General features: G+C 46.3%; 3 protein-coding genes across 3 annotated transcripts; 2 read left to right on the top strand and 1 right to left on the bottom strand.

The window, feature by feature from the left end:
* Window positions 1–5654: 5654 nt before the first annotated feature.
* SPRTN (SprT-like N-terminal domain) lies at window positions 5655–11458 on the bottom strand. Its single transcript, XM_051614573.1, has 5 exons — window positions 11157–11458; window positions 9635–9734; window positions 8691–8819; window positions 7652–7919; window positions 5655–7346 (listed from the first exon to the last, which is right to left on the bottom strand). The coding sequence occupies exons 1-5, from the start codon at window positions 11438–11440 to the stop codon at window positions 6610–6612; spliced, it is 1518 nt and encodes a 505-aa protein (XP_051470533.1). The 5' UTR covers window positions 11441–11458; the 3' UTR covers window positions 5655–6609.
* A 108-nt stretch (window positions 11459–11566) lies between these two features.
* On the top strand, window positions 11567–17566 carry EXOC8 (exocyst complex component 8). The gene is made up of 2 exons (XM_051614572.1): window positions 11567–13324; window positions 13983–17566. The coding sequence occupies exons 1-2, from the start codon at window positions 11807–11809 to the stop codon at window positions 14589–14591; spliced, it is 2127 nt and encodes a 708-aa protein (XP_051470532.1). The 5' UTR covers window positions 11567–11806; the 3' UTR covers window positions 14592–17566.
* A 22622-nt stretch (window positions 17567–40188) lies between these two features.
* RHOU (ras homolog family member U) lies at window positions 40189–47579 on the top strand. Its single transcript, XM_051615173.1, has 3 exons — window positions 40189–40771; window positions 41550–41608; window positions 44548–47579. The coding sequence occupies exons 1-3, from the start codon at window positions 40444–40446 to the stop codon at window positions 45001–45003; spliced, it is 843 nt and encodes a 280-aa protein (XP_051471133.1). The 5' UTR covers window positions 40189–40443; the 3' UTR covers window positions 45004–47579.
* Window positions 47580–70519: the final 22940 nt, after the last annotated feature.

A 70519-nucleotide genomic window follows, 5' to 3' on the forward strand; every position in this document is an offset into this window, starting at 1 on the left:
GGGAGTCCAGGTGTGGAGAGGAAGTGGAGGAAGAGCAGAGAGGCCCTTTGGCTGTTCCCCCATCAGTTAAATTGCTGAATGAAGCTACTGGAATAATTAAAAACCTCAACTAAACTGTATTGTGTTCCTTATAGGTAAGACACTGTACTGGAACTTCACTGAGCTCTGGTCCTCTTGTCCACATTTTACCCTGGATTTTGTGCAATTAGTAACATCTCTAAAGAGAAGGTACTTGCAGTGAACACATTATATTCTAGAGATCAGGTCAATCAGAGAAGCGTAAAGTATTTACTGCTTCTAAACTATTTAGCTCATTGATTTTTGTTCCTTCTAACATTCTCTCTTATGCAGTTTATGAAATGTCAGCTCTAAGACTTATTAGGACAAAAGAGCAGATAAAATGATATGAAGGACAGGGGATGCATGGGGCAGTGGCAGCGTGAGCTTTTCAGGCCAAGCTGCTAGACCTTCTTAGAAGCTTAATCTAGTCTTAAAGCAGCCTGGCCTGGCAGAAGACACAAGGGAACAGAGGGATTAAGGCCATGGCCTTCTCCCGTTTTTACCTTTCACACCTATGGTATGCTACCCTTCCCTCTGCCTGTCACACCCCTCCAGCTCCACACGTAGCCAAGGAGATGGAGACAAGTTTTGTGTTTTATAAACCCTCCTTACTTCCTGCAACGCCATCCTGCCTCTCTTGAGGAGCGGGCCTGATGCCAAATAGTGACAGAAAACTAGATTTTTTCACTGCGATCTATGCAAGCAGTGAGGAATACAGAGAGGACTAGAGAAGGATGCTTTTTGGGTTATTCACTGAGCCCTGAACTGAAAAAGGAGCTACTGTCTCATCTTCCAAGTCCCTCTTGCAGCAAAGCTAAAAGAAACACTCACAGAAGCCCAGTTAGCTGTAAATCTACTTCTCAAAACTCTCCACTAGTTGTAGGCCTCCCCCCACACGATTCCCGTTCCTCCTCCTTTAACTTCACTGTGGTGCAGTCAGGGCTCCTGCTAATCTGTCTTCAGCCGGGAGGGCAAGTGTGGTGAAACACGACCCTTGCCAGTTCTGCACTTTCTGCTCTTGCCATGCAGAGGTTGGAGAGGACGAACAAAGTATTCCTGAAGTGGAAGGAGTGCCACCTAATGGCCTGTTGAAGAATCCCAAAGCTCCACACAGCCTGGTGTCGGTATTTTTCCTATATACACGAGGATATAAAACCAAACACAGCGTATTTCCACACACACACTGACACGCAAGTCTCTTTCATGGCCTGTCTACCCGTAAGCTACACTTTAAGTGTAGTTTAATGTAGAACCTCTACCTTCACACACAAACAATTGTTCTTTAAGCTCAAGACTTCAAAACAACTGTAATAATTCAGATACAAGTAACAACTTGAGTATTTTAGTTTGGAGTGCAAAACCTATTATTGCTGACACTTCTGTGTCACATGCTCAGAGGGGAATGCAGGTCCTACCTCAGGAGGTCACAGCAACCAAGCCTTTAGCAGCCTTTCTATTTAAGGTGGTAAAATGTGACAACCGCGACACAGACACTATGTTCACGGGTGAACTCCAGGGCTGCTGAAGCAACCAGCTGTAGTGGCAGTTTCTTAATATTCTCCAGCCAGAACAGTTTGTGTCACCCTGTTATATCACCATGAATTGCTCAGGACACTTTAGAAAAAGATGTCCAGCTTTCGTTTTCTCATAAACTCACAAGTTTGTTCTTTCTTGCTGTTACCCTTCAGTAACATGGTCTCAGCTTCCCGTGAGCTCACAGTCTCGTTCAGGCATCCACCTGCTCCAGTCTGGGGTCCTCTGCAGGTTGCAGGTGGGTATCTTCTACACCATGAACCTCCCTGGGCTACAGGGGCACAGCCTGCCTCACCATGGTCTTTCCTGAGGGCTGCAGGGGAATCTGTGCTCTGCCACCTGGAGCACCTCCTCTCCCTCATTTCTCACTGACCTTGGCATCTGCAGAGTCAATGCTCTCACATACTCTAACTCCTCTCTTTGGCTGCTGTTGCACAGGTTCTTTCACCACTTCTTAAATATGTTATCCTGGAGGTGCTACCACTGTCGCTGATGGGCTTGGCCTGGGCCAGCGATGGGTCCATCTTGGAGCCAGCTGGCCTTGGCTCTGTTGGACATGGGAAAGCTTCCAGCAGCTTCTCACAGAAGCCACTCCTGTAGCTCCCCAACTGCCACAGCCTTGTCATGCAAACCCAGTTCATTCCCCCTGAAAAATCTGTAGATGACCTTTTGCCTGTAACATCTTCCTTTTTAAATGTTCTTTTGTAGAGGTAAAAAAGCCTGAGAGAGATGGTGCTAACTCTGGTTTTGAAAAGGCTTGAGCATCTTTTCTACTGCTCCAAGATACTGTGCTGCAGTAAACTCTGCTAAAGAATCATACATCCCGCATCCCTTCTCCCATAGAAAACAACACCATCAGTGCTGTGAGAACAAAGCACTGATTTCTTCATATTTGAAATGATTGATGACTGGCTTTTACCATGGCTTGGGAAGGATTTAGAGCTGAAACAGTTTTTCACTGAAGACACTCATCCAAACACTGAGATCAGCCAGAATTTGCCACGTTATTTCTATAAAGACAGAGTAAGAAATGTTAGAAAGGAGGATGACTTAAAGGCTGAGAACTGCAGACAGTCCATACAAGGTATTCCAGCAAAGGCAAGGGAAACAGGCACTTTTCGGTCACTTAGTTACAAACAGATCCCTCTGTCAGTACTCAGATTTAAGACAGCTTTGTTTGCAGAGGGCTGGGATGCCTGCTGTCATCTCCTGATGACATTTTGATAATCCTGTATGTATTAATTGTTTTGGTTGCAATATTCATTGGGATATCTGTGCTACAGAACAGAGAATAGGGAACAACTTAGCACCACATGTTAGTGGAGGTTCTGTTGGAAGCGCTCTCTGAGAGAGCTGCATGTACAGTAGCAACATTGCCTCCAGTTAGTAACTCTGGACCTACTGCTGCTCTCAACCAACCACAGAGACAGGAAAATGAATGGGGATGGTAGGAAAGACCACACCAAGGTCTCCACATTTGATGATTCTTCTTTTTGGGTGCATAGAGATTTTTTTTCTTCCAAAAGTTTTGGGATTTTTTTATTTTTATTTTTTCTAAATCCCCTCGGTTTTGCCATAGTGCAGAGCTTGGAGCAGTCAGGAGTGTAATTAAGGCAGCAATTGCCCAGGGTATCAAGTGAGGCTTTGCCTGTGAAGAAAAGATGGCATTGCCTCTGAAACCCTTCAGGTGCCAGCTGGGAATTTCCACACTCTGCTGACTCCTGCACAACCACTGCCAAGACCTGCAGATAAGCCATCCAATTTCTTTCCCCTGCTGTGGCTGGTGCTTGTGTTCTTCCTTCTGAAAGAAGCTCAACCGCAGTAGGCATCATTTAGGGCTCGAGGATCAAAAGCAGAGAGTCTACTTAAGTGTTTGGAGCTTTGGAAAAAGCTGGTTTCAAAACTCCAGTTATGACTGACAGGAAATCTAGTCCATAGACTCTGACCATATGCATTTTTTTCCATTTTGCACACTATGGGATGCAGGTGGCAAGGTAAGGGGAGAGGACTTGTGTCATTCTTTCTGCTCTTTTATGGATACAACTGCAAAGTCACTCTCAGTCTAGTCTTGAGAAATAAAGCCAAACAACTACAAGTGTGTGCTCAAAGAACACGAAACAAATACTTTCTAAATTGCAAAATCACTCAACCAGAACACTTAGTACTGTATCTAGATTGCATTAAGGGAGGACATAACAGGGGGACATAACACGGGCAGGTTCTACTCTAATGTGTATCAAAACCAATACAGAGGACATCCAAAAATTAATGTCTCAAATACACGGTAATACAAAACTATTAGTAATGTTAGCTAAAAAATGGTAAATAACTACTTTCTAAATCGTAAAACCACTGAAATCAGAACACTTAGCACTGTATCTAGATTGGATTAAGGGGAGGAAAGGGAGCTAAGACATCACACGGGCAGGTTCTACTCTAATGTGTATCCAAAACAACATATGGTACAACTGAACATTAATTTCTCAAACACAGCCAGGAAGGTCTCCTGGGAGGGGTGGGATGGGTCAGAGGGCTGTGCACGGCTGCTCCAGCTTAGTGCTGCACAAGTGAAATCTGCCAGCCAGAGCAGAAGGGTGTGATGCCTCTCCCCTCGTCTCCACCTAAGTGGTGCTGGGGCTGCATAGTGTTCTTTGAAGCCCAGGTGTCAGTGCTCATCCAGGGAATTCAAGCAGAAAAATAAAATCAGCACCTGAGAGTCAGCACTGCTGAAACTATGAGGGCAGGAACACGTGTGACTTCGTGCCCCATTCTTTAGGAAGCTCAATGACAAAGGGGTAGTTCCTGGCACAGCAGAGAGCCCTGCCTGGGGCCATCTCCCTGTAACTCAGAAAGATTTCTGATACTAAGAGCAGCGTTCAGAGCTTTGAAAGGTGGACATCAGAATCTGCTGCACACTTGGGTGCCTCCTTCTTCTTACCTGCATGGATTTCCTCAGCTGCCTATTGCAGAGAGCTCTCAGTCCAACATTCTTCTCTTGCTCTCTGGTTGCCCACTGCTGCCCTCTCCACAAGCTACTTTTCGCTTTCTGTGTTTTTGTGAAGAGCCTGGCAACCTTTCCATTCAAGAGTATCGTTAGACAGGTACAGTCATGATGAACTGGAACCACTTTTGCTCTTAATCCAAGCTAGCTCATTTTACCTTGTCTGTTCAGATGGGCTCTTCAGCTGCTGGCTTTCTGGAGCCACCCGCAACAGCTGTGGGAAGAGGTCCAAGGACAGAAATGCTTTTCTGGACCACTTTCCTCCCTGAAACCAAGTTTGCTCCTTGCATGACAATTTTGTCTTCTTGGACAGTTCAATATCAGAGAGAGACAGGTGAAACAGAGGAGTGAGGAAGAAATGGGAAGGAAAAGGAAAGAGAAGGGAAAGGAATCATGCAAATGTACAAGAACTCAGCTCTTTGTCACCTTTATCTCTGTATAAAAGAGATCTTGGCATCATAATACTTCATTGTAAAATCAGGCATGGGCAGAAGTGATGCTTTTCCACAGTTGCACAGTTGTTTTGAAAACAGATCTATTTTAGGACACTTGTATATTTGAGACAGGATTTGCCTATAGCTTAAGTTCCACCTGCCTCCAGCCACACCAGACTCTAAGATTCAGAGTTCTACAGGCCAATTCCCACATTTGTATTATTTGTTGTTCAAATGAACACTGTTGATGAAAAGACTTTGGAAAAGAAAATAATCCATTTAACTCTTCCCACAACCCTCCCCTCCTCTTTGTAAATGTCAAGTTTTACTGAGCACACAGACAAATATTGCAGTTTTAAGAAGGAAGTATGGAAAATTAGCATGTCAAGTTTTAGAATCAGTATTTGTAAAATTTTCCACAGAAATGCAACAAAAGTGAAACCGCACTAAAATGATGGAGAAGGCTGATGCAATCAATATTCAGCAATTCCTGTTTTTACAAGGAATTTTAAGAAGGAAAAGTGTTAATACAGAAAGGATCTATTAAACCATACTGTTACTAGATATCCAAGTGAGCCCACTGGTGAGTAACACAAGATGGCCACAACTGCCATGTGAAACACAGGTTAATGAAAATTTAGAATATCAATTTATTCAGAATATGCAAGAAAAATCCAATTCACATATAAAATCTGTAGTGCCAGCATTTAAAAAAATACACCAATGTTTACAAAGAGTAAATGTATCATTTGTCAAACTCCATTGCACATCAGTTTACTTCCCAATTTCAAAAGGGAGCAGCAAGTAATCAAAGGCAAACATACGAGCATCTGAGGCTAATATAGCCATTTAAAGTTGTTGCAACAACATAGGAAACAGAATTAATTTTTTTTCATTTTTAAAAAATATTTATAACCAGTTTTATAAGTAAGGAATCAAGCTGTTAAGTGTTTAACCAGTTAAATACTTCCAGTGCAGCAAGAGAACTGTTAACATTTCAGCAAGTTTAAATAGCAAACACATCTGCACAGCATCCATAACTTTTCAAAGCGTGATGGTTTTCGTACTCCAGTGACTGGCTTGTTGGACACGAACCACCAAGCTGGCTGGCTTCCAGAAGCAAAACAAAGACTGTCAGCTAAAGTCAATTTAATGCCATTTTGGTCTGTAAAGTACTTTGACAGAAAAATCTGAAGGCTTTTATAATACAGATGGGACTGGTATTGCTACCAATATGCCTTACAACTTTTCCTAACCAGTAACAGCATATGGAGGGGTCAGTGACTCCTGCATGTAAAACTCATATCCTAAAAACTAGTGAACTTTCAACAGAGTTTGTGCAAACTATCAGAAAAAGTAGGTGATTTGGCTGGGATCCTGGGCCAGAAGACTGACATTCATTACCTTCCACTTGACCACTCCAACTTTTAACAGCATAGGTAACTTACAACCTTCCTGAAAACAATCTCTTCAAAAGGACTGTTCTTGTTTTGTTTTTTTTCAAAAAATATCTGTCACTTAGAATTTTTCTGTTTATTTTTCAGCCCTGATTTCTTTCTTGAGACAGCTTTCTAAAAGGTTTTATGCAAGACAAGAATCAAGGTGTTCATTTATTTTAGACTCCAAAACCTCAGTCTGGCAAACAGGACAACTGACTTTTTTATCTTGCCTTACAGCAGTGCTCAAACTTGCAGAGGACACCGAAGATTCAGCTTTGGTTTTCATAGGTGTGTTCATATTTAAGGGGACATCAGTACTCTTTTTTCTAATGAAATAGTTTTCAAAGGCAGTTCTGTCTTCCAACTTAGGCCATTGCTGCAGCACATTAGTACCCTCAGAGCTTTTTTTCTCAGATGCAACCTGAGCTGCTGATGTCTCCTCAAAACAAATTTGTTTGGGTGCCCTGGTATAAAATAATGGCATAGCCCTCTTGCCACTTGCAGAACCTTGGTTTGATTTTTCTTCTGTAACACGAGGAATTTTAACAGGTGATCCACCAACATTCTTGTAGGCCTTTGTATTGGCAACAGACAACTTAGGAAACTCTTGCTTTGAAGCTAAGTTGATCTTCTCACTGGCATCACCAGTATAAAGTGGAAAGAAGATACCACTACGGGGTGATTTTTCAAATTTTATCTCGTTTTTAGGGATTGGTATGGTCTTTACTGCTGAACGACACTGTGATCCAGGTGTTTCACTCTTTCTAACACTGCTGCTGGAATCTGTGTTTTTTTCTGAGAGTCCACTGTCTCCTCCAAGACGATACCCCTTGCCACTAAAAGGCACCAGATATTGTGTATCATACGTTTGTGTCTTGCCTGCAAAATAAGATAAGTTAGTAAGTTTATCGTATATAAATCACAAGCTTTGTATTTTACATACTTCACCAGAAAAATCTGCTGCTTGAAAACAGTGCTGCAAACTAAGCCTTTGCAAACAATTAATTTAAGAAGGAGCCTAGAAATTCACAAATAAGATGGGCCCTGTTATTTGCTACATAACAATAGCTACATAAAGCTCACGTTGTGATTGATCTGTGTTCAAGCAAATGTTTAGAAAAACAGTTTAGAATATATATATATATATACACACACACACACATATATATATATATTTAAAATACCTTTGTTAGTTGACTCAGAACTTGGAAGTTCTGCTGGCTGGGTTTTCTCCTTGGATTTCTTAGAGAAGTTCTCTGGCTCCTTCACTTTTGTGAATGTACCTCCACATCTCTCTTGATGCTCAGCCCACCAGAAGTCTCGTGCAGAGGGTGCTCTATTCATTGCACGTTTCACGTAACCAAAGTAAGGTCTTCTATTTCGACAGGGGCCATTGCATCGCCACCAGTGCTGGCGGTACAAATCCACCTCATCATGAAAACTATGATAGATCTAGGTTGAATTAAAAAACGAAAAAGAAAAAAAGCAGTCATTCAAGAATTTTTTAATTTTGTAGCACTAGCTCTACAGTATTAAAAAACCACATATTACCTTTTAATTACCTCCGTTACTGCTGTGATTTTCACATTACCAAGTTAAAAGAACTGAACCTGGATAAAATTTGATCACTATTTAGCTACCATTAAAAAAAAGGTTAAAAAAAACCCAGGATGTGTAGGAGTTTGTCCTCGTTATCTTGTTTGAACTGCAATAAAATAACTCTGAATATCAATCTACAATTTCACCCTAAATGATGTACAATTTAGAATGCATTGTATACAATACCAGTAGTGCATTCTCTGTATTTCATTAATTGATCTTATTAGACATAGTTTTTAAATATCATCAACCCGTTAGCCTCTACTGATATAAATCTTAATTATGACAGAACACTCTTCCTCAAACATTACCCTGAACATGGAGTTAATCTGTCCCTTGTGTCATTCAATTATTTAAATTTTAAAACAGAAGTTGAAAGAAAAATACTTAGAGAGGGTATACTTGAAAATTTTATCACTAACAACACACCCCATCTTCCTCAACCTGCTCCTAACTACAATCCCAAACAAAATAACTATGGAACTGGCATACACTTGGATGCAAATCTGTAGTGGAGCGTCTAATAAAAATAAGTATATCACTCATACCACACCAGGCATACTAAAAAATAAAAGTTATTGGGAAGAAATCCCTATTAAACCAGGTTAAGTGGATTATACTTACTGTGACATTGGCTCCAGTCAAGCGATTAATGCGATGCATGTGTTTGCAGAACTCTGGTCCATGAGATTCACGATCTTTGTCATTATTAGTAACAAAAAGCAGGGCATGGATCATTTCATGCAACAGTGTCTGAAATAATGCAGATCATTAGCTATTTACTGAAAAGCATTTCATATAGCTTCAAAATTAAGCTGCAAGTATTTTACTTCTCTATGTTTATCTTGGTGCTGATCTTATTTTCATACATTCACATGCTCACTCTGGGTCATAAAGAACATAATACTTATTCTACCTGTAAAATCAAATTACCTCTATCCCCACACCACCAAAATACACTGGAGAATACTACTACAGTAAGTCACATTTCAAAAATGAGAAACAGCCCTCAAACTTAAGCCAGATCTTCAAAGAGATCATCCCTGCTACAACCCAAAAAAGAGACACTTGTGAGAAAACTGGAACTCTGCAGAATTTCTGTTCATTAAGCAAATCTGAATGGTGAGGCTACTCAAAGCAGCAGCCCCAACAGAGGCACAAGAAGCAATGCAAAACTTTGCTTACAGTCATATCCTAAAACCTCATTTTCTGCTGCTGGCCTTTTGACCTAAAAGATTAAACTACAATTTTCTGATTGTGCTTTCAGTCCACTGTTGTTTTTAGTAATAGAGCAGAATTTAGAAGTAAAAAACTTTTTTTTTCTTTATATAGTCAGTAAAATAAACAAGTGACTTTAGACTCCTACTACGAGTTGTGCATTTAGAAACACAGAACTGAGAGATTACCATGATATTGCAACACAATCAACAGAATAAAGCCACCACTGTTTTACTATCTTTAAGTTGCTATATATATGAATCCCACTATGAACTGTAAAATGTTTGCACAGACTGGGGGGGAAAGCACAACACATTTTACGTGCAGATTCACAAGCAATCTTCCAATACCTCAACAAGATCCTTCCTTGGTCTTAACTTTAGGAGCGGCTCACTTAGACGAATGGAACACATTCCACCTCTTCCTTCATATCTGCACACTCCAGCACAGCTGAAAGAGACACAGAAAGAAAATATGAGAAGCTAAGTGTTTCTGTAGTACACAGAAAAAACCTGAGAACTGGAGGTAGAACACCATCCCCTTCCAACACACGCCAGGCAACTCAGAACATGACAAAACACTTCCCGTGCATAGTTACTAGAAAAAAAAACAAAAGCCGACAAGTTCCTTAGAATAACCTGTGACTCAAATAGCAAGAGTGAGGCTATAATTTGTTACATCTCTTGCAATAACTTAATTCAAAGTTAGCAATTCTGGAAAAAAAAATATATCCCCTAAAACCAAAGAGCCCCCACCCCACAATGGACTGTTCCAAGCTAATTTGTTCAGAAGGCACAAGACAGTTTTCATTAGAACTCCTGATGGGGTGAAATACATAAAACAGAGACTGAAGATTCACAGCAGCCAACAGCAACTTAACTGATTGCTGCAATTTCACCCCTCATCCTCCCTTAACTTTTGACTCTCACCCTTTACATATCATCATTTCTGTGTGTTAATCCAGCAGAAAACACTTGTTTGTTTTGTTACTGAGTTAATCCTCTACCAGTTCAGTATCCTAAAGAGTACTGCAACCAGCAGAGGGTAAGAGGGTACAGGACTCCAGCAACCAGCAATTGCATCAGCTGATGTGGTGCAGAAATGCAGCCTACATTTCAAAGCTTTTCTTTCTTTTTTTTTTAATCTTAGCTTTCCTACACGTTTTCCTTCCTAGTCTATTCTAGGTCTTGTTACTATATTATTATATTTTCATATTTGCCTTTCTGGCATGCTATAAAATTACTATAAAACTGGGAATAGGTAAAATCACAGCAATACAACTACATTCTTTTTGTTCTGGATGCACACAGTTTAAGACTGTTATTTACTCCACTCCCAACATCTCTCCAGTTTTGCCTGCACCACAGGAACAAGGACTTATGGCTGGCAAGGAAAACAAACGAAGGAGAAAACAGACAAGGACAGTGACTAGCCTGCATCCTGGCTTATGAACTATGTTAGAAAAGCAGGATGTTAAAATACGTGGAAGAGAAGCTGTGGCACTAGTGTCTCGTGCCTACGAAGCCACAGTTAGGAGCAGCACAAAGCGACAGGTGACAGCTTTTCCTCCCCCTCCCTCAAGCCCACAGATAACACGATGAGCTGTATGGGTCACAGGCTCCTCCGACGGCTCTGACGCAGCTCCAGCAACTGCAGGCGCCCTTCAGAGGCACGGGCAGCTCCCGACACCTGAGGGCGGCGGAGGCCACCGGGCAGCTCCGCAAGGACCGGCCTCACCCGGGGACCCCCGCCGCACCCCCACTCCCCGCCCGCGCCGGGAGGCTGCTCCGGCCCGAGAGCCCCGCTCCCCTGCCCAGCGAGGGCGGCCCTACGAGCCCACCCCGCGCACACGTTCCCCCCACCGCGGCGTACAGGGTCATGCGCGGGCTCCACGACACCTCGACGGCCGCCAGGCGCCCCCAGAAGAGGCTCTCGTTGAACTGCACGAAGAGGCCGCGCACGTCGGGGCTGGGGTCCAGCAGCTCCCAGGCCTCGTCCACCACCGACAGCGGCTTCGGGGGCGAAGAGCGCGGAGGCACCGCGGGGCACGCTGCTGCCGCGGCCGCCTTATCCTCCGCTTCCCACAGCTCCTGGAGCTGCAGCGCCAGCAAGAAGTCCTCCCGCTCCGCCTCCCGCTGCCCCATCCCGCCCGGCATGGCGGCCCCGGCGCCCGGCCGCCCCAACCGCCCGCGGCGCACGCGCACCGCGCTACCGGCACCGCCGCGCCACCCGCCGCTTCCCAGCGCGCCTGCGCACCGCGCCCGGCGCCCGCCCCCGGCTGTCCCGGGGGAGCTGCGCCTCGCCCCGCCGGGGCGGGCGTCTGAGCGGGGGGACACGCCGGGCTGGAGCCCACGGCCCGGTGTCGGGTGTAGCTTCCGAATATCTAGGACCGAGGCCGGCTGCTTTCCCGTTGGCTGCCCGCGCGTGCGCTACCGGCGCGGCGAGCCTCCGGCTGTGCGCAGGCGCGGCGGCCGGCTCCCGGCGGCGGCGGCGGGGCGGGCGGGCCGGCCGGACGTGGGGCGATGGCGCTGGCGCTGGGCGAAGGCGGCGGGAGTCGGCTGCGGCGGCAGCTGGAGTCGGGAGGCTTCGCGGCGGGGGAGTACGTGAAGCAGCTGTCGCAGCAGTCGGACGGGGACCGGGACCTGCAGGAGCACCGGCAGCGCATCCAGGCGCTGAGCGAGGAGACGGCCCAGAGCCTGAAGCGCAACGTCTACCAGAACTACCGGCAGTTCATCGAGACGGCGCGGGAGATCAGCTACCTGGAGAGCGAGATGTACCAGCTCAGCCACATCCTCACCGAGCAGAAGGGCATCATGGAGGCCATCACCCAGGCCCTGCTCCTCCAGGCCGACCGGGACGACCCCTCCCTGGGTGCCCGCCGTGCCGCCGCCGCCGACCCCTTCCTGTCCCTGGCGGCCAAAGAGGCCGCGGCCAGCGAGGAGGGGCGGCAGCGCACGCTCACCACTCTCCTGGAGAAGGTGGAGGGCTGCCGCGACCTCCTGCCCGAGAGTCCTGGCAAGTACCTGGTCTACAACGGGGACCTGGTGGAGTACGATGCCGACCACATGGCGCAGATCCAGCGGGTGCACGCCTTCCTCATGAACGACTGCCTGCTGGTGGCCACGGCCCTGCCCAACCGCCGCGGCGCCTACCGCTACGATGCCCTCTACCCGCTCGACGGGCTGGCTGTGGTCAACGTCAAGGACAACCCCCCCATGAAGGACATGTTCAAGCTGCTCATGTTCCCTGAGAGCCGCATCTTCCAGGCCGAGAATGCCAAGATCAAGAAGGAGTGGCTGGAGGTGCTGGAGGAGACCAAGCGCAGCCGGGCGCTCAGCGAGAAGCGACGCCTGGAGCAGGAGGCCCTGCCCCGGCCTGCCCCGACGCCCCCTGAATCCACCAACCCCTTTGAGGAGGATGAGGACGAGGAGGAGGAAGAGCCCTCTGCTGAGGAGGAGGTGGTCGACCTCTCACTGGAGTGGATCCAGGAGCTGCCTGAGGACCTAGATGTCTGCATTGCTCAGCGGGACTTTGAGGGGGCAGTGGACCTCTTGGATAAACTCAACGAGTACCTGGGGGACAAGCCGGTGAGCCAGCCGGTGAAGGAGCTGCGGGCCAAGGTGGATGAGCGGGTCCGGCAGCTTACGGATGTGCTGGTGTTCGAGCTGTCTCCGGATCGCTCGCTGCGGGGCGGGCCGCGGGCCACCCGCCGGGCCGTGTCCCAGCTCATTCGCTTGGGCCAGTCCACCAAGGCATGTGAGCTCTTCCTGAAGAACCGGGCGGCCGCGGTGCAGACCGCCATCCGGCAGCTGCGCATCGAGGGCGCCACGCTGCTCTACATCCACAAGCTCTGCCACGTCTTCTTCACCAGCCTCCTAGAGACGGCAAGAGAGTTTGAGACTGACTTTGCTGGTAACAATGGCTGCTACTCGGCCTTCGTTGTCTGGGCCCGCTCTTCCATGAAGATGTTTGTAGATGCCTTCAGTAAGCAAGTATTTGATAGTAAAGAGAGCTTGTCAACTGCGGCAGAGTGTGTCAAGGTAAGAGGGTCCAAAGAGGGTGGTGTGACATGATGGCCGAAAGAAAGGCTGCAAAGCTTGTAAATCCTCTTTTCTTATACCTAGGTTAGTTGTTGACTCCTCAGTGGGTCTCCAGAGGTTTCCTGCGTTAAAAGGTTAATACTCGTTTGTGGTTGGTTTGGTTTTTTTCAGTTTAACAGAGGAGAGCGTTAAGATGAAAATATACAGCAAGAAAAACCCTGCCTTTATCAGAAATGCAAAATGTGTTTATTCTTAATTTGCCTTTATCCAGTCAGAGGCTCTAAAATTCTGAATTATGAGTATTTTGAAGACTTTTTTTGCTTGTTTTCCAAGCCTGTCTTGGACCACATTTCCATAATTTTTTGCAAGACTAACTTTTTCATGTTATGGTTTCTTTCAGCAGCTAATGGTGAAAGAGAAAAAAAAAAAAAGGTGTGTCTGTGGCAGTTATAATGTAATTGGCCAGAGTATTTGTTACAAACTGGGTTTATCTTTTAGTTATTAATTTCTCATTAATAAGGAATTTTGTTAGCAGGTGAAATAAGCAAAGTATGATTAACACTTCCCTGTTTCCTGAGAATTACAGATTTGGTGAATGTGTAAGATGTAAAGGGGTCCTACATGCTAATAACATCTTCTGGTTTTGTTCATACCCAAGGTAGCTAAAGAGCACTGCAAGCAGCTTAGTGAGATTGGACTGGATCTCACCTTCATCATTCATGCCCTTCTGGTGAAGGATATCAAAGGTGCTTTACAGAGCTACAAGGATATCATCATCGAGGCCACCAAGCACCGCAACTCCGAGGAGATGTGGAGAAGGATGAACCTAATGACTCCAGAGGCATTGGGGAAACTCAGGGAGGAGATGAGGAGCTGTGGGGTAGGCAATTTTGACCAATACACGGGTGATGACTGCTGGGTCAACCTGAGCTACACTGTAGTAGCTTTCACTAAGCAGACTATGGCCTTCTTGGAGGAAGCGTTAAAGCTTTATTTTCCAGAGCTGCATATGGTTCTTCTGGAGAGCCTTGTGGAAATCATCCTAGTGGCTGTCCAGCATGTTGATTACAGTTTACGATGTGAACAGGACCCTGAGAAGAAAGCATTCATTAGGCAGAATGCATCCTTCCTGTATGAAACTGTCCTTCCTGTTGTGGAAAAAAGATTTGAGGAAGGAGTTGGAAAGCCAGCCAAGCAGCTACAGGATCTGAGAAATGCTTCAAGATTGATGCGCATAAATCCGGAAAGTACCACCTCTGTGGTGTGAAGTGACCTAACTGTTTTTAGGAACAGAGTGTGAAAGCACTTACTGAAAATGTTGTATATTGAATATATGAACTACATGGGGGTTTTTGAGTCCGTGAAAAATGTCTAACTGCTGCATTCAAGAAGCTGAAAACTTACAATCAAATCCTGCAGGGATGCAATGCTTTTCTTGGTGGATGGAGGGCAGGGGACTGAGAAGTAAGGTCCAGGTCACATGTCCTTGGGCAGCATATCCTTTAAGAATGGTTTGTGTAGTGTTTGTGACTTGAGAAATACTATAACATACAATTTTCAGCCAAATGTTTGTCAAAGTCTTAAATAAATGTACACCATGTGGCAGGAAAAGATCTGTTTTCATCGTGTCACTGTAGGAATTCTTATTTAACAGTGTCTTGGTAGGAGGGGAAGTGCTGTAACATTCCCAGGGTGTGGTAATTCCATAAGGCATGTCCACCATCCCCATGTGAGTCAGCACTGCAGATAAACAGCTTGGATTTGCACAGTCTGGTTTGTTTGCTAGCAATGCTGACTATTCCATTTCTCCAGCATTGAAATTCTCTTGATTCATTTGGAGGCAGCCCTAAATTAAAACATGTTTTTATATAGGTTTTTGTGTTTGTATGAAAGGGCTTCTTCTATTTAGTAAACAGGCCTGTTGGATTAAATTACAGCTCTGTGCAGACAAACTTGCTGTCAGAAGGATTTGTTCCCTTCGGGGAAGAAGTGAGAATAACTTCCTTCCCCTTTGTGTTCCCCTTCGTTGTTTTCTTATGGACTTCACTGGGGCCAGGTCCACTTGGTGCAGTATGTACTCTTGCTTGAGGTGCTGTAATCAATGCATTACAGGCCATTACCTACTGGTTAAAACCATAGTGGGGAGGCATAAATGCTCTTGAGATGTGCAGGGTAGGCATGGGTTCTGAAGGTGCTGTTTCCTTTGGAAGAAACAGCATGCTAGTTTTGCTGTACAGAAACAACACAAGATGAGGAGGCTGGGTGTGAGGCTTCCTATAAATTATGTGACCTTCAAAATACACACTGTCTCTCCTGCGAGTAATTTTGTGTTCTACAACAATAACCAAGAACTACCTGTTTTGCAGAAAACACAAGGACTGTATTTGGTTGGGAAGCCTAATGTAGATAGGGTAATGCAAATGATGCAAATGCTTGTTTGTTTGAGTTGAATGCTGATGGCTATATCATTCAGTATCTGTCTCTGAAAATAAACCAAGCCGAGTCTTGTTGTAAAGGCTGGCTTTCAAAACCTGTTAGTATCATCTTCTGAGCTGTGTAAATGTCTTCCCCTTCAGTGCAGACTTTCTAAATGTTACAGCTAAGTAACCTTGAATTAGGCTTTCAGTAGGTGTTCTTAACTGGAATAATTGAGTATCCTATTCCTCTTGCACTTTCAAATTAAAGCTTTTGCAATGTGTATGATGGTAATGGATGCCTCGTGCCTGAACAAACAAAAGATACTGCTAGTAAAATATTCTGCATAACTACTTATGATGGAGCTTCTCAATTTCTTCCTATTTTCTCAGTGCTAGTTCAATGCAGTCTTCACTTCAGTGGTTGGTTTTCTTTCTCTTGTTCTTCGGATGCCTTTTGAACTGCCAGATTTTGCAGAGCATCCTACTGTCTCTGCTCACTTGCTCTCCTTTTTCTAGCAAATCACAGAAAAAACATTGTAACTCAGTGCTTCTAGCTAAAACTGATTAAAAACCACTCTGAAAACCACCAGTTTTAAGGTACAGGGACACTGAGAGAACTTGTGTGAATGTGTTACCTCCAAGACAGCCACACAGGTGTTATTTTACTAGTGAACTCTTTTTGATATCAGAACCTAGTGAAGGATATAAAAATAATATTTTCTCTGTCATGTGTTTAAAGTGGGCAAAGGTAGCAACCTGGCTTTACTTAATTAGAGAAATATTTTGAAGTGGATTATAAGTGAGAGCTCTCCATAATTACAGGTATTTTGGAGGAGAGCTTTTTTTCTCTGATCACAGGTATATTTTATGGTTCTCTTTACAGCAGAAGAAAGCATGTTTTGAGCACAGAATAGATACAGATGAGCCTTATGTAATTTATTTTTTTTCTGTGCAAGAGAAGGGTAAGCTGTGGAACTGTATCTCATGACCCTGATTATTATAATGCTTGAGGATTTTGTGTAGTTTCCCAATTTCCAGTCCTGACATAAGGCTGAATAGGAGGAGAGCCCTGTTTGTGCTTTTGTTGCAAGCTGGTGTAGCACATCTTCATCCTCATCAGAGGATGAAGTGTAGAATATAGTTCTGAAATGTGCTCTGTTATTCCTTAATCACTGCTCCATCAATCTATCTATGGCATGCAGGGCCTACTGATTCTGCCTCTGCCATCATCCATGAAGCAGCAGGCTGACATGGATGTTGGTTTTAATGGATCAGGGAATCTGGCCTTTTGTTTTGGTGATCAAATATCATGCTTGTGTGCCTGTCACAATTCAAACACGTGGATTTGTATAAACTGCTGTAGGTAGTGTTGATCTTTTTTAATATGTGACTCTGTTTAAGTCATAATAAAAGAAAAACAATAACCTTAAGGGAAATGGTGTGCTATTAAATTAAATGTGCTTTGTATTTTAATTCATTTAACAAAAAAATGAACATGTACTGAAAGTCATGATTTAATACATTTCAGATTTGCAGAAGGTAATTTGGAATGACACTTTTCCTGAGCTGTACATTTATAGGAGTAGTGCTGGGATTTGCAGTAACTACTGAATAATAATATGAAAGTTTTGTTTATTTGGGGAAGAACTAGTTGCATTTCTTTTTGAGAGAATTGCATATCAACTCTGGTCTCCTTTAGCTACTATGACAGAATTGTGATGTGTAAAATGAAGATTTTTTTTTTCCAGATGAGTTATGTATTATAATTTAATGCAATAACTTCCTGAATAGTGAGAACCATGTATTAAAACTTTTGGACATACAACGTTAGTGGTGTATTTCTGGTTGTATTACATCATCATCAGAAAGAGGATGTTGGTTCACTTGAGTGCAGAGTATGCAGTACAGTCCATCTCCTCACTAGGTGGAGTTTTTGTCCATGGAAACCTCAGTATGCCCCGGGCAGGCATGGGCTTTAAAGCTCTGCTACCTCACAGCAGCGTTGGCTTGGGGTGTTTTTGTAGCACGTTGGAGAATGAAAGTGCTTCATTGAATGATTCAAATGTTCAGGACAACTTTTCTTCCATCCTCGATAGTGCTTTTCTTCTGCACTTGCCAGTTTTTGTACTTCTATGTTCTTAATTCTTCCTGTTTTCTTTCCGTGCTGTGTTTCTATACCATCAGCAAGCATCCCGAAGAGGATCTCAGCTTTCTGTTTTTTCTAGAGGTATATACCAACATGTTACTTTTCTTCTGCCTGGGAGACATTCTAACGCCCTGTAGAGATGTGAAAAGTTGCTTGTCCCAGCTTCAGTTGTCTCGTATAAGATGTTCAACTTAATGACTTCTCAAAGTCAAGCTTGTGTGACTTTGTCATTTTACTTCAATATTGGATTAAAATTCCAATGAGAGATCATGCTCATAATGCAGCTTTGCACTCCAGCACAATAATTTAGAAAGTTTCCACCACTGGTCTTACACATTGTTTACATTTCATTTGCTGCACAACTCTTATGTTTTAATTGGGTTAACTTTTACTTTAAAATATTAGTAGTTCTGCAAACTTGTGGTGTGTTTTCTCTGAAGCAAATCAAATCCAGAATGAAGCTTATTTGTCAAGGATCTTTGTGAGTGTAGCCTGTAGACACATCTTTTTCCTCAGAGGTTCAAGAGTTGTTGATACATGTTCAATCCCTATGAATACTGAAAGCAGTGGATTGAGAAACACCGCAAACTGGAAAGAATGTTTCCTAGTCTTAAGTCATACACTGTTTCTGTGAAAACAGATTTCTTCCTGTGCAAGGGGTGCTGACTAGAGTAATAGGGCAGAATTTGACTGAGCCACCTCAGACACAAAGTGGCTTTTGAGTACTTAGGAAGCTTTGCTAACAAAACTTCAGTAGCCTCAGTGTGCCTTGTAATACAATTCTCAACTTCAGGATTACAGGCTGAACTAGATTCTTTGCTACAGATGTGCTTTTTTGACACAGCAAAGACAAAGTATAAGTAAGTGGCCTGCCCTGTGCTTGCCACTGAGCAGTATTGCCCTTCCCAGTGGTTTACATGACTGATGAGGACAGCTTTGATGCAGTTTTAGATCACCTTTCTGTGACCCCTTGGTATTTATCCTGTCTCCCTCCACATGCAGCTGGATCATGGCTGTGTTCCTTTCAATGGCCTGAGCATCCCATTTATCCAGGCAGAAGATTATATGGGAGGTTGGAGAGAACTCGCTCCCCAAATTACTTAAAGAGAGCTGTGATGGCATGTGGTTACCAGTGGGGGTCCCCACAAGAACTCTGCATTGATGAGCATCACCTCGGTGCAGGGGGAAACAGGCATCCACTGTATATGTAAGCAGATATGATTGCATTCAATTTGTTCTCATATACCAGTACAAGAGCTAAAAGCAGGTGTGAAAGCTGAAATATTAGTGTCTTCGTGTCATGGCAGGAGCTGGACTCCGAGGCATTGGCTTAGATTACCCAAAATATAATTTGGCCCTGCAGCTGTTGAAGGTCTTGTTCAGATGTGCTATTATGTTGGCATGTGGTCATTGAATGTATTGCACTAGGTAGGTGGACCAGAGAGAAGAGCAGGTAGCGTTAACTTCACTGCTGCTTGGCAAGTCCTTGGAGATGCTTGGATTAACCATGATTTCAAGTTATTAAAAAAAAAAAAATTAAACCACAGAGCTCTTCAGCTAGTTCTGCCAATACACACAGACTTTTCTTTCTCTGGCCCCTCAGAAAGCTGGCCCAGTCAAAATAAAAATTATCATGAAGGTGAGATGTGGCATGTGAATCCAAACACCTGCAAGCTTGGGCAAAATTGAGATCGGAATTTCAGACATCCCTGAGCCTGACGGCGGCTGACGGAAACATTTGCCTCAAACACTCCAAGTTCTCTGAGATTTGAGTTATTCCTACTATTTCTAAAATCACAATTCAAAGAATGTCTATGCCAGTCAGATTTTTTTAAGACTAATGTGTTTGGGATTTTCTGTTGTAGGTGGGTTTTTTGTTTGTTTTGGGTTGGTTTGTTTTGTTTTGTTTTTGTTTCGTTGTTGTGTTTAATTGCAGCTTTACAGCACTAGAGCAGACTGGGGACTCCTGTTGTTTTTTTCATTTTCAGTTCTCTGGACCCAGTTTTCACAATAGGAAGGGGCCCAGCTCCCTGCCCCAGCTCATGCAGGGTGGGGTTGTCAGAAGAGTACTTGAAGCTCTGCAGAGAATCCTTCCTTCCTCAGGATCTTGTGAATTTTCCTCTCAAAAGGTGGGTCTCTGATAAGCAGCTCCTGTTCTGCTTTTTTTTTCTCCCCTCACTAGCAATTGGCAGGATTGTTTGTTTTCCCACTCCACGATGTAGCTTATCCAGCAAAGGTGGCAGATTAGCTTTCTGTAGGAAGGAGACCAAACTGCATGTTAAACTACAGTCTGTGCAACTGTTAGAAAACGTCATTCAAGTCATATGCCTCCCTGCATGCTCTTGCTAATGACAGCGTACATGGGGAGGAGGGAGACTGGGAGGGTTGCAAGGGAAGATTTAAAACCTTTGTCCCTCTGACTTTCATCCAGCAAGGTGTCTAAGCAGCCACTGAAGAGCCTAATATGTCCCCCAGAATTTGAAAGGCCCACTCCTACACTCAGAGGTAATTAGATAATAAAATACTTTTCATGTGTGGACCATCAGTAAGTTTCTGTTGAATTTTGCAAAAACAGCTGTCAAAGAACCAATAGGGGGGCAATGCTAGAGCAGCAGCAGCACTCAAGCAATGTGTGCTTCCCTGACACCTCAACTCTAGTGTGACAAATTGTGGTCCCAAACAAAGCCTTCCCCTTCTTCAGTGGGAGCAGTAGGCTCCATAAATCACCAGGTTTGCAACTTTCCAGGAGGCACCAATGATAGGAGTTTGACAAGCTAAAATGAAGTTGCTTCATCTGACTGCATGTGATATGTGGCACTGCTTTTAGGGTGAAGGAAATGCCCTCGGGAAAACTACGGCACTATGCGCACTGAGGCTGGATCGGCTGCTCTTCTGGGATGTGGCTCTGAAGCTTCCTGCCCACACCTCCATCCTCCCTTGTTTTACCCAAACCAAATGCCTCCCACTGTGTGCACTTCCCTCCTGCTGTCTACCCAGCCTGAAATAGCTCTCCTCCCTCCTGAGGGGGTTTAACCTCATCCTGTTTGCTTGGAGCCAAGGGATGTGTGCAGTAGGCAGAAGGCTCCTGCACTGCAGCCTGGCATCTTCTCACCAAATAGCCCTTCTCCTGGTGGGCCTGTAAACAGTCACCTTTTTTTTTTTTTTTTTTTCTGAAGTTTATTACCATTTAAATAGCCTTCCAGCCTGAGATGTCCTGGAGGGCTTCTGGCTCTTCTGCCTCATTCTCTGTGAAATTAATCCCAGTAAGATGATGTCCTCAAAGGAAAATGGTATGGGTTCAACTAAACTGGTTTAGTAACAGTTTTAGACCCATGCAAGACCTTCTGTGGCTCTTCAGTTTTGACTGGACCACTTTATACATCCTTGGCTTGGGGTATAATATGTTTATACAGGAATGTGTTTATTTGAAATCAAAATTACACCACCAAATCCTGCTGTCAAGGACAATGCTTTTGACTACTGTGGGCAAATTCCATATTTAACTCCACGTCTTCTTAGGCCTTGAAGATTTAAGGGCCAGACTGAAAAAGCCTTTAATCAGGAAACAATTATTTGCACAAATTTCCTTCTTGCAGTTAGTGTAGCACTCATCCTGGTAATGCATCCTGAGAGGTGATGGTTCATGCCTACACACTACTTTTATTACTGTATATCTCTGCTAATCAGTTCCTGCTGGATGGTAGGCCAGGTTGCTTCAGGGGATTCAGATAAAAGGTATAATTAGCTAAGACAATGTAAATATAGCTCTAAGAAGAAAAAAGTAGTTTGTCTTCCTGGCGAGCTCTTTCAAAATTATTATTATTTCTGAAGAAAGCTCACAAGCAGGATTCATGCTTTTGATGGAAGTCAGGACTGGGTTTGTGAGGGTTGTTCCAGCACCTCAGGGTCTAGCATGCTCAATTGGAGCTTTTTCCAGAGCAGCCTGGTGCTCATGTAAGACCAATCTCAAGTAGGAAACACCAAGTTTTGCCGCCTCTTCCATGGAAAGAATCACAGCCCTGCCTCTCCCTTCAAAATTATGCTCAGCTTCACTTTGAAAGGTGTATGTGTACCAAGGCAGGGAGAGCTGAGTTTGCTGTCACTGACACTCCCTAAGGCAGTGCACAAAAAACATCTCACAAAACAGGAGAGTAAGGCCTCGGCTGCCCCTCTGCCCCACATTCCAGTCAGGGCCATTTCCCCCCCTGCTAACACTGATGTCAACCTTGTTCACTTTTTCAAAAACAAGCCACACATCCTTCCTGTCCTACATGCTGGAGAGAAATTACAAACTCCCTCATTATGCTATTATTATAATTTACTAGCAGACACCTTTCTCTCTGCACACCCAACACGCAACTCTTCATGTGTGACCATTATAATTGTGTTTTCAAATTTATACATAACACATTAGCATGGTGTATGTGTTCATGTAAGTCAAGCTATAAAATGGCAGATGAATGAAATTAACTGTCTCCAGAATTCACATTCCTGTCACTTATTCAATTATTTGATCAACATAATTGCTCAGAGCAAGGGCTAATTGGAAAATTACATGCATTTACACTCTCCATACAGGAGGAGAATTTTGTCAGGTATTTTACTGCAGGCACTTTCATTGCTTCCAATACTCTGGAAGAACCAAGGTTTTTAATTGAGCCAGGCCCAAACACACAAAGCTTGTTTGCTAGCCAGATGCTTTCCCACCCTTTTAATAGTTCCAGTGTTTTGTGGTGGAAGGTCTTTACTGCAGTGCATACAAGGACCCTGGCACACAGGCACGGGAGCTGCAAGTCAAGCTTGTCTCCAGAAATCTGCAGCACTAAATGCATCCTTCCTTCTGTATGTCTGCATTCACGCTGGTGCTGCAGCTATAAGTGTTTGTTTCTGCCTATGGTCAGCTGAAGCAGAAGAGCATCTCAGGAGAAGAAAAGGCAGAAAGTTTGTTTTTTCTTGTTGATGTTGTACAAAAGACTGTAATTCCCCACCTTGCCAGCTCAAACTCTGCATCAAGGCCACTTTTTGAAACTCTGATACCTTTGGAATGTTTTTTTTGTCTCTTGCATGGCTCAGGCATTCTGGTTAACATTGCAAGTCTGTACTCAAGCAAATATCCACGTATCTGTGCACTTTGTTATTAAATTAAAATCTAAGAAGCTCGTGCCAGAACAGAGGGGTGGGGATGGAAAGGATCAGAAGGCAGGAGACTTAAATTGTAAACCAGTCCCTGTTTCCATTATTAGTTCTAGCATTGTTTGGGGTTGGAATATTTAATCTGCTTAAGAGAAAAGCAAGCACTTTTCCAGGCTGTGTGGAGAGGGAGGAAGCTCATCTATCAATGCCAACAGTTTGCAACCTATTGTCTGCAGGCCCTGAGGGGATCTATGGGTTGTCTGTAGGGGAAAGGGAGCTAAGAAAATCAACCTTCTTGTCAGTTGCTTTCAATTCATGACAGATGGTCTGCACCTCTGCTGAAAAATATTTGGATTTGCAAATTGAAACTGGGTGAAGAACAGTGAGTTTTCTTCCTGCTGTTTGTGAGCAGTTCAAGCCTCAGGTTTGAACTTCTTGAAAAGACTCCGAAGTGGTCCAAAGAGCATGTGGGGGCTGAGAAACACACTGTACTGGATCTCACTCCCTGAGCTCTAGCTGTGGTGCTCCAGAGGTACAGGACAGCTCTAGGAAACTCTCTACTGTATGCAGAGTCCCAGAGCTTAGTACTGTCTATATTCAATGAGAAGTAGTTAACCAGATGAGTATTTAGTTCATCCAAGAGGAGATTAAGAAGTAAACACAGGCTACTTGTACTTACACCAGCACACTTCTGATAGAGGATGTTTTTTAGGGTAGGAAGCAAAGGTATACAACAAGAGAATAAAAAAAGTATCCCCACCATTGGTGGCCAGCTTGCAGTGGTCCCCAGGGGAAGGAACTACCTGTAAGCAAAATTTTGTTATGCTGCTTAATGGGGAATGCCCTGCAGTTCAGAAAGGAGGGGTGCTGAGGACAGCAGGTACCATTCGTGCTTGAAGCTCCGCTATACACAGAACCTCAGCTACCTGAGAATAAGGAGGATGCCCAGGTTTGATGTCCAGTTAGTGACTCCAACTAGTGGACAAATAGCCCCTGATTGTGACGCTGTAATCATTAAGGTGTGACTAATGGTATAAATCAGTACCCTGAAGGCACCACAGGACATCTCGCACGGAAAATGCAGGTGCCTTTGTTGCCAGCCCCAGGCACAAAGGGAAAAAAAAACGCAACAAAACCAAAACCACGGTATGCCGAAACAGGGAGAGGCTCCGCACCGGGATGCGGCCGGGGAGATGTTCCTCCCGGGGCCAGGCTGCCTCCCCAGCCGGCCTTGGCACCGCCGCCGCTCCGGCTGCATCACCCACAGGGCCGCTCCCGGATCCCGGCGGCACCGGCAGCAGGGGGCGGCCGCCGCCGCATCCCGCCCCGCATCCCGCCCCACATCCCGCCCCTCAGCCAGCTCCGCAGCCAGCTCCGCATCGCTGCACCTCCCCCGCCCCGCATCCCGCCCAAGGGCTCCGCACCCCACATCCCCCCCACTTTCAGCCCAGCATCCAGCCCCGCAGCCAGCAGATCTGCACGCTGCTGGGCAGTCCTGCAGCCCCTCCGCCCAGCCCACAGCCCTCCAGTCCATAGTTTCCATGTGCCCACCACCCAGCAGCCTCATATTCCCCCCACTCGGTGTCCCAGAAATTCCACAGCAAAGCACGCCATCAGACATGCATCCAAATATCCAGTTCTGTAGCCAGCAGACCCACAGCCTAGCATCCAGCCCCAAATCTCTGAATCCCAGCATTCCCCCCACAGGCCAGCATCCCTGCAGCCCTACGGCCCAGCAGACCCACAGCCTGGCATCCAGCACAATATCCAAGCTGTACAGCAGTCCCAAAGCTACACCGCTCTGCTGCTCAGCATCCCAGCAGCCCCACACCCAGCAGCTCAGCAGCCCAGCAGCCCAAGCATCTCAGCATCTCCGCCCAGAACATGCAGCAAGCAGGGCTAGCACAGTGCTGCTGCTCATGGGTCTATGTTTTATTGTGATTTCTGCCTCCAGGAGCAATGACAATTGTGACCCTGGAGGTGGTTGCAGTTATAGTGGGGCTTTTTTGCCCGAAGCACAGGTGGTATTTCATTTCTGGGAGTTGGAAAAATCTTTCTAGTGTGGGCTTGCTGCAGCCTTTAGAGACATTGTCACAAATACACAGGATACAGTAAAAGTTACTGGTGCACTCCTGGTCCCACCACTGTGAAGGGTTGAAGGCAGCCATGCAACGTGGGTAAAGAAAGGCAGCAACTGCCTCTGCACCTTCTTGTCTCTGGTGCTACAGCCTGGTACTTCACTGTGAGCTTTGTTTCTCCCTATGAACAATAACAGATTTTTCTGCAGGATTTTAGCATTAGAAATGAATACTGAAAACCTGGTGCTTTTGTTACACAGGGACATCCATCCTGATGACTGTGAATCGACATGATTGCATTTTTGCAACTGGAAGTTCAATACATACATGCAGAAAAACGATTGTCCCTGATTTTTGTCTAGTCCTGTCCACTTTCTTGTCCTCCTGAGCCTCATGCTGGTACCTCCTTGTGGAAGGGCAGTAGCATGTGATCTGATGAAGCATTCCTCTCTTGCCTGCCTTAGAGCTGAACTTTGCTGTATATTACAAGGGCACACGTGGATTATCTTAGCTAGAACTCAACCTATTTTTTGTTTGGACACAAGATATTTGGTTACTGTCTTCTGTGGAGAGAAGGTACTTGGAATGGAAAGTCCTACAAGTCACAAAATGGGAGATAAAATCAAGTTGTGGAAAATATTCAAAGGCAAACAATAAAAATGCAGTTTGACTCAATGGAAATATTTCACTTCAATAGTTTCAAGCTGAAATTTTAATCACTTTAAAGTAAAATAATTTAAATTGTAAAAGATATTTGAATAAATAAAGCACTATTCTAAATGCCAACAATGGAAAAATGTGATGCTTTGACATTTGTTTTTTCCTTATTAGTTTTATTTGAGAAATATATTGGGCATGTTTTCTTTTGTAGCTCCCATAAGAAAAACAATAGTTTTAAGGAATCAGTATCTTTCAATTAGAAAATATTTTCCTGAAAACTCTTCTCTGGAAAAAAGCTGGAAATGGTTAGTATGAAAAGTCCAGCAGGAAGCTTTTTGTTCCAGATGTGTTGTTCTACTTCCCCTGGTAAGACAGAGGAACATACAATCAAAGTTCAAGGATGCAGTGCTGGTGGAACTAACTACATATTTCCTGATGTTTGTGCCTGTTAGCACAGGGGTGGTTAGATGGCTATTTACAAATCCGAGCCTAATTCATTCTCATAACAAGGGGACCAATCAAAACGCCAGTGATTCCCAGAGAAAAATCAGGGCCAGTGTACTAGGGGCTTCCTCCCATCATATTTCTGGCTGTGTTGTTTTCAGAAGAAAGATGCACACAGCAGATACAGTCCAATCCCAGCTCTCCTCCAGTGAGTCAGAGTCAGCTTCTTAGGTCTTACGGATCTTAAGTCAGGAGGGAAGGATGGTCTTGTGGCTTAGGATAAGGACTATGAGTCAGAAGAGTTTCTTAATAAAAAAAAATAAATTTGCTCTTTGCATTTATTAGCAGATGTCTCTAGCCAGCCTAAGCAAGTTGCTGCTGGAAAATTTCAACTGTAGGCTTTCTAAAGCTGGAGAGGTAAAAAAAAAACCAAACAACACAACAAAAACCAACCAACCAACCAAAAAAAAAAGCAGTCCAACTGACATTCAATCATTTTTGCAGCAACATTTATCCATAACCAGCATTTCTGCAGCAAAGTGTATCTCCATGTATTTATCCATAACCAGTTGTCCTGATAGGAAAAGGAAAAGCACCAGGGTAAATGTCCTGATTTGGGTTTCAGGCTAGCAAAACTCCCATTGATTAAGCTGGGAATGTTGATTAAAGACCTCAAGCTGTGACCCACAACAATTTAGTCAGGTTATTCCTGCCGCTTAGCCACGCTTGAGTTAAATTGGAAATCAGGATAGACCCTCAGTGAGTTTATCAGCTCCAAGCAGTGTGTTTCTAGGCAGATAACCTGCAAGTACCTCCCTGATCAGCTCCAGAGTCTTACAGGGGATTCAATAGGTTGTCTGTGTGCTGGTGGGAGATATTAAAGTCCTTCAGAAAAAAAAAATTAAAACCAACCCAGCTTTGCACCAATCAGTCATTCAGTCTGTATGGTTAATGATCAGCTGGTGGGTTAATAGCCAAACATGGAGTTAAAGGTGATTCAAACTTAAAAAAAAGTTAACTGCTCAGTGACTGTAGTTAAATAATATATTCAGCTATTTTTTGATGGTTAATTTTCTGTCTAGTCTTCCACTGAGGCTGATGAGGGGATATTGTAACTCATCAAGGCAAAAGCACCATAGTAACCAAACCCTAAGCAGTGTGTCAGTTTGGTGCACAGGACCTGTTTTGCATACCAGGCCTTTGATCTTTAAGGGTATTTAGCATTGCTGTTTTTTATGAGTATGGTGAAAAGGTGAAATAGATCTCTCATGTAAGTGGGACAATTCATTATTGTCATTTAGCTTTTGAAGGACAAACTGTGCAGAAGAGCTTCAGTCAGGCCTGGAACACAAGAACATTTACTCTTGAGTTATCAGGGAAGCAAACTTCACAAGGGTTTGCAGAATCCAGTCCTTATTGCATCAGAAAAGAAATAATTGTGTTTTATTTGTTCATCATTAGTTCCTGTTTCTTCAGTTTACTGACAAAAGAAACATTGATTCTTTGAACTACAAAAGCTAGTAAAGGTAGGGCTTCGCCCTTCTGCTTCATGCCACGGCAACAAGATCGGCTAACTTTGACTGAATAACCCACTATGCCACTGGCTGCTGTGCAAAGTAGAAGGAATTCAGACCGATTTTGAGGGCACCAGCTGAGTCTGTCAATTCAGCAGGGAAGGAAAGAGGAATCACTGCAAACCGAACGGGGACTTTTCTAGTGAGATGGCGCAGGGGTACTGGGAATGGTGCTGTTTAACATCTTTGTCACTGACGTGGACAGTGGAACAGAGTGCAGCCTCAGTGGGTTTGTTAATGACACCAAGCTGTGTGGTGTGGTAAACACACTGGAGCTAAAGGAGGCCATCCAGAGGGACCTTGACAGGTTTGAGAGGTGAGCCCATGCCAACCACATGAAGTTCAACAAGGTCCTGCACCTGGGTTGGGGCAATCCCAAGCATAAATACAGGTTGGGTGGAGAACAGATTGAGAACAGCCCCAAAGAAAAGGGCTTCGGGGTGTTGGTTGATGGGAAGCTCAACATGAGCTGGCAGTGTGCGCTTGCAGCCCAGAAAGCCAGTGGTGTCCTGGGCTGCACCCAAAGAAGTGAGGCCAGCAGGTTGAGGAGGGTGATTCTGCCCCTCTGGTCTGCTGTCATGAGACCCCACCTGGAGTAGCTGTGTCCGGTTCTGGACTCCCCAACACAAGAAGGACATGGACCTGCTGAAGACAGTCCAGAAGAGGGCCACAAATATGATCATAGGACTGGAGCACCAGTCTTGAAGACAGGCTGAGAGCATTGGGGTTGTTCAGCCTGGAGACGAGAAGGCTCTGGGGAGACCTTACAGTGGCCTTACAGTACCTAAAGGGGTGACAGGAAGGCTGGGGAGGGGCTTTTTACAGGGTGTGTAGTGACAGGATAAGGAGTAAGTGCTTTAAACTGGAAGAGGGCAGATTTAGACTGGATATTAGGAATACATTTTTTATTGTCAGAGTGGTGAGACAGGAACAGGTTGCCCAGGGAAGCTGTGGAAGCTCCATCCCTGGAAGTGTTCAAGGCCAGGTTGGATGGGGCTTGGAGCACCCTGGTCTAGTGGGAGGTGTCCATGCCCATGCAGGGGAGTTGGAACTAGATGATCTTTAAAATCCCTTCCAACCCAAACCATTCTACGGTTCTATGGTATTATTCTGTGATATAGGTAAGTTATATAATACAGGTAAGAACAACTGCTGCTTCCAAATACTAAACTGTAAAGGGCAAGTAATTTATTGCTTCTGTGATCTTTCTCTGACAGGGAGCAGTCTGAAATGCAGAACAGACAGCATTTAACAGGATCTAACTGTACCTTTGACAGCTCTTGAATATATCTTCTTACAGGCTTCTTGGGCAGTGTCTGGCATCCAGCACCCATGTGTGCCTCACCCTCAAGATGAACAATCCCTTGCCTGCAGGCAGTGCCTGGTGCTGGGCAGCTGGCTGCACTTGCATGGGGAAGGGACCCAAAAGGGTTCCTAGGAGGACATGCAGCCTGGTGGTTTCCAGGCTGCCCTTTAGAGACACACTGGTAATCCACAGGGCAAAAGGAGGTGGTCAGCGGATGGAGAGAAGGTGAATCAAACAGGGTCATCTACTTCAATGCATGCAAACTAATATTACGGTGAGGGAGCAAAAGACGTATCACAGGCTTTGTCTGGTTTCCTTTGTCATCAGTGAAAATCATCCTGGAGCTATTGCATGTTACAGCCCTTGTTTTTCAAATGTATATTTGGAAGAGAAGCTGACAGGACACACCAACACATTCCAGCTGCCTAGAATTCAAACCAGCTGCCCCTAACCACTCCTGAGAGCCCTGGGGGTCTCACCTTGCTGGAGATGCCACAGTCTCTGGAAGCAATTGTGATATGCAACTGTCTGTCCCATTAGATAGTTTGTCCTACCATCTGTATTGAACTTCCTGTGCTGCAATTTAAGCTCATTATCTCTTGCATTATTTACTTCCACATGCTGTAAGAAACAGATTATTCCTTTTCTCTTCAATGTGGCAAAGCGGATTTGTGTTCAACTCCCTGTTGTCCATACGGCCCTTTTCTGGAGGCAGCTCATCTCTTCTCCTCCTCACTGCTGGTCAGTGAGCCAGCAAGGAGCACTTTACCCCACAGCAGCCTGGGAAGACCACTCTCTGCAGCTTTCCTTTTCTGTTCCTTTGGTTTTATTCAGTGCAGTCTTCCCATCCTTAATGCTTTAAGGCATTATATGAAAATGCATGGTTTTATCTATAATCCTATTTTGAGATTGCTTTTAATAAGCAATATGATTATTTTGATACCTGAAAAGTCACAACCAGACCTTTTGACAGAGAACTTTCAGGTTTCCAGGGCCAGATCCCAAGTATACCTTTAACATCCCTGCAGAGTCCTGCAGCTGGGGTGGAGATTTGAGGCAGTAGGAGGGAGGTGATGGGAACCACAGCTCCCTGCTGGCAGTGTGGCGGGTGGCCCTGCCCCAGGCCACCCACCTGCAGCAAGCCCACCCCTGGCCATTACCCAGAGACCAGCTTTGCTCTGGTCAGCGGCTGGTGCCCAGCTCCTCAGGGCAGGGATGGATTCAGGGGCCATGTGGATCCAGGCTGTGAGGCTTCAGCTGTATTTATCCCAGCCTTTTGTTCTTCCTGGCTTGCCTTTCACTGATACCTGCACGCCTCCTGCATGGTGGGAATATTTGCACCTTTCCTTGCTCCAGGGCTCTGGCAGCAGGGGTGCAGTGAGGGCCGATTGATCATACAGACTGGGGCTGCAAAAGCACACTCCACTGAGAAGGTGAAACCTGCTCACAGCCTTTCCCTGATTAATACTCTCCTTACTGAGTCTTCTCCTTGCTTGGTACCTTGCTGGTAAAAAAGATGTTTTTCTTGCATTATCAAAACAGTTTAAAAGCAAAAAGAAAACTCAGCAAAATGAAAACCACCACCAGCAAAACAAAACATACAAAAAATCTGGACCTCATCCACTCTTCTTTTAATTAGCCTTAAAGAAAACAATAAAACCAGAAAGCAAAGCAAAAGCCGACAGAGGTAATTGGGGTGGGCTGCTGGAAAAGCAGGAGCTGTGGGAAGTGAGGAGCCAGCTGCAGAAAGCATCACCTTGAAGAAAGCCCCAAAGTGCTGAGGTCTGCCTCTCCCCTGAGCCCTGTTTCATAGCAAATCAGAGTAGATGGGGTAATTATTGCAGCTGTGTTTTGGGCTGATTTAAGAGGTTATACTTTCCCAGTTGCCTTTGGAGTACCATAGCAGCAGCAGGCAGCTTTCCTGCCAGCACAGCCTGGCTACACCCACCCAAACAAGGAACCAACCAGCCTTCAGAAGAACTCGCCAGTGATTTTTGCCTGTTTCTTTTTAATGACAAGTTCCTGAGGAGAACAGTGGTATTTTAAAACCTGCACATACAGCCAAAAAAGCTTGTGGACTTTTCCCTCCTTCTCTCCAGCAAATACTTTGCTGCCTCTTCTACAGTGCCATTTCCATTGACGTAAAGCAAAGATAAGAAATGTTTGCTTGTGCTGCCTTGCTCAGTTTTCCGTGTGGCTTCTGGCTGATTGGCCATGTGTCCCTGTTGAGGTCTCAATCCACTTTCAGCTGAAAGCGTCCAGGTCCTTGCTTGGCTTATCATGCCAACACAGCTGGCAACCTATTAATCTCCTGCTCCTGATGCCTTTACTTCAGTGGGAGAGCTCTGGTCCCTGTTAGTACTTTGTATGTACAGCTAACAGAGGCTGGCGCTCAAAGCTCCTAAGTCACTTTTCCTTGAAAACCCCTCTCCTGAACAATTGGAGCCAGGGGAGGTTCAGCATTTCCATCCTTCTTGCTCTGGCTCTTTCTTTCAAAGGTATGGAGAGCCATAAAGCAGCAGGAGAAGCAGGTTCAAAGCCAGGCTCACAGTATCCACCAGTAATGCTTTGCCCTTGCGTACATATTTAATCTGAGGACTTCAGGACACCTAAAAAGTATCTTCTCATACACTGATAAACTGAGGCTCAGTTTTCACTGAAAAGAAGTTTTTATGTAGAGCTATGTTTTTAGGCACATGCATTCTGCCTGCTCCAGCAAAAGAGCCCTTGGAATCTTACTCTGTTCAGAAAACTCTTTTAAACCAGGCTGGTGAAACACTGTTACATGAAAATAAACAACTCTAGAAGGGTTTGCCTTGTAGAGCTGTCTTGGTAGCACTATTATGGCAAGTCTTCTTTCCAAATCCAGCTAAATCCTCAGGCAGAAGAAGGTTCGTGAATAGGAAAGCTCCAAGTAGAATGGCAATTTCCTGAGCCCATCCTGGTACGCTGGCCAGGCAACACTCTGGCTGCTAACAAAATAGTTAGCTAAGGACTCACAGGTAGAGAGGCAGGATGCTTGAAAGGGAAAAATAGCTTGTGTTGTGGCTGGTTTCTAAGTCTGGTTATATATACCTATTATAGCTGAAAAGTTCTGCTTTTGGAACAGGAAACTGAAGTTTTTCATCCTGACCCTAAAAAAGAAGATACAGATAATGCCTAGCTAACTGCTTTCCAGTATCCTAAACCTGCTTGCAGTTCCTCTCTCAAAGCAGATTTCTGGTGGGGTGAAGCACAGCGTGCTGAGAAGCCCCTGCTCCTCCCCAGCTGTGGCTGCCAGTGCCAGAGAGGTGAGCTGGCTGGCTAAGCTGGGGATCAGGGAGGCACCTGGGAGCTTCCATGTGCAAACAATAGAGCCAGGACAGTACGGATTCAGACGGCAGTGTTTGCTCTGCACCAAGTGAATCACGTTCTTTGCTTTCCTGCCTTTGTGTTAACAGGCAGCACAGAAAAAGCTGTGGTTTTCCCCCCTCCGCTGAGCTGCCCTGGAGGCAGCTGTGGAGGCTGCCCTGTGATGCCTGCCCTTGAAGCCAGGCAGCTATCAGGGAAGCACAGCCTGCTCACTTTCAATAAAACTGACACTTACGCTGGCTTGTTCCAAGCCTTATAATCCCTACCAAGAAGATCTTAGCAACCGCTTTCAGAAAAGATGTTTAAATGTGGAAAAGGAAAAGACTTTTCAGCACTGGCCAGGAGATTCTTCCAAGTTTAATACCAAGAGGAAGTGTCTGGCTCCAAAAGAGATAATAGCAGGGCCAATTGTTGTTTTTCAGACTTTGAGAGTAACAAACTAAAAACACATGGGCCAAACTGTGCATGGAGGCAGGTCAGCACAGATCCATTGGCTGGGACAAGCTTCACTGGGGAGGGTGGGTGCAGAAGCAAGCACAGAAGTGTCCATGCAGAGCAGACAAGTCTCTCTGACCCTTTCACTTCCCAGCACCATTGACAGAAGTTAGGTTTCCCATTAGGAAGCTGCTTTCACCCCTCATGAAATGTGAGCTCATGCAAAGATAGGTATGGGTACGGCCCAGTGAGAGGTGCCCCTGGGGACATACCACAGCAGTAGGGAGGTGGTGGAACTCTCCAGGAAGTAAGCTCATCTCTCTTCACCCTGGCTAGTGACCATTTCAGCCTGATCTTTATAAGCACCATACTTTTCAAGCACCATAAGATATTGCTCAGTATTATGAGGCTGTTCAGCATCCTTGTTCTCTGTGCCTAGGGGAGACACAGACTGTCCACTCCGATGCATTCTCCTTCCATTTTTTCATTTGGGTTTCAGACAGACAAAATTTGCATTCTTCTACCTGCCTCACGGCTGCTTCCCTCTGTACTCACAACTCTTCCCCACCAGCCTGGGCTCTGGTTCCTTCTTCCCAGTCCTCCAGACAGGTCTGATCACATTATCCTCTACCACAACTCATTTGCAGACTGAGACCTTTTTCTTAAATATTTCCCTGCATTTATTTTATCAATATGTAAAAGTGCCAGCATTTCTAGGTCTTGCCATTGAAGACTCCCTGGTCCGGACACAAGCTCTGTATCTTCCACTGTGCAGCTCGACTCCTCTTGGCACCTCCCAGCTCTCCCTCTGCAGGCCTGGGAGATTAGGCTCTTTACATCTGTTGTACCACCAGGGTGGATATTCTGGGGAGAAAACTTCAGGTCTGGCAGGCTGCTCTGGAACTTGGCTGCCTTTTGAAGCAGCCCAGAGGCCTGAAATTCTGGCAAAGTGAGGGGTTTAGGTATGGTGTGCAGGTGAGGTGAGGTGCACAGAGGGGGATGAGGAATTTTGGTGCACATGGACTGCTGGGGTTCAACCCCATTCAAATAGACTCTGGGCATCTAATTAGTCTAAAAACAAAACAGATGCATGGCATAACACTAAGGGGCAAACCAAAAAAGGTGTTCTAGCTTGGCTAGAAAAGAATATGCCTGCTGTACAGAAAATACCTCAGCAATACAGACAACTTCAGGAACACAGATAACAACACTGAAGACTAAGGTAGGAGTGTACACAGGAGATAGTGGGTTGCAGTCTAGGCTTGGGCAAGAAGGCCAAGGAGATCTACCTGTGAGGTCTTTTGAAGATGCAGGTCACCTCACTTCAAGCATGGGTGAAAGGTGAAGAAAGTGCTCTCAGCAGGGCTGGAGCAGGAACCAGCAGAGGCAGCCAGAAGGGTTTCTTTCCAGGAGTGCTACAAACGATGGGAAGGCTGTGGCAGAACAGTTACCCACTAGTCTGTCCTGACAAGGAGGGGGTTGAGCAGTAGGAAGCAAAGCTTTTACCAGCTGCTGGAAAAAGCCCCTAGAGATCAGGAGTGTGGTGGACTAGGATGTGGACAGTTGTTTTGGGAGTCTGCCTCGGGAACTGGTGGGTTTTGTGACAGCTAAGAAAAGCTAGTAAAGGGATCCACATATGGGCTGATAAGCAGTGTGGCAAACAGAATCTACACTGTAGATACCATGCCTGTTTTGAGTGCTGGCTGCTCTGTCCCTGCCTCCTCAGAGTCATATGCCCAAACTGAGCTGTCGTTTCTCTGCTCAGTGTCTGCCTCTCTGACCAGCCCCACCAGTGTGCAGCACATTGCCCAAGCATCTTTTATTCTCCTCCGGTTTAGTGCTTGGATTTACCTTGCTCTCTCCAGATTGTCTTTGTAAACTGGTGCACCTGAGGCATAAATAACATGGCAGGTTATAACACTCAGTGAGCCGGAGAGCCATGAAATGCAGTATGCTACAGAGCAGGGGCAGTTCCTTTATTCAGATGTTTGGCAAAACTGGCACCTTTGTTTTTTCTTAGCAAGACACTACTCTGCCACCACCAAGATCTAACCCAGTTTGTCCCCAGCACTGTCCAGGTGACCTGGTGGGACCACTGCTTGGTCCCTGATCAGACCCAGTGGGGAGAGCCCTGTGAAGAGTGGCTGGGCCAGAGCAGAGCTCTCACCTGTGGTGCACCCAGAGGGTGTGGGGCAGTCCCAGGGCAATGAGGGGCTTCAGAACGAGCAGGCAATTGGTGACGGTCACACAAAGTACAGGACATGCAGCGCTTTCCAGCAGCTGTGACCCCAAATCAGTTGAAAAGGATTTTGAAAGCGAGATAAAGGGTTCATCTCCCACTGTGGTTCCCCTGCAGAGGCACTGCAGATAGGAGGTTAGGGTTAATTTGTTTTCTGAATTGGAAGGCTTGAAGCAATTGTGCTTTGTTTTGGTGCAGGATTTTTTTAAGGTTTATCACAACAATCCTTTTTGCCTGTGAATTTCTGGTAGCATCTTCTAAATTAGAACTTAGCTGGAGGGGTGGGAAGACTTTATTGTGCCAATAATGTGTGCTGCTTACTGATCCCTTTCCCCAGGCAGTGAAAACTTCCCTGAGATCAATAACTTGGGTGAGGAAAATGTTCTATAAAACAAGCCCTGGCAATATATATATATGTATTTTATTTTATTATTTTTTTTCATTATAAATAAAATATGTAAAAAAGCAGAAATATCTTGTAATTCTCTAGCCCTTTTTCCTTCTAGTTCTCAAAGGACAGCCTCAAAAGCACTTCTCTCGAGTCCGAGCAGGTCAGAGCTATCCTTTATACAAGCTGCCTTTTCTTTTCCAGGCTGTTGCCCTCTCTTGTTCTCTCATACTTCCCCTTTTTTCTTTCCATCTCCCCTGCCACCAGTCAGCTCAGACATATCACCATGATCTTGCTCTTTGGAAAATGAAAGGGTGCATCACAGATTTATTTTTTTTTTTGTTCCAGACCTTGGGGTTGCTTTTCTTGACAAAGAACAGGATCTTGGTGACAGCCCTGCAGAGCAGGCTGTGCCCTTCCCTTCAACAAGCAGCAGTGCATCACGTCATGCTCAGAGCGTGCCGCCTCACTCCCTCGCCACTCTCCGTGTCAGGCTTTTCAAGTTCCTACAAGAAAAAATAAAAGAAAGCTTTCATTCCACAAGGCCAGCATCCAGTTCATACTTTTTATATCACAGGGAAAATGATAAGCCAGGATATAACAATGACTTACTTCACGTCTTGATAAAATAATTTCCTCCCTCTGTAATTTTTCTCAAAGAATAATATTTGACTAACACGAGCACGTAAGATAGAGCAAAGCTTTTCTGTGAACTCACTGATAATGCGCCAGATTCAGCCCTAAGACAGAAAACTGTCACCCTGTTGACCTATGCAGAGTTAAGCTTGTTTATCCCCCAGCTCAGAGCTCTGAAGACAATTGGGTTCAAACCTGCAAGATGTGTGCGTGCGATAGGGCTGAGTCTGAAAGCTTGGGAGGCAGCAGCTCTCTGCTACAGCATCCCTCCATCAGTGCCCCCTCAGCCCATTGCCAGCACAGCTGCCTGGGAGCTGCTCTGACTTGCTGCTGTGGTGCAAACAGCCCCCCACCCCCTCGCAAAACAACTGGTTAGCTCATCCTCTCACACAAAAGGCTACTGTATTTCGTAGGGTACATTACAGTATAGGGCAACCATGCAGCTCTGAAGCCACTCATGCCTTGCTGCCCGAGCACAGAAACAATGCAGACCCTTATAGCTATCTCACTGGAGCCTCTTTAGCTCAATGACTTAACTGTATTTGTCTACTGAAGGTGTTAAAAAATGTGCATGTGGCATTTTTCACTTGCAGTATGTGCATGAAGGGCTTTCTCACATCATCTTTCAACACCATTCAAACTGATTGTGACCCAGTGCGTATCACCCACCCTCTCATCTCCCACCTACAGGAGTTTTCCTTGTGGTTTCTCTTCATGAGTTCTCACAGCATTTATCCAGGCTCATCACAGCATTTATACAGGCCACGGATTTGTCATTTGTTACTGCAAGTAAGAGGTGACACTGCTCAGGCATCCTTGTGTCCTCAGTTGGGTCATATTCCATCCAGACCACAGTATGTCTGCTTACCTTTAGCTGGCCCATTGTCCAAAACAGAAATTCATCTGCTGTCATGACTTCACCATGCTGTGACACTGCCCAAGATGTCCAGAGCCGACCCGCATGTGGTATGTATCCTATTTACTGTCTGTGTATTTGCCGTATGCTGACTTCCAGCATCACATGCCATTCTGCAGTACTAGCAAGGTACACAATTGATGGGATATTGCTAAGAGTAAAACATAGTTTAAAATTAATGATAATTCTCCTTTTACTTCTTTCCTAGCATATATGTGCTATGAACTGAGTTTGGTCTATTGACTTCTCTCCAATTTCTTGTTCCCCAATGTGGATAGTTCCTCTCAACTTTTAGTGATGGAAAACTAGAGACTGCTGGGTTCTGGCAGGAGAAGGGGAAGGGTTAACAAGCATCTGGGCATTGCAATGGAGACTTGTCTTGACAGCTCTGTTCCTCAGGCACAACAAGCCTTTCTATCAAAGCTCATGTGTGAGAAAGACACAACTTTATCAGGCTCTGCTCAAAGCCTGAAGAGCAAAACTCTCACAAGGAGCTGGAGTCTAAAAAGCTGTACTTTTTCCCATTGTATGCACCTTTTGTGAGCTTTGTCCTGTGTAGAGATGTGGCTGTGTGTACACTCAGAACAAATATGAGACACTGGACTGAGAATGTGGCTCTGCCCCCTGCACAGAGCAGTAGGGAGCAAACCCATCAGATATAACAGCATCTAGCCCCCATGTTCCATGCAGTTCTTCAGGAACGACTGAAGATGTCATTCCTCATCTTGCATAGATCCTGTCTGCCTTTAAAGTTTCACTGAAGTGATTTGTTTTTACTTCAGAAGAAGGGACACAAGACTGCCATTCACTCATTTTCCTTTTGGCCTAGTTGAAGGAAAACATGGATCTATAACAATTTTTGGTGCTGGGATTGGTACATTATTTTGGTCAGGGATGATTTGCCACATGTACCACTCCTACACCAAGCCATGCTGTTCCCTGTTGAAACATCATTGGTGCACAAGGTGTTACCACACTACAGGCAGCTCCAAGCTCCCTCAACTATTGCAGCAGAGAAGCCACGCAAAGGCTCTCACCCTTTCAGTGAAACATCTGCTGGGCTGAAGCGACCCAATACTGAGTTTAAAAAAATGCCATGACTTTGCAGCCAGGTGGCTGTGGAGCACACATGCTTTAGGGCTCTATTGAGGGAGCAAGCCCAGGAACAAGCGTGGGGACAGGCTGCCATGATGGTAACCTTTCAGACAGCTGCAGCTGTTTGCAAAGAGAGCCTGCACCTACACACATAATGTTTTTCCCTTTCCTGAGAAGAATAAGCCATACCAGCATTATCCTGCCACAACTGTATCCATACCCCAGGGAGTTAGCTGCAACAGTATTGTTAAATCAATACAGCTTTTGTAGGTAGACAGGCTATAATTACACTAAATTAAAATAGAATGCTTGTGTTCTAACCTAGGCATCCTCATAAGGACTTGCACCAAAATAACCATAGGTACGAATTAAGCCATTTCTGTTATTTTAGGACATGCCTCAGTGCAGGCAGGCTCCCACTCCAGTCCTGGCTGTTGACCCTGGCAAAGCTCAGCTGCTCGGGTGATCTCCTCTTCTCAGGCTTCCTCACAGGAGAATCAATATATGAAAGCACTGACCAGGAAATGCTTCTTGGTTGTTGCCGGGTGTCCTGTGATGTCTCTCTGGCATCAACTCCTGTACGTGGCAGCACCATCTGTGTTCATTTAGGGGAAGGTAATTCTGCAGGACTGCAGAGTCCTACAGGACAGTCAGTGGCCCTGATGGGTCTTAAGCATGAGCCCCTGTGCTCTGCTGGCTGCTGTGCTCCCTACAGGGAGGAGGAGGGAGCTGCCACACTGGCGCAGGGCTCCAGGGAGTTGTTTCTTCTCTACCCCTCCAACTGCATGCACAGGGCATCCAGCCTGGGGTCTTCCCTGCTGCCTTCAGTCAGGGAGGACTTTGGCTCCAGCCCTACTTTGGAGTGCCCAGAGTGTTGCCCAAGTGCACAAGTGCCACGAGTCCATGGAGAGCCACAGTGGCTGTTCCCATGGAAGAGGCCAGGGCACACAAGAAAGCAAGATGAACTGTAGCAAGTGCTTGTTTCCATGAGACTTGAGCCTTGGCAGGGCCCTCTGTGGCCAGGCCACGCAGCTCCAGGGTTTACAGAAGTAGGAAGACAACAGCCCCATAGGCCTGATATTTCCAGCTCCTCCAGTGAGCGTGGGACAAGCAGTGAGGACTGATGGGCAGCTGCAACATGCACTGCAGTATGAAACCAACTGCATCACCTGGGTTCCCATTTCAGTGAGGGAAATGAGGAAAAAGCACTCCAGGTTGTACTAGAAACTCTAGTGATGATGAAAATGGTATCATGAAATCCTGATGTCTAAGTCATTTAAGCTACCTGTATTTTCCATCTGCAAAATGAGGATACAATGTCTACGTCCCCGATTCTCCTGGAGGCACTGCTCATGTCCGTACAGCGCTGTTAGGGTCCCCAGCAGAAACGTGCTCATAACGTTCCCAATTTAGGGCAGACACAGTTTCCAGCAGCCTTTCGTTTTCTGTGCTCAAGCGCTTAACTTACAGCCGACCACCTCCAACGGTGTTAAAAACGTAGTTTCCCTTTTTCCCCCGGCACACGGCCCAGTTTCTCCCTCCCCAGGTTGCAGACGGGAGCTCACCGAGCGCCCGCGGGCCCGCCGCGACCGCACCGGGAGCGCACGCCGAACGTAAGCGCGCTCCCGCCCCGGTAAACCTCGACCGCATTCTATCCGGGGGCGGCGAGGGGCTTCCCGGCTCCCGGGGCGCTCTGCGCAGGCAGCCGAACCCGCTGCCCGAGGTGCCGCGCCGATGCTGCGGGGCCGGCTGCGGAGGCTCCGCTCCCACGCGGCGGCGCGGGCAGCCCGCGGCGGGCGGGGCGGGGCGGGCACCGGCCCCGCCGCACCAGCCAGAGGCGGCGCCCGGCGGCGGCCGCGCTCGGCGGCGGGGCCGGGGGGCCGGTGCAGGGCGCGCCGCCGCCGCCCGGGCGCGCTCCCCCTGCCCGCGGCCGCCGGGCGGCGCTGGGCGCTGTGGCGCCGCCTGCCGGGCCGGGCCGGGCCGGGCCGTGCGGCGCCGGCTCCTCCCCGCGTCGCGCTATGTCACGCGGAGGCGCGGGGCTGGCGGTCGGGATTCGGTAGCGCGGGGCGAGGCGAGCGCCGCGCAGTCGGGATCGCCGCGCTGCCGCCGCCTGCTCCGGGAGCCACTGCCCGGGGAGCGCCAGCGGCGCCGGGGCTGGCTTCGCGGCGGTCGCGCCGCGCCTGCCGGCCCGCCGGGGCCCCGCACCGTTCGCCCGCCGCCGCCGCGCCCCGTCGCCCCCCGGCTGGTGTCCCCGGGCCGCGCGCCGCCCCCCGACCGGCGGGGCTCCGCGCCGCCGCGCGGATGCCGCCGCAGCAGGAGGGCGAGGCGGGCTACATCAGCAAGCCGGTGCCGGGCGGCTGCGAGGTGCCGCCGGTGCCCCCGCGCAGGGTGCGCAGCGGCCGGGCGGCGGCGGCGCTGGGGGCGGCGCTGGGCGGTCGCTGCCGGCCGGCGGGGACCGGGGCCGCGGCGGGGTCCGCAGCTGGGGCCGCAAGCGGAGCCGAGCCACGGCGCAGCATCAAGTGCGTGCTGGTGGGGGACGGCGCCGTGGGGAAGACCAGCCTGGTGGTGAGCTACACTACCAACGGGTACCCCACCGAGTACATCCCCACCGCCTTCGACAACTTCTCCGGTAAGGGCTGGGGGCGGTGGCGGGGGTCTGGCCGGCGGGAGGGGTGCTGCTGCTGCTGCTGCTGCCGCCGCCAGGAGCGGCGTGTCCCTCCTGTGCTCCCTCCCGGGGGGGGTTCCAGCTTCGGTTGTTTCGTTATTTATTTACGTGGGGGCAGGACGCTCCTGCGGCAGGAGCGGAGCTTGTTAGACTTCCACCCCAGCGAGCAGTGCCGGGTGTTCTCCCGTGTAACGGAGCCAGGCTGGTCGGTGTCGCGCCCGGCCGTGCCGCCGAAGCCGGTCTGTAATGGTGAACACACAATCGGGGCTCAAACTTCCATCTCTCGGCGAGATCGGAAGCGCCTGAAAGTACGGCTGAAATGCCTGTCTTTGCCGCAGCGTTTCCAGGGGGGAGGTTCTGTGTCCAGTTGCCTTTTCTGTCCCGCCCGGGTGTGCTGGAGCTGTGCACGGGGATAGGAAGCTGAGCGCTTTGTAGCAGAAGGACGCGGAGCGCTTGGCTCGGTCTCCCTGCTGCCAGCTGAGAGTGCGTGCAGTCCCCGCCTGCCTCATCGCTTGCGGTGAAATGAATCGGAAAGCCCTGAAGGGCTTGTGTGTGCCCAAGTGTTAGCGCCAGCTCTCTCCCAGCTCTGTTAAGTTGTTAAATCTAACCTAATTGAAGAGAGGACTGTGAGAGCTGAGGGATGGTAATTTTTTTTTTTCTTTACCTTTTTTTTTTTTCTTAATGGAAAACGTGTAAAGTTGGACTCACCACACTTTCCCCCCCTCCTCCTTTCTCTCCAAAGCTGTCGTGTCTGTCGATGGCAAGCCGGTGAGACTTCAGCTCTGCGACACAGCTGGTCAGGTCAGTGAAGCCACTTAAATAAGTAACAGCGGGAGGGGAGAAGTTGTTGCACAAAGTAGTTCTGCTAATGACTTCATGGATTTCAAAGGGTTCGCGGTGCCTTATCGTCTTATTAAATTGCTGTAATTTTCACTCGCTGCTTTGCCTGCTCTCTGTTGAAGGGTGGGGGGCTTACTGTGCCTCCGTAGAGGGGCTTGGGCACAGGCTGCTGCTCTGCTGGCTTAAGCTGCTGCTCTTCTTAACCTGACTGGAAAGGCTGAACATATCGGGAATTCAAGGGCCACCTGGTCTTCTCTTTGAGCCGTTGTTACTGTCCTTTTTTTTTCCCCTATTTATTTTCCTAAATAACTGCAAGTTTAAGAATTACGGTGTTTGGGATGTGCGTGTGCAAAGCATGCACAGCTGTAAATGTGCAGAGATAGAGACTGTTTTTGAGGGGGCAGAAGCTTATGGCGTTGTCCGTGGAGGCTTCACGTTTGCCATTCCTACCCATTTAAAAGTACTGCCACCCCAAAGCTGAGGTTTGTTGTAGTCTAAGACCCAGGGGGTTGAGGGTGGATGGTGCCTCTTAGCTCTTAGTTTGCCTGATCTATAAAAAGAATCCATTTTGTACTGCCTTATATTTTCTGCAAGTCCCTGGCTTGTACCACCCTGAGCAATGTGCAGTCCTTCTTGCCAGAGTTTGAGTCTGGGTAGCCAGAAGTATTTTGCTACCTAGCTGGTGTTTGAAGGCGGTGGGAGTTAGTTTCCTGTGCAGCTTTGTGGATCTGTGTCTAAGCCTTCACCAAAGCCATGCTGAAAAATCTCAGTGGCCTTAACATACAAACCTATTTAGATGAGCTGTAACTGGGTGCCCTACTTAGTAAAGGGGTTTGAAGGACTTTGCAGTCCTAGACAGCAGTGTGGGACTCCCATGTGCCCTACAAACCGAAGTTAAAATCATAACCAAAGTGGCCTTCTGTGGTTAATGATAGGAAGTAGAACCTCAGAACTGTGCTATGATTTGGTGCCCTGCTGAAGGGATGGGGTGGTATGCAACAGTCTTGGCTGTGTGTAGTCATGTGCAAGGTGTGGCAGGTGAAATTGCCATCAGGTGACAGCCAGCCTGTGGACAGGCACCTGTGAAAGGCAGCCACAAGCTGCAGGACGGACAGGCCCAGTCAGAAGTTGTCCTGCTTAAAAGATAACTTAGCTGGATACTTTAGTAAAACATTGCTGCCATGAGATGGCTGCTGAAATCCACAGCAAAAAAAGCTCTCCAGGCAGAGGCAAATAGTATTTCAGCATCTCCAGCAGGAAGCAGTGTGTAGTCCCTGCAGGTCATGTACCTACCGCTGAAAGAGCAGGAATGTATTTGGAATATAAAGAGCCCTGTTTCATGTGGATAGAAACCCTTAAGATCTGGGTTTGGTTTTCCAGCGTATTGAATTGAGCCCCTTTGAGGTTTATCACGTAGCAAGAAGAGGCAATGACTTGATGATGTGCCTTTCTGCAAATGGCCCTGGCCCTGTTGTTCAGCGCAGCAGCTCTCAGTAAATGTGGGGTTTCTGTCGAGCCAAGCGGTGAGAGCCTGGTTTACTCTGAGGCTTAATCTGAGAATTGAGAAAGCTAATGAAGCTTGCTTGCTTGACTCATGTTTTATAAATCTCTGTTTCTCTCAGAGATACCACTGGAAGAAATTCATCCAAGCAAAACGAGACTTCTGAGGCTTTCAAGGGGGCTTTAAACTGCGTATCCTGGGCCTCAAGAGGCTTTAAAGCAAAATTTCACATCTCAAAAATTATTATGGGACTTGCAATCCAGCAGTAAACTGCTGGTACCAGAGACATGTTTTCAGCTCTGTGTGTTCTTTGCACTTTCAGTTCAGAGCTTTTGAGAACACGGTTGTTTTAATTAAAATGTCACTGCTGCTGAGGCAAATCCTACCTGTTCAGGCTGCTAGTGTTACCCTGCTTTTATCCTGCTGTCAGCATAAAAGCAGCCTGTCTGGAGTTAACCCTTGCTTGCTGCAGTCTCAGCACGCCTTTGTTACCATGTGTTTGGCTTTCTTGTGGCTAGTTCCTAAAGCTGAAGGAGGGCCTTGCTTTGCTGGAGTTTGCACTAAAATTAAAACAGAAAACCCCACAAAATAAAAAAACCAAGAAAGGTAGCTGGGAGGCCTGTTTGCAGTTTGTTTGATGTGGCACTGGTGGGAGGGAAAGGTAAAGCTCTTACTCTATGCCATTGGCATGTTAAGCCTGCACATTGTGAGTCGTTATTGCTGCCATCAGATTTAAATCCCTGGGCACAATGGCAGGGAAGTTATTCCCATATCCTGTAGGATGTTGCAAAGTAGTGACCAGTTTAAAAGCCTATTCCAGGAAAGGTACACTTGCTGCTGCATGTCTGCTCCACTCTTGCCTGTATCTGGAGGCAGGGTGTTGGCAGAGCAGCTTTGAGGTATGTGGGTGTCAGAGGAGCTCACTGGCTCGCCCCTGTGAGAAGTGAACCTATAGAAAGTGCCTTCTCTCTCCCGTACTTTGCTTTTTGGCTTTGTCGCTCATGTGCCACAACCTGCTTCCCATGTCGTTGCTCCGTCGCTGTAATACGGCAGAGGGCCTGTGTAAAAAAAGCAAAGGAAATATTTATGCACTCAAGCTGCGGCATTTGCCAGAAAATCTCATCTGGGTGGTGAAACCACCACTACCTTCGTCCTGCGTGCCTGACAGTGGCAGGGTACTTGCTGGCCAGCAGCTGTGAGACCTCAGGCTGAGTACAGGCAATTTCTTCTCGTAACACACCTTGTTGGGTGTTCTGGGTGCTCATGTTGAGATGTTTCTCAAAATGGCAGCAGCAGGTGATCCCCAGCTTCCCTGAAGGTCTGGGGCAGGCTAGCGCCAGGGCTCTACTAGGGCGTGTGCTCTTTCCCTTGGGTGCTAATGCAGTTTTCTTCCGTGCAGGATGAATTTGACAAGCTCAGGCCCCTCTGCTACACCAACACGGACATCTTCTTGCTGTGCTTCAGCGTGGTGAGCCCCTCATCCTTCCAGAATGTGAGTGAGAAGTGGGTTCCTGAAATACGATGTCACTGCCCCAAGGCGCCCATTATCCTGGTTGGGACTCAGTCGGACCTCCGGGAGGATGTCAAGGTTCTCATCGAGCTGGACAAGTGCAAAGAAAAGCCAGTCTCGGAGGAGGCTGCGAAGCTCTGTGCTGAGGAAATAAAGGCCACATCTTACATCGAGTGCTCCGCTTTGACTCAGAAAAACCTCAAGGAGGTCTTTGATGCAGCCATCGTGGCTGGTATTCAGTACTCAGATACCCAGCAGCAGCCAAAGAAATCCAAGTGTAGGACTCCAGACAAGATGAAAAACCTCTCCAAATCCTGGTGGAAAAAATACTGCTGTTTTGTATAGGGGTTGCCAAGGACCTGAGTGCTGCTCTGAGGAAATCAAATAGAGGCTATATTAGCTGGTTTCCTATTCTGTGTCGTCCTGAGTGTATAGTGTAGATCTATATGTATATGTTGCTACTGGATATCTCGGTTGCCCTTTTGAGGGTGGCAGAAGTATTCTTAGTTGAATAATGGCTATAAATCAGGTCTGGCATCCAGTTTTGTGACTAAAACCTCTTGTTCAGGAAGAAGAGCACCACGTGTCTCTGAGAGTAGAAGGATTTGTCCCAAGGATTCAGCTTCATTTGTTACAAGGTGTATGCGATGGGGAGAAGCACACCAGAGGCCTTTGCTGCCAGGGCTTCTCAGGAGGAATGCACAAGTGACTGTGGAAAGTAGAGCTCTATACATGGACTGTCAAAGGGAAAAATAACACTGTGCCTCCTAAATGACATTTGTAGCTTTAAAACCCCAGTCCTGATCTCTTCTCTGTGTCTTCCCAAGCCAACACTCTTGGGGATCGCTTTAAAAAGGGTATGTGAGAGGTGTAATCTATACGCAAATGCCACGGTTGGAAAGGTCATGAATATACCTTCAGCATGGGGTGAGGGAACCTAATCCCTTACGGAGCTGACATCTCATTTGTCACCTCCTGACTTTGTGAAAGTCCTTTCTGTCCTCCTTCTCCTGCCCTTCCCAGGAAGCCGAGTGGAAGCCCGAGGAGCATGACCAAGCTTTAACTCGCTACCTCGAGCAGTGGCAGTTTCCTCTGTATTTTTGCAGATGTAACAACAGTTCATCTGTTTAAGCTGAAAGGAATGTAAATGCTGTTGTGTTGGGTTTGTTGGGTTTTTTTGTTGTTGTTTTTTTTTTTTTTAAAGAGATGTAACAAATATCCATGCAGCAGCATGTAAACCGCATCTGGTTTTAAGTCTACAGCCAAGAATTTCAGGATGTCCCTTCTTACCTTTTAAGGCTACTAAACAAATAAGAAATCAGGCAGATCAAGATTTATAACAAACTGGACTTTAGAAACCGAGGCTGCTGTGTCCTCTTCATGATAACTGTTTTCAACCAAGTTAATGTTTCCCTTCTAAAGGCAACAGTCACTTGTGGTTGAATCTTGTTCAAGCTCATAGTTGTGAAATTGGCTGAGGCCACCCCGAAAATTTAATTGATAATTATTTTTTCCTAGAGCAGTCCAACAGATTAACTGATATGTGCCTAAAATGTATCTGAGTGATCAACATGGTGCAGAGCTGAGTGTGACCTGTCTTCACTAACAGTTCATACTAAACTAAGCCTAATTCCAGCCCCAGTAAGTTTGAGAGACCTGGGGGTAACATAACTCTCCACAAGAATCAGCATTTTAACTTATTACGCAGAGGACATTTAGTTTGTGCTGTCTGTCTGTTGGCCCTTCTCAGGGCCCTGACTCTTTTTTTTCTTTTCTCCTAGACATTTCAAAATCAGATTTTTTTTCTTTTTTTTTAAATTTCTTCCTTTGGCCATAGCCTTGAAGTGACCTTTTTCATAGTCTTAAACTAAACTGCAGTGACAGAAAGCCAGAACTGTTTTTTCATCTGAAGTAAGTCAAGGCTTGATACAAAGAAGAACTGTGGGAGCCATTTGAGTTTATAAAGCTGACCACAGTTTACCTCCTGGCCCATTAAAGAAAATGACACTGCTTAAATGGATTCTGGGCTGTATTGGCGTAGGCTCCATAGGCAGAATTTTTTCATCCTCTCAGCGAACGGAGTGCAAAATGGGTAATATTCCATTGCTGAAAACTTGAAAATGGGATGGAAATCTTTACCTAGGGTCTGATTAAATAAAAGTATGTTGGCTTCTGCACTGGAACAGCCTGGAAAAACAGTTTCCATAGCACAGAAGCTGGATGCATTTAACTTGGTTGCATCTGGTTGGTAGTGGTTTAATGTTTACTGGTCATGAAGTTAACGTCTGAGCCTATGTATTTCTTACTCAAATGCTCTGACAGGATTTCAGATATGCAGTCATATTGTCATCTTGGAAAAAAACATAAAGTCGGATTTCTCTTGGGTGCTTTGCTTCTCTGTAAAATGGTCTCAGTTGATCAAAAATGTGGGTTTGGGGAGGAGACGGGCTTGAATCTGAGCAGCTTCCATTTGCAAAAATAACATTTCTCTGCAAGGTCATACTGCTTTGTATCATGCTGTACTGGAAGCAGTAGGTTATATTTTATAAGCAGCCTGTTTCATAGTCTGGAGTAGCATTACTTTAAATGTAGCCAGCTGTGACTGTTTCTGAAAATGTGATGTATATACAACTTGTTATAGCCCTTTACTAGGTGTATGTAAACTGAGGTCTAATAACTTTACAAATACTGCGCTACATGGGGCTACACAGGGTCTAGGTTTTAGGAGTGTTACTTTTAAAATCACCAGTATTTTACAAGCGCAAGTGAGGGGGAAATGTCTCTATGTAGTCTATAATCTGATGTGCCTTATAAAAAAAACAACCTCTCTTCTGTTTTCTAAGTGTAGGCTATATTCTGAAAGAAATATCTCATATGAGAATGATATAAATGAGGTATTTGGAAATAAATTCTGACCTGTGTGCTCGTATGCCTCTGCTGCCCGCTCGGGGAGGCTGGAGGGCAGTGTTCCCCTGGCCACTGATACCTGCCAGGGAGAAGACAGCATCTCTGCTTGTCCCGTGCTGTGCTCCAGTACCCATGAGGTGGGCTGGGTGGGAAGGGTGGGATGATGGGCTTTCTGTCTTGCAGCAGCATAGTATCCTCTTGCTGTGGTCCCCAAGGCATGTTTCACCTGCCACACATTGCACCACGTGTGTCCTAGCCATAGAGGTCAGTTTTGGAAGAGCAGAGCCTGTTCCCTCTTGGCACTGAGGCAGAAAACAAGTTCCAAGTGGAAATGTGACTTTTATGTTTTGCGTTTTCATTTTCAAGTTGCTGACGGAGTGAGAGCTGCATGCATGGAGTCCTGTCTTTTGTCCTGGCAGGCACTTGGTCTTTCATGCTTCAGCAGGGGTAATAACACCATGAAACAGCTGCACCACTTTCCTCTGCCTCACTACACCTCATAGGCTTTCGGCAGAGGAACGCTGAACAAGATTTATCTGGCAGCAGTCCTCGAACAATAGCCCCATCCAGTCTTCCTCTCTTTCCATGGCCACCTCTCCCACTGCATCCCCCTCTCTATAGGCAATTTTCTCATTTATTTTTCATTCAAAATGGAATGTTGCCCAAAGCCTGGTGCTCAGCATTTTTCTGCTCCTTGTATCCCATTCTTCCATGTTTTTAGCTCTGTCATGGCCTTCCCACATTTTAATTGTATTCTCAGCAGGCTTCAGATTTCTCTGTTCCTCAGGGCTGAGCAAAACCACACTTTTTCCTAGCCCTTCATTTTCTTAATCTGCCACAACCCACCGGAGTTGAATGTGGGAAGATGATGGGCGGCATATCACAGAGCAAAGGCTGGAGATCGGGCAGCGATAGTGAGGGGGTAAAGTCTCTCTGGCTGCTCGTGGTTGCGGGGGCGATAAGGTGGCACCGGGCGCCTGCGTGCGGAGCGGCTGTTGACATCTCAGGGTGAGGGCGCCTGTATCTGCTGTGCTACAGGCAGAGCCCTGGCCATCTTCAAAGGGCTTTGAAGTACCCTCTGACAATCTCCTCTGGGAGATAAGAGGTTGCAGGGAGAGGAAAGAGTTCCTGGAAACAGTTTTAGCAGCACGTATGTTTATCTAGGCTGGGTAACCCAGAAGGAGGCCGAAACCTGGGTCGCTGACACCCAAGAAGGTATGCAGAGATTCAAGCAGAAAATGCAAAGTAATGTGAAACCTCTGTTTTTTAAAGTTTAAGTCGATCATTTTTCTAGCATCTGACTCAGGCCTGCAGCTGTACAAGGCAGACATTGGTGGGTACATCCCTACCTGGTCCTCCCAGTATCTGCATAGTGTTACTTGTGAATTTGCCCTCTCCCTTGCCGATGCTGACCACAAAGCTGCCCAGGGCAGTCTGCCACAGAGTTTGTACACCCGCTGGGTAAAGAAGTTCAGGTTTTCTCTTTGCTTTAAACTGAGCTCCCCTGGGTTCCATCTTGTGCCCCCTAGCTCCAGCCTACTGGGAGGCAGTGAAGAGCAGTTTACAGGTAAATAGCTGGCCAGGTGTCCAGGTAAATGCCTTCTCTGTTTTGTAAACCACCGTCACATTTGCTTTTTTCCTCCCTAGCTGAAGAATCCCAGCCTTTTTAAGTGTGTCCTTGTAGGACAGTCGCTCTATCCCCTTGATCATTTCAGTTGTCATCCCTTTGTGTTCCCCCTAACCTCACCACCCCACTCCTGAAGGGTTGAGAGCAGAGCTGCAGGCAAAACCGGTGCCCTGTATTTTGTTCTTCAGCACTCTTCCTAGTAATGCCCAGTATGCTGTTGGTGGTATTTCATCAGACTTCAGTGTTGAACCTAGTAAAATACTTCCTGGAAACTCAACCATATAATATCCCTGGGACCCATTTATCCCCAGGCTTGCCTTCACCCCTTAAAACTGCAACAGCTTTCCCTTCAGAGAAGGCAGACTGGCACGTTCCCAACAGATCATGTCCATGTGGTCCATTGTGTTACTCTTTATTGTAGCATCTACCTTCTACGTGAACATACAGGAAATAGATTGTGAGAGACGTACAGCACTGTGAAGAAGGAACTGCCCAGGCATTCCTCTGACTTAAATTTTTCTATGGATCTGTGATCTTACCAAGGAGGAAAGTCAAGAAACTACTTTATGCATCATCCTCTCCATCTGGAGGACACGGGAGGTTGGAACTAGGTGATCTTTAAGGTCTCTTCCAACCCCAATAATTCTATGATTCTATGATAGTGAACGTTTGCACTGGAGTACTACAAGGCTTCAGTACACTAGGTCAAGATATTCAGGTGTGACACAAGTTTTTAACCACATTGGTGGGTAGCTCACCAGGTTTGCTGGTCACTGACCCAGTGGAAAGCAAGTCCCTTTACCATTATTTCAGGTCTGATTGCACATATCTCCAGTGCATTTTCCTCTTAGGGAGGCACAAATGTTTGAAGTGCCTGAGGTGGGAGGCTGAGTGGCAACACAAAATCATATTCTTCTGCCCAGGTGCTTTCAGAAAGGGGTCTTCATGTCCTTCTTTAAAGTAGAACTTAAAACTGATTTTGACTCTCTGGATGACTATTTTGTGCAGAATATGTAATTTGCCCAGTTAGAGTGGAAACTCAATCAATTTTATCAAAATGACATTGAAAGTGTTCCCATAATAAATCTGGTTGTGAAAGGCACTTACGCAAATGTAATATTTGTAGTGGGGTCACAGAGAGCAGATCTAATCTAGTAATTTAAAAATATCCCTAATTTTCTGGGAGATTGTAATCCTAGGATTTCAGCAGTGTACATCTGCCGTTGCTCGACTTCATGCAATGAAGACACTTGATATACTGTTTCTCGAGGCTAGGAAAATATGGAGTATGATGTCATTACAACTGCTACCTGTAGTGGGAAAATACACAAGAAGTGAGCAGATTGGACCCTAACTTCATTGTCACATTGGGAGCTTTACTGTCAGCATGCGAGGTGCAGCCTGTTGAGATGATCAGATGTTTTACCCTTCTAAATCCAGAGAAGCAGTTGTCATGCTGAATGCTTTTGGGAGCAGCTACATAAAAATAATGATGAGAAATGCACTGCAGGCTCCTGGCATGCCTGATGACAGAAAGATGCCTCCATAAGCACCATTATTGTTTGGGATCCAGTCCCGATTTTTTGAGTTCTTCATCTGAAGGGTCAGTTAAAGCAGTCACTAGACCCCTTTAAAGTGCCACAGGTCAGTCCTAACTGGGACCCGGTTGTTCTGACTGGAGGCTGCGTTTGCTGGTAAAGCTTTCTGTGTGAGCCAGGGCTGGCTTACCAGGAAGCAGCCCCAGATCCTCATCCGTCTGCAACTGTTCAAAGTGAATGGACATGTCACAGCAGCTGTCTTAAAAGTCCTTTCTGTCACTGTACTGTATGGCTGAGAATTTTAATACTTAAAAGATCTGAGATTTTGACCTATTCTCAGGATGCAGAAGACTGTGGAGGAGAGAGGGGCACAGGGAGAGAAATGCAAGTGGCAGTGGGCAGGGTCAGGGCAGCATCTGAGCAGTGTCCTGTGGCTGCTGGGGCTCTTCGCAGTTCTGACAGTTGTAATTTCTGTAATAAACAGGATAAAAATGGATTTGGGGCTGGGGAGTGCCAGATTCTAGGGTCCCAGTTTAACACAAGACCCCACTTGCTTTGTAGTCCAGTCTATTGGCTTCAGAGGGGTGTTTCCACCGTTGCTGTACAGGTTCCCATTCGTTTTCCCTTGACACTTTGTATTTCTCACCCAGGCACTTCTGTTTCTGATTAATTAGCAATCAAGGTGGCAAAAAGATAGGACAATCTGGTGTTTACAAATAGCTTTGTCTCAGTGGGTGGACCAGAATGGAGGTTTTCAGAACACATGGCCCATAAAATCCTGGTGATGGAAGGGCTTGGGGTTGCTTTTTTTTGACCTCTTCTCCTTTTCTCATCATGGTTTGTGGTATTACTCAAGAGCAGTGTCACTGTTTGATAATTTCCCCAGATGCTGCAATCAGGGTGGGACTTCTGCTTCAAAGACTGTTCCATTGGCTCAGCCAGGTCCCCACAGCCAGCACATGTTCCCTTTCAGAAGTGAACACTTGAGTGGGAAAGTGTGTAATAAATGAAACAGCAGGTTTGATGGTACTCATTTGGAAAAGGAGATAATCTCCTTTGTTTGCACTATCACAGGTTAATGGGTGAAGCATCTGCAACATTAGCTCAATAAAGCTGGCACTGGATTTGTCTCCACTGCCTGGAAAATCCCCTTTAATCTTGTGAAATGCTATCACTGTAATAAGAAGTATATCATGGCTTGCATCACTTTGTTTTATTCCCTCTCTTTCCTCTCAATTGGATGTGATGCCAATTTGCAAATATTTAGCTAGATTAAAGTGTTAGGCTTGTGTGAGGGGATGAAGCACCATATAATGGGAAGATAAAGAGGCAGATCTTTTTTTGTATAAATGTGCTTCCAGACACCTTTTACTCAACACTTAGTTGTTTGGTTTTATTTCTCCTCCAGAAAGCTTTGCATCTAGGCAATTCAAGGTTTTCCTCTCCACCTTTTATAGATGCTGATAAAAATTCAATGTTGTTTGGTCATTTTGGGCTGCTTGTTGCCATACGATTTAAATACAAAACTAATTTATCTGGATTCTTTTTGGCTATACTTGAAAGTGGGATTGCTTTGGCGGGGCAGCTTAGGAAGGCCTTATCTTTGTGTCCCTTCCTAAGCAGGCAGATGGGGCTGCTTGTGTGAAGAGTGGGAGAGTTTAGCTGCAACGAAGAGTGAGTGAGTTGTGATTTTACCCTTCCAGTCTGGTTCTTTGGCCTGTAGACTCAGGTACCAAACCTGCTCCCAGTTATGCTGTGTAACTCTAAAGTAACCTGATTTACAACAGCCAACTCTGGATACAACTGTGTAATTGATGGCAGTCTGGTCCTTATTATTCCTTCTGCACCTAGCCAGCTTAAAGGGTCAGGGAAAATACCTGAGGAACAGAACTACCTTTGATCTTAGGTTTAATATTTCTGCTGCATTTTACATACACGAAGAGCTATCGTGGCCTTTCACAAAGCATTGTTCAGCAAGAAGAGGCATAAGAAGTGATACCTGTGATGGTGAGGAAGCTTCTGGGATATGTGAAGTGTAAAGTAGAAATGGGTGAAGGACAAAGATGGATTTGTCCCTCTGTTATTCCCACTAATAAGATTATATGCAGGTAGAGGAAAGAAAATAGACCATGGCTTCCTTAATAGATCTTTTTATGTGAAATTGTTGGTTTGCAGTGTCACATTGCAAACACCGGCACTGTCACTGTAATACATACTGTGTTGGTTGCACCCAAGAATTCACTTCTGTCAACATGTATACTACATCTACACTACATAGTCATTATTCTTAAATATAGTGGTTTAAAAAAAAAAACAAACCACAGTTCACTGTTGGCACATGATGGCTTTCATGATGTTGGTGCAAATATTTAATGTCTCCATTGTCCTAGAATGTAACAGGAAGCACCAAGAGGGCTTCAGAGAGGTGAAACGTATATCTGTAACATCTGTTCTGGATACTCACCAGGGCCCAGTTAATAGAAACAAGCTGTATTTTATGCTATCTGAGCTTAACTTGCTTTACTTCTTTGCTTTGCAACTCACCTGTAGCAAAACAGCACAGTGGAGACTTGAGAGGTGCTTTTCAACACCACTCCTTATGAGAAGCAATGCAGCAGTGCTTCCTTAGTGTGTCAACAGCTTGGGATTCCTTTGGAGACCCATCCTCTCCAAAACTGGTGATTGCAGAGTCAAGATTCGTCCACAGGGACCTTATCTTTTTATCTGGCGTGAGACATAGCAGAAGGTTTCCAGGCCAGCCAGACTGATGCATGCTATGCGATTTGAAGTATCTAAGAGGAATGAGGACCTCTGTTAGAGCTGTTGGAGTTTATTAAGTCAGGTGCAGACTGGGCAAATGAATATCTAATGGTCCAGGGGCCCAGCTATTGGCCAGCATTGTTGAAACGAACACAAGGTGGGAAGGAAGACTGCCTGTAAGCACACAAAATCTGCTATAGGGAAAGAAAGCTTTAGGTACTGGAAGGGATGGGCTTGGGCTTTAGAAAAGTTTTATTTTTAATTCCTGCCCCTGACTAAAGAAAAATACTTTCCATTCTGTGCTGAGATATCTGTGAGAGACCTGTCTGCAAAATGGTAGTGTCTAGAATATAATATTCCATGAGTAAACATTCTCAACAAATTCCTTGTATTGAGATACCGATCAGAAAAAGGAATGAAAAGGTCTGCATTGAGATTTTTATCCAGCAACATATAAAACAGTGTTACCCCATAAAAATTCAGTATATCTGCTGTCTGTGTGCAAATTTTGTCTGCTTTTTGCATATTACTTCAATGACTTGTTGATGTTTGAGCTGACGCTGTGGAAAATCGGCTGTTTTCACTTCACACAGGGAATTAATTATACTTTTGCCATTCTGACTTGCAGAACTCATGCCAGATAATTTTCACATAAGATTAGGGGACTGAGCAAACCTATGAAAAGCCAAACAGCACTAGCCCTGAGCCCCCCACTAGATTGAGGGGCAGACAATAAGAAGCCATTTAATGTCCCCAGGAAGGTTTAGACACTTCGGCTTGCATCCAAGCATAAACATTTGACTGCAGCCTGTGCCAATTTTTTAGCCTCAAGTCCATTAATTATTCCATGTATCATGGGACGACAGGCCATCCCTGTGGACTGACCTGTGGGTCTCAGCTTGCAGAGCACTGGGTCAGCTTGCAGAGCAGCTCTGCTGGGTGTGTGAGATGCCTGCAGCCTTGCTCACTCATGTGCCCTGCAAACAGACTGCCATCCTGCTCAGTTCAGGAGGGCTCATAGATGTTTAGCTGTCAGTGGGATGTGACCAGCCAAAAATTTTCTGGATTCCTAGGTTATGGATACACAGGGGATGCAGAGAGCTCCTAGGCTCCTTGCTCAGGGTGCTGCCCCAGCTGTTACCTGCAGCACCATGTGATCCAGGACCGTGAGACATGCTGCAGCACACACCCTGCCCACAGCAGCCCAGGAGAAGACTGCATTGCCTCACCTGGAAATACCTGAAATACCTGTAGGCCACACGTGCTCCCTCACTACAGGCTTACTGAGCACTGCCAGTGACCTTTCTTGCCTGCACTGCAGCTTTTCCTTTCTGCCCCCTCATTTTTTGTCTTGCCTAACCTTGGCAGAGCAGGGGCCCGTCTGTGTCTTCCCCTCCCAGGGAATGCATGTCCTCTCCTAGACCATACAAAGGTTTGGGTTTGCATTGAAACTGCCTCGTGAGGCCATTCCTACAGTTTTTGAGTGGATTTTCCTTTCCCAGAATCTGCTCTCCAGTACAGGTGTAGTGCAGCTATTTCCTCTTGTAGTAAGTCCTTGAGCCTTAGAAAAAAGTTGAGCTCTTTAAAGAGAAAGGATTTTAAAACCCCCACTGAAGTGAAACATCTGAAATAACTCCCATTTTGGTTCTACTGTCTCAGCAGGGACCAATACTGCTTCCAATGGACCATAACATGAGATTTGGTCTATACCTGCATGCCTATAAAATGTAACCCAGGCCTTTCCCCTCACCAAGTAAGAAAAAACCCCCTCTTTCCGGTAGGTGAAATGCTCTCCATCCTTGGGCAGCAGGCCTGTTCTCAGAGATGCCTGATAGTGAGCTTAAATCAAAGCTTCATCTGGGGTATAACCTTGAAGTGCCATCCCGCAGAATGGCCAATCATGTGAGCAATGTGTGCTTTTCCCTTTTCAGCCACAGGTAGCACTACAGCCAACTCCCACGCCAAGTCAGCCCCTGAGACCATGCATATGGTACGTGATAACACGGCTTTGTTTTCCATAGGGAAAGGTGTTTGGCAGGGAGGCAGGAGCCAGGGGAAGGCCTTACGTTGGCACAGGGTTGCAGAGGGAGCCCTGCCCTTTCCTGGGGTGTCCAGGCAGGTAGGAGCTTGCAACAGCCCTGCCCTAGGGACAGAGCCTCCCTGCAGTGCACTCATCACAGGGTGGCTCTGAGCAGAGGGTGAGATGCAGACAGCGAGGGCTCTGGGACACCCGGGCTCCCTGGCCCCATCCAACTCTGGGGTGTGCAGCTGAGGGGAGACAGTACTCCCAAGCACACCCCACTGCTTGCTGGGGAAGGGACACTGTGCACCTAGGGACAGCTTTTGTTATGAAATGTCCGAACTTCACCTTCATACCTTGGTAAGAAAGCAATTGCTTTACAACACCTGTGCAGCTCCCAGTAAATGCAGTTTGCAGGAGCTGTGTCCTGCCGTGGCAGTGGCTGAGGCAATGTGCATGCCTTGTACCCAGTACTTGGGGTTCCCTGCGGGAGAACGGATGGCTGCTGCTTTGTCACAGTGTCTTCAGCCTTCCAGGTAGCAGTAGAAGACTCCTCCAGGGTGGCCAGGTCTTTGCAAGAAGGTAGTGCAGCACTTGGACTCTTGTGCTGAGGTTGCATTGCAGGTTTCCAACCTGGGATCAAGTCTGTAGAAGCATCTCCTCTGAGTTTCTAAAACAGAGAGAAAAACCTTTCTTTGAAAAAGGCAGGTTTCATTCCTTAAGTTTTTTATTTCTCATATCCTACAGACACTTTTTTTTAACATAAGGAGAATGTGGAGATTACGGCAGCTCTAAAGAAAATGTCATTTACTATTTAAAGACCTTTCATTTACCTTCCAAAGACCTACCTTACAGTTGAGCCTGGAGGGCTGAGCAGGATTCCTCTTCCAGAATTTCCAAAAAACACCCTTCCACATTTCTCACAAGGATTTCAAACACCTCCCAAAGAAGGAGCAACGTTTGCAACAAACATGTTACATAAGAAGGTAGATTTAGGTTAGACATTAGGAAGAAATTCTTTACTGGTAGCATGGTGAGACACCGGTACAGGTTGTCCAGAGAAGTTGTGGCTGCCTCCTCCCTGGAAGTGTTCACAGCCAGGTTGGATGGGGCTTGGAGCAACGTGGCCTAGTGGGAGGTGTCCCTGCCCATGCAGGGGGGTTGGAACTAAATGATCTTTAAGGTCCCTTCCAACCCAAACCATTCTATGATTCTATGATGCTGTGCTCTGAGACTCTACCTACCACAAAGCAAACTTGCCCTATAACTCTGAAATTTCCATTTTCCTTTGTTTAATCTCAGTGTCTGGCAGCTTGGGGCACACCACCTCCTGGCTAGCAATGCCACTTGGCTAGAGCATGAGTGTGGTTCTACTGCACTTTTCTTTTCGTAGCTGCTTAGTCTGTGTGATTGTTCAGTCCCTGCATCACCTGAATAGTGTTCGCTGCCATCACAGAGCCAGGCACTCAAACAATAAGCAGATGTCCCCAGGCATTTTGGCCTTTGTTTTACCAAGCAAGGACACAACAGGAAAAGCTAAAGCCTCCTTGGACACCCACAAACTAATGCACACAAGTGAGTGACCTGTGTAAGAGAGTCTCTGCCGGCCCTCACAGTCAGAAGTGGCCGGCAGTGATTTAAAGCTGCCGTCGGCAGAAAACAAGGGGATGATGGCTCCGTTGCTCAGCACACAGCAGGGAACAAGAGAGCAGATATCAGACTCAAGCAGGCCTTGCTTTGTGTCAGCAATAACCACAGGGTCACAGGAGGATTCTGTTATTAAAGAAAATAAATTTGGGTAAGTTGGGCAGTTATTCTCCAGTGGGCTGTTTGAGACTGATTGATTGGACCACAACTGGTACCAGAAACACGAGGGGTCTCTGACCAACTGCTGCTTTTACAGCTATATTTCTCCTTTTCTCTTCTCTCCATTTTGTTTTCTTTAACGGATGAGGAGGCTAAAATGCAGGTGAACTCTGTGAACTGCAAACAATGGGAGCTCAAATCTTCCTGAATCGAGACATTCAGGGGCAGTGCAGTATGTACTTTGTGCTGGGGGGGGGGCTTTAGTTCCTCTGGGGGAAAGTATCTCACTTCTTTGGAGACTTAGAGCTTGCATAGCATTAAAGAGAATAAAATAATTTAATTTGAGAGAAAGAAGGAAAAGAAGGAAGGGAAGTGAGGGAGGAAGCAAGGAAGAAAGGAAGGAAGAAAAGAAGGAAAGAAGGAAAAAGAAAGTAAACAAGAGTCCAAAGAGTTGCAGGGTATTCTGGGGGCTGAGATACTGCAGCGACCTGTCCCCTGGGCCCTGGCTGCCTTGGGACTGATGGCCTTTGGTGCCCAGGAGGTGTTTGTGAGCTCTGGCTTGGTGAGTGTAAGCAGGGAAGGGAAATCACAACCCACCCCATCTCCCCAACCCCAGACTTTGCTCAGCAACTGCAGGATGGCACAGCTTGGAAGGAGATAACAGTTGAGGAGCTGAGAGGGGGCACATGAGGGCTGGAGAGAGAAATAGTATTTGCATGCACAAGAAAGAAGAAGCAGGGAAATAGGGAATGGGTGTCTTCTGGAGCTGGTGTGCAGGAAGGGATGTGATGAAGAGAATAAAAGTGGGGAAGACTTCTAGAAGAAGTAAGCATAAGTTTACTGGGCCATTCGGTGTGAATAAAAGGGCAAAAAACATGCCAGTGGCAACCTGGGTAAGTGGGAAGAAGTGTGTTTCTGGACATATGCCACAGGTTTAAGATAACTTAAAAAAATACTCAGTAGTATACATAAATGAGGAGGTGGACTGTGCTGGTCATGCAATAAGCAGCTTGGAGAGCCTGGGGAGACTGAGATGCAGCAGCATAGTTCTGCATCGGGAAAAAAAGGAGTAAAATGAAAAAGGAACTTAGGAATGTGTGTACTATCTGACTGAGAGAGCGAGAGGGATGCAAAACAACTGAGAACAAACAAATACATGTGGGAGGGAAGAAGGTACAGGCACTTCTATCTCACAGGACCCCTCTTTCTGCCCTACATAGGCCTGGTCCGTGGCACAATGATGAGCTTTCAACAGGATGGAACCTGCATTAATAGCAGGAACTGTTTGGACTCCAGTTTCCAGGCACAAACCACAGCAATCCAGCATGAAGGACAGCTCTTGACACCTGTTGAGGACTAAGAACAGCGTCTCTATGTACAAAACGTCCAAGGAGTAGAAGGAAATATATTCTATTGGTCTCTTGACCTAGAGAGGACAATTTTACCGAGCTGGAGGTTGTGTGGAATCTGTGGAAACTTGAAAAAGGCACTGCCACTTCCATGTCCTCTGGAAAAGGGGGGATTCCTTGCTGGGAAGGGTTTGCCCTGCCCAGGCACAGGGCTACAGAGCACATAAATCCCTGCAGCGCTGGTCCCTTAGCATCAGCTGTAACCAGCCATAGTGTGTGGTCTCTGAGTTGGTAGAAGCCCCTTTTATCATTGCATCCCACGGAACATATTTCAGGGAAAACAGACATGTATGTTCACACTGCCTTGGGTATTGCAACAGGATGGGTCATTTTGGTGATGTATATGAGTATTTCTTCATGTAAACCAAAGGACTGCTCTCCAGAAAACTGGGACACTGCCTGGGGTGCATATAGCAGATAACGTTTACTGCCATCTATGGGAATGGTGTGTATGGTGAACATCCACTGCCTAGCAGAAATCCACTAGTGAGGTGGAGGAGAAAAAGTCCTCAGTCACACAGCAGAGGTGGTAGGCATCTGTCACTGCAAAGTCACTCTGCTTATAGCTTCAGTGAAAGACAAACATGGAAGTAAAGGAACAATAATGCATTTTAAGCAAACAAGATGGAAGGAATACTGTTAAAATCGAGTGGTGTGCACCACCTAGGAAAGAGTTAATTCCTCTAAGACTTCTCTCTGCACAGAAGCTGGGAACACTGACATCCCCCTCAGGCAATGATCAGCCATTGAGATTTTTTCCTGATGATGTAACACTTGTAAGGTGACATCTTGCATACATTTCCCGGTTGGGGTAGTTATCTGCAGAACAGGAATGACACCCTGGCACATTACTCTGGCAGTTGCCATGAATCTCACTTGATTTTTTTTCTTTTTAATAAAATTAACTATTATTTCACTAATGATTGCTTTGTTGTGTAGCACTACAGGCCAAATGACTGACCATTTATGTTAATATATAGGATATAAATATAGGGATGCAACAGAGATAAATTATTCCAGCTGCCCCAAAAGCAGCAACCCTCATCTTGTTGGTAAGAGGACAATAAATCCAGGATCCTTTGTGTGGTGTCCAGGTGACATGCTGGAAGGGCATCTGCCTTTCACAGGCTCCTGTACATATATGTATATACCTGCCTGCTCATGTGAACATCTAAATAAGGCAGGGCAGCTCAAAAAACAACAGGCAGCTGAATCCTCCAACACATGTCAAGGGCTGAGCTGCTCTTCCAGATTAAATTTATAGTTTATAGAGGAAAGCAATTGTTTTGTGATTGCTGTGGGCTATTTTAGGTATCTACTGTAGGAGATTAATTGTTTCCTGTAAATGCCAGTTTATCTCTGTTAACTGAGCCCAGGGTGTCTGACTCACATGTAGATGTCACTCACATGTAAAGACAATTCAGATGGCTCTACTGCAAAATCTGGGAAGAGGCAGAAGGCAAATTTCCCAAGAGCACCCAGGCCCCATTTTACAAAGAGCTAAGCAAATAGGTTCTTAAATTTCACGCAAACCACTGAAAATGGGGCTCCTAAGGCTCCTGAAATACTTAAGTGGAGGCTCATGGGAGGCTTCATCTGCCTCTTGCCTTTGGGAAGTGAAGTGTTGGCAGCTGGGCTCAAAGGGCAGCGCTGGCAACATCATGAGCACTTTAGAGAGCAGTGGCTGTAGCACAGCCCCAGCCTGTTTGCTGAGTGCTTGCTGTGGAGCTGCCAGAGACAGAAAGGCCAGGGCATTTAAACAGCTAAGTGCTAAGTATTCCCCAGAGTTTCTAAAATAGTGCATAGCATAAACAAACACTTAAAAAAACAAACCCAAACCCAAAAAAAGTGGCTATCAGGAGTCCTACGTGTAGGTCCAGGTGAAAGATGGTGGCCTGGAGTAATGGCTGGCTGGGGTGGCTTTTGGAGTAGGTGCATAGTTCTGGCTGCTACAGAAAGGAGGCAACTGAAGTAGAAAAAAATACAGCAGAGCACAGCCAAAGTGCTGCAGGGGATGGAGGAAACAGAACTAGGCAGCAAGTTTGATAATGCTGGATCTGTTCTCTCCCGGGAAGAGGAGGTAAGGAGGCCATTATAATGCACAGAGTGCTTTGCCCTTCACTTGCACCTTCCTGCTAAGGGCATGCAGATGGTCACATCCTCACATCACCATCAGGGTGGGTTGCTACTTGTTCCCAGTTTCTACAGAGGGAGGCAGAGAGAGGGTCTGCTGCAAGTGAGCTCAAACAAAGAAGGCAATGGCAATGTGGGGAACAGAGCTGGAGCTTCCAAGCCCTCATCCTCTACTTGCTTTGCAAGTTGTGCCACATATACTGGAAGACTGAGGCTTTCAGACTACCTGCATAGCATCATGGCTAAGAAAGACATGAGGGTCAAAAAACTGAAAGAAACATTTTAAAACATTGTTTGTCCAGAGCAGCAGTAAGATTGCTGAAATGATCAGCAGTTCTGAGGACAACTGAGGTGCACACCAGTATTTGCAGTCACAGTTTGCAAGTGTCCTTTTGACCTGGAATCTCTGTTTAGCTTTAATTAAGATATGACAAAGCCTGCCTACAGTACCAATGAAACTAGACAGTCATCATGAGCCTTGCAAGGAACTTTGCATTAACTTTGATTTTAACTTCCTCACTGTGAGTGAGCCTTATGGCACCTGAGCGTGCCTTAGTTTCCTCTAAGATAAAGAGATCGATACTGGCTGCCTGAGGGAAAGTGAGAGGAGGAAAAAAACAATGTCCTTGATACAGTAACACCTTTAGTTTCTGATACTGAGGTAGATACTGATCAGAGCACAAAGCATCATAGTTGTTAACAGAGACGGACAGAGCCCTTCAAGAAGCCAAGAAGGTCATCTCTGGGCTAGAATCATGGGATCACAGAATAATTCTGGTTGGTAGGGACACCTTAGGAGTCTTTTGACCAGCCTTTCTCAAAGCCAGGCCAGCGCTGAGATCAGATCAGGTTGCTCAGGGTCTGATCCAGCTGGGGCTTGAAAGCCTGCAGGGATGAGAACAACACAGCCCCTGCTTCTTTGGGTTGACTGGCAGATGAATGTGGAGGTAGAGAGAGACCCTGCAGATGTGGCTCCACTTCACAAAGGCATTAGTGAGCTGTGAGGCTGAAGGATTTCCTGTAGCCAAACTTCCATGCCCAAACCTTCTTGTCCCCAGTTTCACTGCAAGACCTGCAGTGCAGTGTGGTGCTGTGGAGCTTTAGGGTGGCTGGCTTGGCACAGAGCAATGGCTGGGTGATATTCCCAGCAGATATTGCAGGCCACCCTGACCTTGCAATGGAACTACTAGACCTTGGCTTTATTAGCCTGCTATTAGAGCCTGGATGAATTAGATGTATTAGAGCAAAAGTAAGACGGGTATGTCTACAACACAAATCAGCATGGTGACTGTACTGCAGACATGCCCTTAGAAAGGAAGTAGGTAAATATTTAGAGAAGATACACCCTTGGCTTCTGAGAAAAAATAAATGGTACATAGTGGTGTATGATGAAGGCAATGAAATCAGATTTTCTTTTTGGCTTCTCATCTGCTTAGAATTTTTCTCCTCTTCCTAAGCAAAAGCTCAAAATATTAAGGATTTATTCTGCAGGAGACTGACATTCTCTGCTTAAAGCCTTGAAGGCTTAAAAAAGTTCAAAACCAGACATTTGTCAAGTGAAGCATTATGATCAGTTTGAAACTCAGCTTAAATGCTGCCTGTGTTATCCCGTTAGCGAGGCTTCCCGAAATCCCATTTGCACATCAGAGCTGCATATTGCCTTACAGATTATTCTGGTTACTTACAGTGGCTGCTGACAACACTCCTAGTTTAACAGAAAGTGTTTTGTTCCTGCAAAAGGGATGTTTTTAGACAGGATTGAGAGAAGGAAAAACAAGACTGGGAGTAGCTCCATTTTGTCCTTCCACCCAAAAAGCATCAGACTTGCCCCCTCACAGTCCCCGTGTTCACGGCTGGGAAACCAAGCTTTCCCTTGTGGTGAACCACCATTGTGTGCACATGGAGTTTCCTGAATCTTTAGATAAGCTCACCTTCTTCATGAAGTCAAAGCAACAATTTTCTCAAGGTCTTTCAGGCTCTTCAGAGAACATCAAGGCAGCCAGGGCCAAATCTCCTGCTTCAAAAATTCCATGCAGTTTTTCTCAGTTACAATTGTCTTTCTTGGATGTGAGTTGCCAATAATATCTGCAGAAAACATGTGCAGCTCAGATCAGTCCTTGGTCAAGGTGGGAGTGGAGAGTGGAGGCAAGACATTTTCCCTGTGCTGTAATACTGCTATAGCCACGATGAGATTTAAATGAAGGCAGAGTTTGGTGTAAGTGTTCAAATTCCTCACTGAGCTGTTCTGACCTACAGTTTTTCCTGGAAGGCTGGGCAAATAAGTAATACCAGGTTAGGATCATTAGAGTCCCTTAGATCCTATTTGCATGATCTTAAGCTCTGAGCTTCCTACTCTGCACGTCTAGCTTGTCTCTCCACTGGATAGATGCTTGGAGGAGAACCAGGGGACCGTCAGAGGGACTGGGGCAGGAAATGGTTTCATGAGCCAAAGGGAAATTGGAGAAGGTTAAAAATTAGCTGTCTGAATTCTCTGCTGATATCAGTTGGCCTAACATAATGGAGCTGCATTAATTTACTCTAGGAAACTATCCGACACTACTCCTCATGCAGGACTGTGCTGACAGAATAGTAACATGTCTGGGAGAGACAAGGAGGGCATCCGTGTCCCATTGGGCATTGACCCTTTGGTGCAGGCTGTTGCACACACCTTTGTTACTGCACAGGTGCCACAGCAAGAGGTGGTGAGTTTTGCATATGTGAAAAATATGAAGTCTGGATGTAGAAAAGCCTTTGGAGGCGCTAAGTCACACCAAGTTTTCTTTAGTCTCCTCTGAATCTCACCTGGTGTTACTAAACAGCTTAATGTTCTGTAGATTTACAATGTTTGCTGAAAACAGTTTGTATGAAACCTGACCAGCTGAAATAGAGTCTATCTCCAGCTTGCAGACCTGTCATTAAACATTAACAGTGAGCAGCTGGGTCTCCCATGGGTAGCACAGGCTTGCACTCCTGTCACTGCTGGCTGGAGCAAGTTTCATAAGGAGAGGGAACAAAACACACCCTGACATGTACAACCCAAACCATGACTGAGAGGAACAGAGAAGCAGTGGGTTTAAACTGGGACTACTTATCTTTGCTTCTGAGTCTGAAATGGGAGGCATGTGTCCTTAAGGCAAGAGGCTGGGTTAAACAGGGATGGAGCTGCCTCAGACACAGCCATTCATACTGCTTTACTTGTCTGTGTTTGCATTGCTTTTCATCCAGCTCAGCATTGTGGCATCACTGGGGAGGCAGAGATTTTGGCAGAGGGGACATTTCACAGGGGCTCAGGTTCAACAGCAGGCAGCAAAATAAATAGAGGTTTTTCATTGATGACACTTGTGATGGGAGCCATGTGGCATCTGTGCTGTGCTAGCTGCTCCTAGGGTGATGCAGATGCCTTTCCACAGCAAGGCCAGCAAAGTACTTGGGTAGTGCCAGCCTTGGCACCTCCCAGGCTGCCCTTTGCAGCAGTTAACACTGCTTTGCCCTACAGACCTCATTCATTGCTGTGGCACAGACAGGTGATGCCTCTACTTGCACAGAACCAGCAGTGCTCTCTTGCCACCAGTCCTAGATACAGTTCAGCAGACAGCTGTGCTAGCTACACACAAATCCTACAGAAGAGAATTAGTGGGGAAAGGTGATTAAGGCAAACAGAGGCTTAGGGACTGAGAACATTAGTGTCCTGAGTTGTTCTGTGGTGAATGCCCATGGACACCCACTTGCCTATGAGGCAAGTAGCTCAGCCAACTTAAGGAGCTTCCCACCTACATGGGCTATGATATAACCCGTGAACATGGGCAGTTACTGCAGGCAGCTATGGCACAGTGCCCATGGCTTTCACCTGCCCCAGGGTGTGCAGCCATACCTTTGGGCTTGACTTTGAAGGTCCCTTTGCAATCAATACATCAGAGATCAAAACCTGGGGTGGTGACCCTGCAGACCACCATACTAACCAGTCCAGGGACCTGACCACAATCGTTCTCCTGGCCCCTTCACTGTGCAGCACTACACAAGCACAAGGTGCAGGCAGCACGTGTGGGCTGGTTGCTGCAAACTCTGGGCCTTCACCCACCTCCAGTTACACTAGGGTCCTCACCACAAGCCTCAGAACACAGACCCAGCCAGGGAGGGGAGCTGCAATTAGTCTAAATATCTTCCAATTATCCCATGTTCAGCACCTCTCTTAGCTGAGGTGGAGCCTGTTAATCCAGTGAAGACTGGCTGGTGACTGATTATCTGTGGCTCAGCCAAAGGAAAGAAGCCCCTGGGTTTGTATTAATAGCTTAATTTAATCTGAATTCTCCTCTCCAACAGGGGTCTGCTAGATACTTGTGTCACATCCTTATTAATTTAAAATAAGCATGATTTGCCTGTGTACATGCAGGAGTCACTCTGGGTAGTACCACTCAACTCCTTGGAATCAAAATGAGCTTGGCTCGGGATGCACAAGGTCTGCATCAATTCCTGTCCCTGTGTTTACAAGGGAACTTGACAACTCTGTTTCCAAAAGGTTCCTCTTTCAGAGTGAATTTTCAGAGCATGATGCCACAGCTGCATGGATAGACAGGCAATTTATACTGGTTAATGAGAGACACAAAGTTAAGAACTGCCATCCCCACAACCTGGTAAGGCTTTAAAAATGTGCCCCATAACTTTTATTTTTAAAATATGCATTTATTTACTGGAGTTTGCTTGGAATGGAAAACATATTTTTAATAGACTATTGTGTGTTTCGTGGCTAACAGAGGTGGTGTGTTTCCAACCTAGGCTCAGCAGCAATTGGCGTTACAGGGTTCAGGGGAAGACAGTGAAACAATACACAGGAAGTCTTTAAAATACAGTACAAGAGCACTTGGGCTGATGAAATAATAATTGGAAGCTGCATTCATCAGGGTATTTAAGGATCTGCCTGATTCTACCCAGAAACAGTTCTACTCACTTCAGTAGGATTAATCATGAGACTACAAATGCATACTTTAAAACATCCTGCAGAATCATAGCCTGAGCAAACAAAGCACATTCTGTTGCTTTTATTTACATGTACTTTTTTCAGGGCTCTTGCTTTACTTGCTGGAGACTCTTGCGAGAGCTTGTTTTACTGGCAAACCTAGAGTATATTTCAAAATCCTGCTCAAGGAGTAATGGAAAATGGATTTTAAATGCCCATCCTCAAGCAGTTGCACCAGGACAGCTGGTGCCAGTAGAAGAGCCCCAGTGCCATGTGATTTATTTTTCTGGACAATGTAGCTTGGATTTCATGTATCTGCAATCCAATATATCATAGAATACATATCCAAACCAAACGCTGTTTTAGATACCTGATACGTGCTAGATGCTTGAATAATGAATAAATCTGAATGAATCCCAGTATCCTCCAGGCTATTCCCCCCACAGGGAAAGAGAAAATAAATGCTTCCCTGCCCTGCAAGTCACTCACTCTATTCCAGTAATAATACTTCAGTTTTCCAAATGCATCTTCCATTTCAAAGCACTTTTCAAATGCTAATTAACTCTGACCATAGCCTTGCCAAAAAGGGAAATATTATCCCATGCTGCACAGGTGAGGAAGACAAAGACATAAAGAAGTTCCCTTCCTTGCCCTAAATCTCATAGGAATCAGTGGCAGACAGAGCTGGGGCTAAAATAGAGCTCTTCCTTTTTTGGCTGTTCAGTTTCTGGTCTTGTGCTTTAGCTGTTTGCCTAATCTGTGTCTAGACACTGCTTCTTTGTCAGAGCAGGACCACTGTGGGGGCTGCCTTCCTTTGGCAAGGATGAGGAGCAAGAGTTATGTACCTGCACAGCATCGGGCTCAAGCTGAGGCTCACCCACGAGTGAGGAGAGGAGGCAGTGACTAAAACTGGTTCAGCCTCTGCATGAGACATGCCCCCATCTGAGACCTGACAGATGGGTGGGAGGGGGAGAAGGGGGATGCTGGCTGGAGCAGCACAGACCCACTTCTCTGCACCTGCAGCAAGTCAATTGAGTTTCCCCAGAATACACTGCCCAGATTGACCTGGGGTGCCTGGGCAGCACTGCTCTGGTCGACTCTCTTTCCACCAGAAAAAGGTGGGGATAACCAGGCACTCAATGCTTGGGTCTCTAGGCGCCTCTGGGAAGGGGGCTGCAGCCTTGACAGGCACTGCTGTTGAGGATGGATGATCTCCAAGACTCCTTGAAGGACACCCCTTGGAGAAAGGAGCAGTGAGAGCTGGCCAGGCCACAGTAAGAGAGAGTAAAAAACTAACCCTCAGCCATGTTACAGGAAGTCCTTCACCTCAGACTGGGCACTCGCTGCTGGCAACAGTTCACAGCCCCCTTCTTTCCCTTAGCATGGCCTCACAGAGAGGGGAGGGAGAGGGTATGTGTTAAGGCTGTTCACTATCACCAGGTGAGAAGCCAGCAGCTCAATGGATTTTCTGTGGTGAAGATGGCTTGCTGGGCTATCCCAGGGAAAACATAGCCCCATTCTGGCACAATCCAGACTGTCCAGCTGATATATAGCCTATAGTTGTTCCTTGATGGGGATAAGCTCTATCAGCAGCAAAATGTAGTTGCCTGTATAGCTGCACTAACACTAGGAAGAGTGTAGGCTAGGGAGATAATGTGTTTTTCTTTAATTCCCGTAACAGATGTAGCTATACTGACATACCCTTAAAGTGCTAGCACTGCCCCTGCTGCAGACTACCTTACATTTTCCCTTTCTCTACGCAGCAGGTTGTGAAGCACTTGAGATGTGTTAAAGCATAGCAAGGCTTTTTTTTTGCTGAGGTTATAATGGCAGGCATTTATTTGGCAGAAGGTCTCAGTGCCACTTATATCCCCACAGATGGGCTCCCCTTGACCCCGAGCCCTCCACTGGTCCTCTGCACAGCATAAGCTCACCCAAGGGAAGGGCTTCAGGAGGCACTGCCCCTGTTTCACAGATGAGCAAACTGAAGCCCAAGAACATTATGGAGTCCTGTTCCCTCCAGCCACCACCACTGTGGTGATTACTCAGTTGTGACGAAAAACACAGGTGGACTGAGCTGTTGAGCATTATACAGGGGGAAAAGAGCCCTTTCTCCATCACACTAAGGCAAGGAGAGCTGTGCTAGGGACTGGGTTGCTAGAGGTGGACACCTGCCTGCTTACAGGCCCATGTCTTGGGACACAAATACCCCCAATTATTAAGTGAATAGACTGAGGCACCAGAGTAAGACCATTGGAGAGAGGATCTGCACCAGGATGGAGATGTGAGGTGGGTGTGCAGGAGCCATGTCAGGATGGGGTTACCTGCACTGCAAGGAGATGAGAGCTATCCTTATAACTGCTGGCAGCTCCTCCTCTGCTGTTGGTTTTGTAGGAATGGATGAGAAGTGTGTGTGTGTCTGTGTGTATCTGTAAACCACTCATGCTGACAGTCTTGCCCCAAAGGGTAAGGCGAGTCCAGCATAAGTCACAAGCAAGGCTGCATTTGGTGAGGGTGTGCAGGTGCCATAACAGGATCTAAATGTGGGGAAATTAGATCATGGAAGCCTGTGTGTGCATCTGTTTTAACTCCCATTTGTGTGATAGGAAGAGACATTGACAAAAAGAATGGTAGAGGGTGAGTGTGTGTAGAAACATACTTCTTTATATTCCTATAATTCATGATTTACATAGCTAAATAAATTTTACTGAGGAGAGGGTGAAGATAACAGCCCGTACTCAGACAGGCAGAGAAAGCAAATTCACTGTACCTACCCACAAAATGAGGATCCTCCTGACTTTTTTTCCCTTTGACATTTATGCAAGGTGTGTTCTCACTAGAAAACTCCAGAACTATTTGGCAGTTGGGTCTTAAAATGTTTATGGCAGTACTTGTGACTTCACATCCATGAAGCACTGTCTGTGCCTGAGGGACAACTACAGGCATCTTTCCTGGCCGTTCCTCTACGGTTTTCTGAGTAGATTTTGGCACCTCCAACTTTTACATGAAAAAGCAGATGGGAAAGAGAACACTTCTGAGAGAGCCTAACACCTTCTTAGCCCAGAGATATTTTAAGCATAAATCTGCTAAGAGACCTCACGAGGCTCCAGGCTCCAAACTCTCCCAAGGCAGCAGATTCAGCTTTGGCATCCTGTACTGGCATTGTACTGTGCAATGTGGAAGCAGTCAGGAAGGAGGTCCAGAGACAGAGGGACCACTCCAGCCATAGCAGGGTCACACCAGATGAAGCCCATGTGGAAATTTACTGAACAGAGGGGGAGACCCAAATCCTCCATGACACAAAAGTACGAAGTTGCCCTGAACATTTGGCAGTACGAAAGCAGCCAGATGAGCCTCTGTGGCTGGCCTGAATGAAAGGAGTGAGAGTGTCAGGAAAAGAAGCCAGGGGATAATGCCAGGCTTTGGAGCTGGATGTCTGCTTCTGCTGTTGCAGCTTTGTTTCAGCACTGTTGGGAGCAGGGTGACCCTGATGGGATGAAGGCAGTGTGCAAAGAAGGCATCGTGGCACAGTGAGGAGCTGCTACCAAGCCGTTGGGACAGGCTGTACCTGTACTCCTGACTTGTTCCAGCTGGGTGATGACAGTGCTTTAGCTTAGACCTGGTTGAGAAGAAACTTATTTGTTGAGGAAAGAAATGCACCAGCAGCTGTTGCTTAAACGAAGAAGGGACTATGATCTGGCCATTGATTTGAATCCACTTTCATTAACAGTGCTATTCAAACCCGCCACACTGCTCACTTCTCCTTCCCTGCTAACAATTACAGTCACGGTGCCGCTGGTGTCAAATCATTGTAGAGGCACTGGCTAAGCCTCTTTGCAAGCTGTTTGGTAAATAGAAAAAGATTTTTCCCAAGTGTTTTAAACAGCCAGCTGCAGAGCAGTCAGACTCCTTTTTGCCTCCTGGCTCACTGACTTACCTTGGCTCAGCACCCTGCTCCCCGCCAAGGACCTTGCCCCAGTTGCAGGGCCAGGAAACCTGATTTCCTTAACAAAGTCCATGCTGTCATTTATTTAACACGAGTGCCTCTTCAAGCAGAGGAGATGGGGTGTTGCTTGGCCAGTGTCAATATTTTGCCCCTTAGGGCAGGCACCATTTACAGCTGTGCCCCCATGTGTGCCACTCTTCTCTCCCTACAGTAATTTGGCTTGTGCCTGATGTCACCTCATAGACCAAATGCTTAAATAAACATTAACCCTTAACTACATGGTGAGGCTGTTTTTAAACTCCATGTATCTCCCTAGTTCACTGCACAGTGGCTTTCCTCTCAATCTTCAAGGTTTCAGCCTTCCCCTGAGTTGGGAGCAGCAGTATCCCAGCATGGCTGCTGTTTCCTGCTCCCATCACCAGCTGTAATTAATGGCTGCTAAAGGAAGATTGGGGCTGTCTTTTATACATATTTTCCCACCCAGAACTCCCTCAAGCTCTATGTTACTTCACTGGAGCCACGCTGATTTATTAGCGCTCAGGCAGACCTGTAGTCATAACAGGCTGGGGAATATTTTCTGTGCAAGCTCAAGATTAACACAGGGGTTCAGATCTTACTCAGAGAAGGGATTACAGTGTGAGTAAGGGGACCTCTGGTAGATATATCTGATAAGCCCAAGAAGCAGTGACTGGGGCAATGACAGAAGATACGATGCAGAGCCCAGCCCTTAGGGCCACTGCTGCCAGAGCTGCAAGCTGCTC

Source organism: Apus apus, chromosome 3, assembly GCF_020740795.1.
Source record: "Apus apus isolate bApuApu2 chromosome 3, bApuApu2.pri.cur, whole genome shotgun sequence".
NCBI classification, from domain to species: domain Eukaryota; kingdom Metazoa; phylum Chordata; class Aves; order Apodiformes; family Apodidae; genus Apus; species Apus apus.

Coding starts and splice junctions, on each gene's coding strand:
- SPRTN (XM_051614573.1), bottom strand. CDS start 11,440: ATGCCGGGCGGGATGGGGCAGCGGGAGGCGGAGCGGGAGGACTTCTTG. Junction 9,735..11,156: donor TGGAGCCCGCGCATGACCCT/GTACGCCGCGGT, acceptor TGTCTCTTTCAG/CTGTGCTGGAGTGTGCAGAT. Junction 7,920..8,690: donor TGACTGGAGCCAATGTCACA/GTAAGTATAATC, acceptor AATTCAACCTAG/ATCTATCATAGTTTTCATGA.
- EXOC8 (XM_051614572.1), top strand. CDS start 11,807: ATGGCGCTGGCGCTGGGCGAAGGCGGCGGGAGTCGGCTGCGGCGGCAG. Junction 13,325..13,982: donor CTGCGGCAGAGTGTGTCAAG/GTAAGAGGGTCC, acceptor TTCATACCCAAG/GTAGCTAAAGAGCACTGCAA.
- RHOU (XM_051615173.1), top strand. CDS start 40,444: ATGCCGCCGCAGCAGGAGGGCGAGGCGGGCTACATCAGCAAGCCGGTG. Junction 40,772..41,549: donor CGCCTTCGACAACTTCTCCG/GTAAGGGCTGGG, acceptor TTCTCTCCAAAG/CTGTCGTGTCTGTCGATGGC. Junction 41,609..44,547: donor TCTGCGACACAGCTGGTCAG/GTCAGTGAAGCC, acceptor TCTTCCGTGCAG/GATGAATTTGACAAGCTCAG.